Below are 68,355 nucleotides of genomic sequence, written 5' to 3' on the forward strand. Positions count from 1 at the left end.
CTTTTCCTGCCCCTATAATCAGCATCTGACTCGAAGGTGTGATACATATAACTTATTCGATCAATATGATTGCATTGAATTCACAATTTAGACACCGGGAGAAATTAAGGAGCCACACCGGATTTCTAGATGATTTATGGTACAATAATCATTATTAAAGACTAAAGAAAATTAAGGAGTGACGTTTTTAACTGCTTGTTGGACGCGGTAAAGGAGTGCTACCCGCGCCCACTCCCTTATAGATCATCCCCTCCGCCGAATTCGTTTTGGTAAACATAATCCGTGATTTCGTACTTAAGTTAATAGATAGCTCCTATCTATTACATGACTAGGCAGCCCGATCCGGAGTTGTTACCTGCGTGAAGGCCGTTGTCGGTGTCGCTGAAGTCGAAGAGTCCTCCCTTCTTAGGAACGGCAGGCTTCGCACCGGTAGTGTTCTTCATGTTAGCCATTGTTTATGCTGAGTGAGTGTTGAATGTGTTTTTTTATTTGTTTGTTGAAGCGTTTTCTGCTTGAGAGTTTTTTTGTATTAGTTATTATGTTGCTTGTTGCTTGGTTCTTCTGGTGTTGGTTAATAACCTGGCATCTCATCCCATTTATACTCGAAAGCCCAAGGGGGCTATTCGAAAGAACCACTCATCATTGTCTCCAAAGCCTACCTCTAACTTTGTTACCAATGTGAATCATGTCCGTAATTTCTTTACCCTGTGTGGCGGACAATTACACCTGCCATAGCGACTTTGTCTATTCTAACAATAGCGATAATATGGGGTTTGTCTATTAGGCTGGTGAGGTAAATTCTTAGATTGAACATAGTGTATCTAGTAAAGAATACATGCTCATCCTTTGAGATATTCCTTTCAGGTGTTCTTTGTTCTTGTTTAATTAGGGAGAGGCTCTTCGGTATAACAAGGAAACACAATGTCTCCTGTGATATCATCGCAAGCCTCCCAATTACATCATTTAACGAAAGATGTTGGAAATTAACAAAGAACAGCGCAGACAATATCATTATAGCTAAAATAGCATGTAGACATCTTGCCTTAGTGTCAGCATAGACGTAGCAACGATGGCCGGGGGAAACGCCAAGTTACTACCTGTTTAGGCCTCGCGTGCTGGTGTACGACCTCTCAGTGTCCAAAGGAGTGACAACGGCGACGACGTTCAACTTAGCTTCAAACTTCTAGCATCTGTTGAAAGAAGTACACAATTATGTCATATTTACTTAGTCACGAGACTTGGCTAAGTGGTGAAGGAGGCCATTATGTCATTATTGTAGTGAACATGCTTGGGGCGGACGCGCTCTCTAGAAATAATTGTATTCCTCGAGTTTGCCTTGTAATCATCTATCTACAGTTACAAACTAATGCCCTGTGTAGGTACGTGGTTGTCATTAGCTTGCTCGACGATAGTATGATCAGATTCAACAACTCCTTAAGCACTACATATAACATGGCGTAATCAATTTCTCGCTTAATAACCAATATCGGATCTTTTAACACTGACTATAGCGCCTATGGACGGGAATGCTACGTTTCGCTGCGCCGTATACGATACCGAAAAACGTGCCCCATGTGACGTGCTTCAATTGGACATCACGATATATCCTCGTATAGATGGGGCTAAACTCGCCTTGCCCCTGACAGCTGAATCCTGGAATCCCGACGCTCTTTAAACATGGACATCCTTCCCTTCCTACGATCTTTTTTTTTCTGCTTCCGCTATGCGTACTTCTATCTAATCCTCTCGATTTTGGTTGCTTAACGATGTTTGACTCTTTCCGCCAGCTAGGTCGCCTCTCACTCCCGATATTGTCATGTTGGTCTACGGTGCAGGCAGTCGCATTCCCGGCGACAGTAGAGGTGCATTTAGTATTTCCGCGCAACGATACATACGCGCCTTCAGAACTCACGCCGATCGTTTTTGCCATCTATAACTCGGAGCTTGCCGGGCCCCTCGACCTGAACTTCGACTACAACATCTGGCAGCTCTCTCATTTGAATGGCACCAGCGACGGCGGGTTCATACAACTGACAAATGTGAATTTCACCAATGCTAGCGACCCCTACTATGCGTACACAACCACCAACGTATTCAACACTACCGAAGGTGAATGGTCCATTGTCTGGGATCTGAGCTCGGGGAACTGCTCAAACTCTACGTCCATCGATGAGAGTACGTCGTCCGGCCTTACCTACTATAACCGAGTCAGCTACTCCCAATTCACCACCAAGAACGGCGCGAAGCAACCTGACCTCAATAGTGTTACTACGGCGGACGACCAGACATGCGCCAATATCGTGGACAGATACTTCACATTCAACGTAACGGGTACTCTGCCCACAAATCCAGACAAGCTAGACGGTCGAGCAACGTGCGCCGTTATCGCGCCTCCATTTCAAACGGCTCCCACAGCCACGACTTCTTGCCCACCTACGATGGCTGCTTCGGCTGTGTCGAGCATCTCAGCGGCTATTACTGCCATCGAATGCAAGGGCTTGAACCCAGTGGTGAGCTGTCCACCTGAAAACGCAGCAGGCAAGGCAACGGGGTTCCTTGCGGGGAGGACGGCCTGGCTGAAGACGGCAGCTTTGAGTTGGCTCGTTTATCGTCTTGTGCTGTGATAATCTCAGCATTACTCATTCCCATATTACTATCACGCTAGACTATACCTTGCAAGGAACAGTCGACTCCGATAACTTATTCTGGGTGCTGTTGAGCTGTCCCCAAATCGCCGCGCACTACCTAGATACGGCTTTCAAAGAGCAGAATCACTTAGGTTGGTTCAAGAGCCCGACGTCACCACGGCCGACTATTCATGAAGCCTAGGGGTATCAGGAATTGCGGCGACTATACTTTCGTCAGCTGGGGAAGCGACATGTCTCTGAAAGTCGACGGCTGCCTAGAGACCATAGATGACATCAAGGTACCGCAGGCAGATGAGAGGTTGAGAATATCGTGAGAAAGTAGCATTGGAAAGTAGCATTAGCTGGTAGGGTCGGATACGCATCGTATAGGTTCAACTTCCAGTAAACGAACGAGAGCGTCAAATCAAGTCCCAAATCAACCTTAAAGATTTTGATGGCATGACGGAGCTGATCTATAAATCTAGAAGGATTAACAACGTTAGCACTGGAGGCAAAGTGTCCTATAATAGAGTTATCAAAGGTTACGACATCGAATAGGGGCTATACTACTGTTTTCCCCTTCATACAGATATTAGGTAGGCTATAATGAATTATGTAATTCGGTATCTTGCGAGGTGTGTCGGATTTGTACCCAAGGGGTTGATATATTTAACTGTCTTTCAAGTGACCCTTATTAATTAGAAAATGACACATCGGCACTATAACGGGTAATCAGTAGATGGAAGCCTTAACTCAGGACTATTTTGTTTACACGCTTTTCTTCCATTACATACCTAGATGCCAACCTAGGTGCTTATAATCATGTCATTGATTTAATCTCAGAAAGTTCGTCAAAAGGTATAGTTGCTCAAGCATCGTAACTCATATATCATAGGTACCCACGAGTCCTTACGCCACCTTGATACCATCCGACCCTACCGAAATCGAGAGTGGTTAATGGATGATAGCGCACCGGATGAGAAGAATTTCACTCACGCGTAGTTTAGCATATCATCACCGCCTAAATTATCCCGAACATAAAAGAACGCATAGAAGGAAAGTGGTCAAGTCTCATCCGGCTCAGCGGTCTACTGGCCTAACTGGAGAGCAGCAGCTATCGCAGAGAACCTTGACTTTTTTTATGCGGAACGAGCCCGGCTTGGCGCATTTCTCGCAGATAAAGGTGGTCAAGAGGTCGTGTAACCCTTGATAGGTCTTAATCTTCAAGATGGTGAACATGATCTGACGGTAGGGTGGCTTGGCGCGTTCGATTATGCCCTTGGTAGTTTCTCTTATGTACTCGATGCGATCTAGGAGGCTCACGAGTTTCCTAGCAGCCTTATTCACACGTTCGAGTCGTAGGAGAGAACGAAGAGTGCAATTTTCAAAAACAATCATGATGACCTCGTTGGGCAAAGTGTCTAGAAGTCCCAGGCCAGCGACAGCTACGTCTGAGACGGGTTGAGGCGGGCTAGCGATGACCCTGAGGGGACGCGCAGCCGCTGCTTGCTGACGGCCGGCCTCCGCAGCCCGCATTCGGCGATGGCGTTCTTCGACATGCCAACGATGCCCCCCGTGAAAACGCCGGTTCATGCTGACTAGGTGTAATTGTAAGCCTGTCAATGAGATGGTGAAGCGGGTGAGCCAGTCAAACGGGTAGTTGGGTAGCTGGATTGAGGGGGGCCTGCGGAGAAAGGCAAGTTATGTTAAGGCTGGAGTTAGAAGTGAGAAGGATATTATTGCTGTGGCAGTTTGCAGATTTTGGGTATATATGATTGGCTGTATGATGAATCGCATTGGTGAAAGTGACAGAAGTATAGTTGCCTGGAGGATGTGAATTGGTTCCCACTGCAGGATATGATATGATATGATGGGATATGATATGATATGATGGGACATGATATATGATCTAGCGACAGTACTGTTCATCTTTAACATACCTCCAGGCTTGAACGCTAGGTATCTCAACTTTCTCTTGTAATGTTCAACATTGGTGCTTGTCATTTGCTATATCATTCAGCTCTAACACGCAATTGGGGATGGTGTTTGGTGGAATATCACAAGCCTACCTGGACATCAGAAGATGTTGGTTTAGTATAAGTGTATGCACGGAAGTACCAATCTATGTGTAGTGGATTGAATTGCTGCTAGGTAAACTTTAGAAATGTACCTCTAAGTGTTCACAGAAGTACATACCTGGTCAGGTACCTGTGGCTCATCTTAGCAGAGCTTCGAGCCACACGTGGGTCTCCGATAAGCTTCCCATTTGTCGGGATGTTGGATGTTAATACGGGAGATCACACAGTTCAAGGTGCAGGCTTAAACCTTACAAGTTTGGCATCTTAACATTCACTAAAATATACTATTTTCGGTACCTAGGGATACTGCATACATACATAATACGGTACATATCATCCACATCCATAGATCGCGTATAATCTAAGTTGCATCATCTCATGCCGGACCCTAAAACGAAAAAGTTTCCACCTCTTTTGCTACCGTTCTCGCTATCGCCGTTTCCATCATAGCACCTTCAAAGTCTCTGGTGCACCACCCCTCCTCATCCTCTGACTGCGACATTGCTCACGCGCATAGAGCTCCCCACCATCCCCGACAGCGATTAACGGAGATAGAGGATAGAGGAGGGAGTAGCAGTAATAACAACAATAATAAGGACGGCCGTATATTAGAGACCTACGAACTCCAAGAATTCCAACATCCCGATCAAATCAAACACGAACAACACCAACAACACCGACAACACCGACAACACCAACCCTCGTCGTCGAGCAGGGAACAGCGCCAGAGATTAAAAAGGGAGGAGAAGAGAAGGTGGTTAGAAGAACAAGACGAGATGAAGTTCTCCCATAGCATCCAATTCAATGCCGTCCCCGACTGGAGCAGCCATTACATTGCATATAGCAATCTAAAGAAATTGTTAGCTATTCCCACCCTGATACCTGTATACCTGTATCATATATATGTATATATGTATGTATACATATAGAGTCCTTCTCGTTGACCGTCTCATAGAATCTACGGGCTCGAGAAGACTATCCACCAACCCGGTGTCTCAGATGTCGAAACAAGACCGCTCCTTCGAAATGAGGACCCCGAAGTCGTCTTTGCGCGGGCTTTGGACGTCGAACTAGAGAAGATATCGTCATTCTACGGCGTCAAGGAAAAGGAGCTCTTTGACGAGGTCGACGATCTTATGCGCGATATCGGTTCGCTCGACGCCGATGGCCAAGTTCAAACCGACGTACCCCAGAGGCCCGCCCTGCAAGATATTATCAGTGACCCGGTGAAGCCTACTCGCGGTCCACGCAGCGCTCAGAGTGCCCGAAGTACTCGTTCAACCGACGACGGTGTCGAAGATAGCGACGAGGATGACGACGATGACCAGGATGAGACTTCGGCCCTCAACAGAAGGAAGCGCCGACGATCGAGCCTCGGGACGTACAGCCGAAGGCGCGGTGTTCCGAGCGCGATGTTTGCTTCTACCGACATGACCGCTTCGACGGACCTTACTCGTTCGCGCAGATACAGCCTTGGTTATGATGACTATGCCGAGACGGCCATGCATTCTTCCGGCATCATGCTGAAAAAGCGCATCATCAGCCTCTACGTGCAGCTGTGCGAACTTAAGTCGTATGTGCAGCTGAACAAGACAGGCTTTAGCAAGGTCCTCAAAAAGTTCGATAAGATCATCGACAGGGAATTTCGACCGATATATATGAAAAACACCGTCGAGATTACTTATCCTTTCTTACCTGAGACTATCAGGCAGGTCGAGGAGAGCATCGCCAAGATGGAGAAGGCATATGCCGACGTGGTCACCCACGGCGACGAGCCCCTCGCTAAGAAGGATCTCCGATCTCATCTGAGAGAGCACGTCGTCTGGGAACGGAATACGGTGTGGCGAGAACTCATCGGTCTCGAGCGCCGCGCCGAAGCTGCGAGTCTCGGCAAGGGTCTCCTCGGCGGGCAGAACGATGGTATCAAGGTGAGACTCCAGGGCGACGATGCTCCGGCCACTCCTATGAAGGAGATCGAGACACCCATCGGGCGTTTTACCTGCCCGACCTGGTTATTCGGCTCGACCATGTTTACACTACTTGGAATTATCGCCATATTCTTGGTTTTGCTATATGTTCCTATCATGGACAGGCCCGAGCAGCAAAACTGCTTAGCAATGCTAGTGTTCGTGAGTCTGCTATGGGCTACCGAGGTAAGCGTGTTGGTGTAAATTTTTATTGAATTTATTATATGCGCAACTATGCGCAACTAACTTCATCTTAGGCAATCCCGCTTTTCGTGACGTCTCTGTTGATACCATTCCTCTGCGTGGTTCTTCAGGTTGTCCGCGAAGATGATGTGCCATACAAGCGGCTAGATTCTAAGAACGCCACTCCTTACGTCTTCGCGGCTATGTGGACACCCGTCATCATGCTGCTGCTAGGAGGTTTTACCGTTGCCGCCGCCCTGTCTAAATGCAAGATCGATAAGCGGATCGCGACCTTCGTCCTTAGTAAGGCGGGAACGCAGCCGAGGACGGTGCTCATCGCGACCATGTTTGTGGCGGCATTTGCCAGCATGCTAGTCAGCAATGTGGCAGCTCCGGTGCTCTGCTTTTCCATTGTCGAGGTAGGTCTATGCTTCGTATACTTCCTAACGTAGTCCGACATCTCTCTAACAAGACATTCGGTAGCCTATGCTGCGGAATCTCCCTTCAGGTTCCAACATGTCTAAAGCGGTGATCATGGGTATCGCGCTCGCCTCTAACATTGGCGGTATGCTTTCCCCCATCGCTTCGCCGCAAAATGTCGTCGCATTAGGCATAATGGAGCCGGCGCCGACGTGGGGTGAATGGTTTTTTGTCGTAATTCCCGTGGGCATCATATCTATTCTCCTAATCTGGGTCCTCCTCCTCGTCACCTTCCAACCCGGAAAAGGTACTACTATCGTACCAATCAGGCCGGTGAAGGAACCGTTTACAGGTTTGCAATGGTTCGTATCCTTCATATGCATTGCCACCATCGGGCTTTGGTGCGCGAGCCATCAGCTCGAGTCGACCTTTGGCGACATGGGAGTCATCGCTATCATCCCGATCGTGCTCTTTTTCGGCGTCGGCATACTCACCAAGGAAGATTTCAATAATTTTCCGTGGACTATTATCATCCTTGCGGCTGGCGGATTGGCCCTCGGCAAGGCCGTCAAGTCGTCGGGACTCCTTCATACCGTAGCCGAGGGCATCTCCCGGGAGGTGAACGGCGTAGACTTGTATGGTATCCTCATCATATTTTCGAGCCTAACCTTGGTAATCGCGACTTTCATCAGCCACACAGTCGCCGCGTTGATCATCTTGCCGCTCGTGTCGGATATCGGAAAGGATATGGAGGAACCTCACCCCAACCTGCTAGTCATGGCCGCGGCGCTCATGTGTAGCGCGGCGATGGCGTTGCCGACGAGCGGATTCCCTAACATGAGTAAGTCTTTCTCCCTTTATAATAACGTCTTACAGTCGAGGCTGGGAAACAATGTCTAACATTTTACAGCGGCTATCATGAAAGAGGACTCGACAGGACAGCGGTACTTGCATGTGACGCATTTCATCAGCCGCGGCGTGCCCAGTAGTTTGATAACCCTTGCGGTTGTAGTGACCCTGGGCTACGGTTCGATGCGGGTCATTGGGATGTAAGGCGTCAGGGTTAGGGGTCTAATAGAGTACCTATCTACGTCGAACTACGAAGTTGCTTGTCTGGTTTTGCACTGTTATTATGCGTAATATGTATAACTTTGGTCTTTCGTATATATACCTATGCATATACATTTACATATATGTACGTACCTACCTACTTACATAGGTGTACATGTAGGTAAGCTACATAGGTAGTCGATTGCGGTGAAGGGGTTATATAGATCTATAGATTTGTCTCACCGTAGGAATGGTATCAGCTTTAGCTACATGAGGTAGTATGCATATACCTACCTTGGTAAGTGTGTTGCATACTACATAATAGTAGCAGGAAAATTAAACATGCATGGAGGTATATTCCATACCTGGTACCTCCTAGGTACGTCAACACGTAGGTACATCCAATATTATGCTTAAACACTGCAACTCTCAACCCTCCAGTTTATAGGCTGCCTAACGCAGGTTGGGTATAATGCATCTGTCCAATCAGAAGGATGAATTTTGACAAGTATGCAGTACGCTAGCTTATGCGGTCATAGGTGGCCGAGGTACATTGTACCTCTGTATCCACATTAGCTTCGAACCTTAGAACATTGAATGTCTCCAACTCTCGGGTTCTAAGGTTCAGATGACATAAGTAGGTACATTCGCTTTTCCTTTGTTTTGCATTTTATTCATACAGCCTCGGAATACCTTCAACTGATATCCACATTAGCAAGAGACGACATATATTCTTTGGGATAGCCTGGATTAGTCAAACTGCCTTGCGCCGTTTTCTTTGATTCAAAACCCGAACCCCGTAATCAATGACTATCCAAGGATAGCATTAGAGCACCATGCTCTCCGCATTCACAGCTCGGCCCATCATCGAGCTAAAGCAACGCGACAAATCTAAGATAGAAACGATACTAGCACATGGTGCGTCTTGCCACTATATGGTCCGTAAATGTAGGCATACAAAAAACTGATTATATTTACCGTAGGCGATCGCGTTCTCGTCGGTCTAAATACCGGATCGCTGAGGATATACCGCCTAAACGAATTAACCCAACCATCCGAGCCTCCTGCTTCTAACGGTACTCCTTCCACTCCTCCAAGCACCGACACGAACACGACACCCAGTTCTTCTCCAAAGCCGACTGATCTTTTACGTGAAATCGAGAAGTTCTCCACGCGCGCCATCGAGCAGCTTGCGATCATCAGAGAAGCCAACATCATCGTCTCCCTCTCCAACTACAACGTCTCCCTCCACGATCTCCAGACCTACGAGTTGATCGAGACGATATCGCGCACAAGGAACGCTACCTGCTTTGCTGTTACCAGCAACATCGTCAAAGATGCCGCCACCGGCATTCCAGAGATTATTAGCCGTCTCGCCGTAGCTATAAAACGACGCTTGCTGTTATGGAGTTGGCACGAGAGCGAGCTACATGACGAGGTCACCGAGATCGTGCTTCCTGAGGGCATCAGGACGTTGACTTGGGCCAACGCGACCAAGGTCGTCTGCGGTATGAACGCGGGATACGTCTTGGTAGACGTGACCACCTCGGAAACGCACGAGATCGTAGGCCTGGGTGCGGCGGCAACGGGAGGGCAGGGGAGCAGGTTCGGCGCCGCGAGCATGGGCTATATGGGACTCGGCGGGTATATGCCGAAGCCACTGGCTACGAGATTGGCCGAGGGTCAGATGTTGCTCGCGAAGGACATCAATTCTCTGTTCATCGACACGAACGGCAACCCGCTGGAAAAGCGTCAGGTGCCGTGGCAGAACGCCCCCGAGAGCATCGGATATAGCTACCCCTACATCCTGATCCTTCAGCCACCAGCTAAAGGTACGCTAGATGTGCGGAATCCAGAAACGCTGAGCCTTCTACAGACCATAGAACTTCCCGGCGCGGCACAAATGCACTTCCCGCCGCCTACGGTCAGTCTCGCCCACGCGGGTAAAGGTTTCCATATCAGCAGCGATCGAGCCGTATGGAAGATGGAAGCGACGGACTACGACACCCAGGTGAAGGAGCTGATCGACTCGGCTAAGTACGACGAGGCCGTAAGCGTGCTCGGCATGCTCGAAGACGCGCTGTTGAAGGATAAGACCGGCACTATGCGGGAGGCTAAGATGCTGAAGGCGGAAGTCCTCTTCAAGAAAAAGAAGTTCTCAGAAAGCCTGGCACTATTTAACGAGGACGAGGTACACGCACCTCCTCAAAGAGTACTAAGGCTGTACCCTAGGACGATCGCCGGGGATCTTTCCGCCGAGTGCACGCGAGAGGAGAGCGCCTCGGAGGAAGAAGACCAGGAAGAGGACGAGAAGGTTAATGGTGACAAACCTGCCAAAACCGAGTCCAACGTCGAAGTTGCGTCGCCGTCTAGGCCTAGCACCTTTGCAAAATACTGGATGGGACATCGAAAAGGGGACTCCGACGCGGCATCTATCACATCTTCTAAGAAGGGCGGCACCGACAGCGAAGATATGGCGAGTGTCAAGGCTAAGACGAAGAAGAAGAAAGCCGAAGAGGATGGACCGCTGGAAGGGAAGGATCTGATCAAGGCCGTCCGCGAGCTTAACAGTTATCTGGCTGGTACGAGGACACGTCTACAGCGATGGATCGATCCGGCAACCGGAAAGCTGAAACCTCGCAAACCGACAACCGGCAAAGGCTCGTCGATAAGCTTGGACGAGAATCTAGACGCATTACTAACGAATTCTCGCTCCGATTCTGACGAACAGCTAGAGCACGAGCTTAAGGAGACGTTTACCATGGTCGACACCGCTCTCTTCCGCGGCCTAATGTTTGTCACGCCCACGCTTGCCGGCTCTCTCTTCCGCATCCCGAACTTCTGCGATCCCGCGGTGGTGAACGAGCACCTCCTCAAGCACAGTCGGTATAATGAATTAGTCGACTTCTTCTACGGAAAGAAGCTCCACCGCGATGCCCTCACCCTCCTTCGCAAGTTCGGAGACGTGAACCCGGAAGGGGAATCAACCAAGCTTGACCTTAACGGACAGGCGGACTCGGAAGTGACGATACCCGAGCAGTTGCGTGGTCCGCGGAGGACGGTCGGCTACCTGCAAAGTCTTCCGCCGGAGATGATCGACATCATTCTCGAGTTTGCGGATTGGGTCCTGCGGCGCGATCCGAACCAGGGAATGGAGGTGTTCTTAGCCGATAGCGAGAACGCCGAGACTCTGCCGCGAGAAAGGGTCGTGCGGTATCTTGGCGCCATCGACGTCAATCTAGAAATCCGCTACCTACAGCACATCATCACGGAACTAGAAGACGGCACGCCGGACTTTCATAATCAATTAGTGGAGCTGCTGGTTCAAGCGCTGAGAGACGACAAGCGCGACGAGTCGTGGAACGAGAAGCTCGATAGCCTCGTGACCTTTTTGAGGGGAAGTCAGCAGTACAGCTTAAGCAGAGCACTAAGCATAATTCCTCGTGATGGTAGGCCGTCCGAATATGCGGAACACTTGTCGGTTCTGATAGAAGAAGCAATTGCTAATAACCCTCACAGATCCGGCATTCTACGAGGCTCGTGCCATAGTGTTCAGCAACATGGGTTCTCACAAGCAAGCGCTCGAGATCTACGTGTTTAACATGCAGGATTACGCGAAAGCAGAGGAGTAGGTACGCATTCAATCGCCGACGGACGTTGCTTACAGGAGATGCTAGGTATTGCAACCATATACACGCGCTTCCCAGTTCCCGCAGGGAATCCTTCGCCGCGCTGCTGGCCGACGAGGACGATCGCGATCCCGACTCGAAGCCTTCCATTTACCACATGCTGCTTTCTTTATATCTTACTCCGCCGCCGCCGAACAAACCGAACCTGGAACCGGCCCTGTCTCTCCTCTCGAGGCACGGCTCTCGTCTGCCGGCCGAGTCGACGCTATCTCTCATCCCCGACGATCTTCCGGTGACAGAGCTCGAGTCATATTTCCGAGGGCGCATCCGCGCGGCTAACAGCGTCATCTCGGAGTCGCGCATCGTCGAAGGGTTGCGCAAGACGCAGCTGGTGAATACGCAGGCGCTGCTGCTACTCGGGGACGGCATCCCCGGCGGCCAGAGCGGGCGTAGCAGGAAGGTCGTGATTGGCGAGGAGAGGGTGTGCGGCGTATGCCACAAGAGACTGGGTAATAGCGTCGTGGCGGTGCTTCCGGATAATACGGTCGTCCATTACGGATGTTTGGGGAGACCGGGGCGTAGCATGAGCGGAACTAGAAGCGAGAGGATCGCCGGTTCGTGGGGGAGGCACGGCTGAATCGCCCACGCTAACAAATCGGGCAAATTATCGACCTGGATGGTATCCCTGTGCCCGCATTGGCGTGGGTATCGAGACACGAAACTGTCTATTATCATGATGTTTATGGTACGAGCATGGACGTGACGAGGGAGGCGTTGAGTCGCGTTCGCATATATCGAAGACTGGTGTTCTGGTTTTGTTTGGGGTTCTAAGCATAACATGGTCATCGTCGCATGCTGTCGGAGTAGAGGTGATGAGTAGGCAATACCCCCGTATGTAGAACGCAGTCAAATTGATAACGCTTTTCTCGCTCGTCTTCGTCTTCGACTTCGAAATGCTCATCCAGGGAGGACCTGGTCGAGAATAGCACTCCCATACGTCCAGGTGAGAATTCTCTAGTCCCAATGTCTACTCGTCTAACCTTGACTTATTCTTCACCTGGCTTATAGGCATTAATGGAATCGCGAAAGCGATCGATCGATCCGTCTAATATCCACTACTCTTCGTCTTCCACCACCTCCTCGCCATAGTTCTCTTCTTCAGCAACTTCGTCGACGGCGCTGACACTAGCTCCCTTAACAGCAGCGGAGGCGGCTGCTACCTCGCGCGCTTCTTCCTCCATGCGCGTCGTGAGTTCGCTGTTTATGCGCTCTTGTAGCGTCGATACGGCTTCGCGCAGCGTGTTCAGGTACGATGTCTTATGCGTTGAAGAGTCGGAGTCCGGCAGAGTCAGCGGGGTTGAGAGTGTGAAGGGGGTAGTTGAACTTGGAGAGGATGAGGAAGGGTCGCTGGTGGAATTAGAGTTAGTGTAGGTTGCCGTTATTTGAGTGGTTTTGTTCATCTTTGAGGAAGACGACATTGTCGACGAGTCTGGTTTTGGATAGAATGATGAATTCTAACAGACAATTGTAAATGGATTTGTTATGTTAGACTTTCATCCATAGACGATGGCGGGGATGAAGGGCGGGGCAGATGTGGCAGTAGTTTTGTGTGGCGTCCAAGACTACATTGCACAAGGTACTATTCCAGAGTACCGAATGTACCTACAGTGAAACCGTACCATAACGATCCTAGTGTATAACGATACCCCACTATAACGATAAATTTTCCAGGATTCCCGAATTTTGTATGTAAAATAACGATAATTTCGTCATAACGAATTATCGTTAGTTTTATTTTTCCTCACTAAACAAATCGTTGTATTTAAGGAAATTTTGTAGGAACCTTTCCGTTTTAGGATAGAATGTACCCACTCTATTACCCCTTACGATAATATCTTTACCCATGCGTCAAAATCTTGGCTATTTTAGGAAATATTTGCCAAAAGTGGGTAAGTTTTACTAAAAGTGGATAGCTTCTTACAACGATACCTCGCTTTAACGATCCTAAAGTCTTGATTTTTTCCTATCGTTATGGTAGGGTTTCACTGTACCTAGAAACTTGCCCAATTTTTGCCCCACTTCGTTCGATTCATCTGATGTACATGTTTCTTTCAACTTGAACACAGCTACCAAATGATACATGTGAAGTTTGGAGACTCGAAAATACATATATCAGCTTCAGATATTATACATCTAGATTGTTCGTCTAAAGTAGAAAGGCTTTTAAACAGGTGTATATATGCATGTATAGATGTTATATGTGTAGATCACATGTATCTTCAGCACCAACAATACGATTTATTCAACAAAGCTAGCACGAGACGGTTCCACTCTGGTACTCCTTGAGCCTGTAGGTATATAGTGTACATACACTACCTAGCCAAGTACATGTTCAGGGATTCAACGTTAAACCTTGAATTGATACATAGCATTGACAACCCATCGCACACTGTACGTAGGTATTATACCAACCATCTCCTCATCAACTTCGTCAAGATCGCTGGTGAAATCTACTAGTCCGATCAAGACGAGACGCCATTACTTACGCACGTTACTACCACACATCAACGTATACGGCAATTGAATAGCGCAAATCAGGGACGGGGATTACCGCCGATCCTATATATCTCGGGATCGGGGCAAGATGTAACAGACCTAGGACCGGGCACTTAGACGTTTCGATCAGACAATGCAGCCAGTACGATCCCAGCAAAGAGCCCCCGGGAGCTTCTCTCCCTTGCCCGGGAGTGTTTCTTCGGCCTCGACCGCCGCAGCCGCAGCCGCGTCTTCATCTTCCTTATTCTCTTCGCCAAACCCTTCCAGGCCTCAAATACGTAGGATAGATACTTCCGAGAGCGACGATACCATATCCCTCCCTAAGACGAGAGGCCCTCAGAGCCCCGTCACCACCGTCACTAGTCCCTCCTATTCCAGCAGCCCGCACAATTTCTCTCGTCCGACTAGACCCAGCATCGAACTTCCTCAACCGAGAACTTCTTCTCCCTTGACCCTACCTCCCACTCGCGCCGGCCACGCGAGGAAACATTCCCAGACTCAGGGTCACTTCGAGCCTACCTTGCCCTCTACGAGCACGTCCAACCTCTCCCACGTCGCTATGGCCCAGGTCCAAGCCCAAGCTCAAGCCCAAGCACAGGCTCAGTCTCAGTCTCAACCCGCCGGCAGCCTCTCGGCAAGTCAGATAGCCGCTCAGGCCGCCGTGATGCAGCACCAACAGCATAGCCGCCATCGATCGCAAACCGTACCATTTCCTGGCAGCGACAGCCACGACTCCGCAAAAAGGCCTGGGCCCAAACCTGTTACTGGACATCGCAGCCCGCCTATGTTAAGCCTAACCGAGGCGAGCGCTCCGCGAGATAACGGTTTCGGCGCTCAAGGATATCATAACGGGCTGTTGGGGAGCCACGCCGCCGCTGCGACCGCCGCTGCCAACGTCGTCTTTCCGAGATCGCCTCAACCTTCGCCCGGACTACCACCGCCTGACCATCCCGCACCTGCGCCCCCGACCGTCCCAGAGAAGCCTGCGAAGGCGGAGAAGTCTAAAGTCAAGCTGTTTTCTAGGCCTAAGAAGATAGATACTAAAGGTGACGTGAAAGAACGGCCGTTGCCGAGTCCTGGAAAGATCGGTTCTGCTCTGGCCTCTTTACAACGTGCCAACTTCAGCACAACTAGTCTCGCGGACTCGTCGTCTTTCTACAGCTTGGGAAACTCGTCCGCCGCGACTATTCGACCGGTCGACTCGTTTGTGGATAGGGATAGTAAGGAAAAAGATAAAGAGAAGAAACACCACTTTTTATCGCGGCAGAAGCATAAGCTGAGCAGCAAAGACGACTACCACCTCCCCCTATCCTCTGCCGCTAGCAATTCGCGGCCCGTCGACCCTAACGCGCCGTCGAGCCTTTACAATTTTAACATACCACCGAGCCCCGGTCCGAACAACAACATAGGTAAAAGCGTCAGCGGGCTTGACCTTCGACACGGGGGACGCGCGTTGCGCGATAAGAAGAAGGACGACAACGAATCTTCCTACGGCACGGGTTCCGAATGGCCAGGACCTGGCAGCTTCGGATCAGCAGCCGCCGCTACGCACTCCTATCTCTCCGAACCTATCGATTCGGGCAAATACGGCCTTCACAATATGTCCTTGGATGACGCCTGGCCGTATCTGAGGGCTAAGCTACTAGTCATATTCGAAGGCGAAGACCTGCGATTGCCGGTAGAGGATTTCAACCGCGTCGTAAGCATGCATATACAATACTGCATACAACGTCGCTCAGCACACATCATCGTCGACGACCTACGAGATCTCCTTTCGACAGGTTTTGCTTCGCTCGACCACACGTTACGCAAGACTCCCGAGGACAGGCTGATACCTTCGCTAGTAGAGCTCTGGATCTTCACGTTTACCAGCATTCTGCCCTATATGCAGGCGGTCTTCCTGCCGCTGGATCTGGAATTTTCTGGCAGCGGGACTCTGCTGACTCCCGAGCAGGCGCGGGACTTCTGGGGCGGAGTGATAGCAGACTTGCCAACGGCGAACGCCCATCCTAACGGGCCGAATTTCGAAACCCACCTATCCCCGGCGTCCAACGTCCTTGACGTGCGGCGGCTCGTGCTTATATCTTACCGAGATTCTCTGATCTTACCTAGGTATGAGAAGCTCAAGACTATATTTTCGCGATTATCTCTCGAGCACCTGCCGTCATCCCTCTCTTCGCTCGCGTTGGCGTCGCCGCCACTCTTGAACGACAGCGCCGCGTCTCTCTCTACTTCTCCGAGCGACGGATTCTCGGGTCGTCCCGGCACGGCCATGTCGCTGGACCCGAGCATCGCGAGCTACAACTCCACCTCTACGACGGTCTTCGGCAACGACTCGAACCCGTCGCGAAGCCGAGCCATCAGCAACGTCTCGTTCGGTAGCGGCGTATCAGATCCGGCATCTACCGGTACCGGAAGTCTGCTTAGACCGTTCACGCCGCAGATGAGAGACAACGAGCGGGGCGGCAGGGAAATCCTGGGCAGCGTGCGGGAGCAGAACGTCGAGGATAGCAAGCAGGTGACGGAGATGGTGGGCCGCATGCTCCAATGCATGAGTGTGCTGGCCAGCGTCGATACGGGCAATAACGTCGCTAGCACCGACGAAGCCAGCAAGATGGTGGCTGAGCTAGGTCGACTGCTCAAGCTGAACTGGTTGGGCAGAGGCAGAACAGGTAGGAACCGGAGGGGCATGGTCGGCGGAAGGGTTAAGAGGCAGGAAAATAACAACTCTATCAGTCACGGCATTTTAAGGGAAGGAATACGCGAAGGTGTCGAGGTCGTCTGATTTCATGTTGCCGGGCAAGACAGGTACGCATATGATAATGACATATTGAAGGGTTTATGTTAGGTGGTTACGAGATTAGTGAAGTCGGTACATCGGTTTCACGGGATTGGTCACGAAAAGAGGCTTGGTCCGGAGTGATTGAACTGTTTCTATTTGATGTAGTCTATCTAGGAAATACCCACGGCTGGTACAAGTATGCCATACGCCAGCACAGCCAATGTCATCGCACTACTCAGTATTTAAAGGTTTTCACTTAACGCAACTGATTGTAGTATCTAGGTAAATCTGGTCAGCCAACAGTTCAATTAAACATCGGCAAAATTCAGTGGAAATAGGCGTTTCTCAGACATCCAAGGGAAGGACATTATACCCTCATCTGCTTCAGAAAAGGCTCTGATCGAAGCTCGAGTGGAAACTGCGAATGTGTATGGAAGTTTCATCATATGAAACGCCTAGATAACTTGACCAGTAACGAAAATGAAAATACTTGACTAACCTTGCTTAGAAAACACCAACCGCGATTTTAGTCACGATTCACACCAAAAACCAAAGCTATCACTTTTATCCAGTTAGCACTTAACTCAGAATCTGGATGTAGGTTGCGATAGGAGACAATCCCTCCAAATCCCGATCTCGCGATGCCGCAAGGCACGGATCACGAGATGGGAAGTCAGACAGAGTATACTGGCAAGTAGCAGGCTTCCACCGCAGTGGAAAGGCCCGGACAGACGAAGTTTCTTTCATGGTCGATTCAGTTGGGAAAAGAAGACATATTTAATGGTTGTCATCCTGATAGAGGGCGGAATATGTGGTATGTGTCGCGTATGCCGATTGGCAGAAGTAAAAATGGAGAGACGTACCTTGACTGCATCTTGACTGCATATTGCAAAACAGCTGCTGTAAATACCTGGAAACTGAGAACGAGCACTTGCGAATCCCAGTATCCAACCTTGGAATTGGTGAGTCAAAATACACGGACACAGGCGGCTTCACTCCCAAAGCAAATGCACTCTTGTGGTGAGCAGAAAGAATGTTGCGAAGGTGAAGTGAAGATAATACACAGGACGAACTCCAGTTTTTGAAGTAGCAAGAAAAAAAAATTTAGGTGGACCCATCTACGGAGCCTCACTGGTTGGAATCGGATTAAATTCGACCGTGCGGAAAATCTAACGGTCATGTGATGAAGGTGGATTTCTTGCATATTTTTTGCTTCAGCCAATTAACACCTGCCAGCAAAATCCCGGCGCTAAAAATAGCCGGTCATCTCTGTTCATACAGTGCGATATATCTATCTTACGGTACTCCAAAAAGGGCTTCGAATGTCAAGCTATGGGAAGATTAAGTAATTTTTTCTCGTACTGTCTGTTTTACCCGCGATCTTCCGAACGTTGGTATCTCTACCACTTATACGCTATCTCGTCCATCATCGTCGACCAATTAGGCCGGGCTTCGTCGCTTCGTTGGTGTTGTAGATACGGAGAATACCAATGTTAGGCCATTGGCACTTTCCAATGCGTTATACATTACAAGATTTCACTCTGGACATATCATGGTGAATCTTCCAGAGTGGCACATCGCTTGGGTGAATGCTTGGTGTCAACTCCAAGAGTATCAAACAAGTTGCTGCGGCAGTCGAGTGTAATAAAATAAGACTGTCTTAACCACCTTAAACACCTCAAAGATTAAATCAGAATACTCAACAATGCTTCAGACATGCTTAATCCTTCCTATACCAGGAAATGAGAAACGAAAAGAGAGGAGACAGTATAAGCCGTGGCTCGTGGCTTATATATATATATTCTGATCATGTGCGACATCGCTGCTCGAGATCAGCACTCAGCAATCTCTAACTTCACCTCACATCAACTTGTGCAATTGGTTCTTGGAAAACATCCCACGATGCTAAGAGGAAGAAGAGCAATATGTTACTCCTACCTACTCTAAATTTAAATATGAAGCCGATTATGTCAGCAAGCACTATGAATGAATTGATGTCTTACCTCATCACCGATGATCGGGAATAAAAGGAACGAACTTAAAAGGTTAAGCTTCAATTAGAACAGGGGGCGTAACCTTGCTAATTTGCTAATGTCAGCTTCCAGGTCCTATCTAGGGCTAGGCTGATACCGCGCACGTGGTTTCGCATACAGTACGTCGCGGGTACCATACGGTGCTCAGCAGTATTCTCGCTGTTTCGGGAATATTTTTCCCTCTCGTCCTTTGACTCGCACTGTCCGACCTGCCACCTCTTTTGGGGGTTTGAAGGGTTCGTCCCCCGACAATCGAGCGAGGAAGAGATAATTTCCGCCCGCTCCCATCTGTCCCATTTTCATATCTGCACAGTACTCTGTACGATGTATCACTAAATCTCCAAATCATTTGCATCAGATACCTTCTATCAGTCGATCGAGACCGTCAAGGTCATACATAAGAACAAGGCAAAAACGACACGTGAATAAGAGGAATTGAGAAGAGAATACCCCTTACCTAACCTCTTGAGGCTCGCAGGCCTGCCTTAATTTTGACATCTCGCATCTCGCATCTCGAATGTACCTATCCCGTCTGAGTGGCGTCTAGTATCAAGGAGGCACCCATAGGCGCGGAATAGCATTCTATTTTATTCATATCCTTACCACATCGCCTTGTCAAGCTCAGCCCAGCCTACTAGTCTACGACCCCTACTGCTACCACTTACTACTACATCATTTACAGTGCTGCCCTTCCTGTCGTCTATTGATCCTTTTTTTTTCCCTCTCTCCCCCGTCCAGCCCGTCTCAACTCGCCCTTTTATTAGCCTGTTACCCGCCATCCGCATTATTACACAACCATCACTAACAATTTGGTTGAAAATGATCGCCCGACGTCGTCGCTTAAGCACTAAAAGTATTATTTAATCTAACTAATCGACTAACCAACTAATGCATACATCCCGTACCGTTCATACATAAGATACATACACCGGATACATAAAAAATCATACCATAAAGCCATAAAGCTGTACCCATACCGTGTCGGCAACACTACTTTTACTGTGCCCGTGTGTGCTGTTTGAAAGCGAATCCCGCGACGCCAACAACTTAGCAACATCCACATCCACCTTCTCGACGTATCGCATCACATCGTGCACGTCCGCCTCTCCGCTCCGCCTTGTTCTTCTGACTCTATATCCTCTGCGCCTGCGTCTGCGTTTGCGCGACAGCGACGGTCACGAACAACAGTAGCAAGGTCAACCAGGCCAATTGTTTCGAAGTGAGGGAGGATACTGATCGACCTTAATCGATTATCGATCCGGAGCGAAAAAAAGCCGAACATTGAAAGTCAAAAAGTACTATTCGAAGTGTGGCGTCAACTCTTGAGTGACGGCGAGGAAGCTACGACAGCCCTGAGGTTTCCGTGTGTTCTGTGTCTGTGCCTACCGTACGTGTGGCGCGCAAGCGATAAACTCTATCCCACCGCGTTTCTGGGTTCAAACTCCGTCCAAATCGCCCGTCGTTCTTCGCCTTCTCATTTCTCACATCTCACATCTTACCACTTTCTTCGCCACGAACGCGGACGCGGATTATCTCTACGCTGCATGTCATCAGCCCTTTTCAACGTTAAGCCTCGTTGCCTGGACCCGAACCTAACAATCTTAAACGCGACCATCTTCACACAATCCTGGCCACATCCCGTCGTCAATCAACCGATCGCATAACGTCGAACGTGGCTTTGGTAATATTCACGTATCCAGATTAGCAAATAGAAAGAGAAGGAATTCGAAAAGGTCACTGTCTGCGAAAAGCTGGGAAGGTGAAAAAATTTAAAAATTGAAAAAAATTAGACAAGACGGTGTTGTCAGCAAAAGCTCTCCAAACTAAGGGTCGCTCGATCGATCGCGCATCGAGATCGCGACCGCTGCCGTGAACAGGGGATATACGGGAATACAAGCGTATGAGATAGCGATCAAGGTTGGGCGTCGATATCCACGCCGTGGATAGTCGACATTTGCAGAAATGATGGCAGCTAGCATAGGACCGGGTGGTTTTCATCCAGGAATGCAGCAACACCCCGGCGTTCACCCTGGCCATCCCATGGGCGCTCCGGGCATGGCTCACACTCAGAGCCAACCGGGCGGCCAACCGGGAATGCCTCCTCAGATGGCAGCTCATATGGCAGTGTCCGGCCCCGGCGGACAGGTCAATCCCGCCGCCATGATGGGAGGTATGCCTCCCGGCGCCGGCGGCCCAAACGCTCACGCCCTACAGCACCTAAGTCCCCAGCAGCAGATGTTCCAGCAGCAACAATTCGCAAGTGAGTCTAGCCAAGTTAACAAGTTCAAGTTCTAGCCATCGCCCGGCATATACGTGTCTAGGTGCCTAGGTACATATTTCGCGTCGTGCTTTCGCTAACAAATCCATGCTCCCGCAGTAGCCCAAAATCCTCAAATGCTCGCCCAGATGCAACAGCAGCGGTTGCTCCAACAACAGAGGCAGGCTATGATCCAGCAACAGATGTATAACGGCGGCATGTCGATGAATATGCCGGGGATGAACATGGGCAACATGACTGCAGCCCAGTTCCAGGCAATGAGGTCAAACGCGAACATGCAACGAGTCGCCATACCTCAGCATCTCCAGCAGGCGCACCTCGCTCAACAAGGACAACATCAAAATCCTCAGCACGCTGTAAATAATATCCCCCCTTTTCGTGCCGCAAGCTTCCCAGTTTCGCCTTCGATTCTAACGCTATTTACAGCATCTCCTAGCGCAGCAATTAGCACTCCACCAACACCAGGCTGCCCAGCAGCAGGCTAACAACCCGATGCACCAAGGTAACCAGCCCGGTCATCCCGGTCAGATGACTCCCCAGCAACTTCAGCTGCAGCAGGCCCAGTTAGGCCAGCCAATGGGGCAGCAGGTCCCGCAAGGCCCTCAAGGCCAAGGGCACCAACCTCAGCCGCAACCGCAAGGGCAGCCGCAACAGCAGGGACCGCAACCTCAACCCCAGCAACAACCGGGACAACAGCAACCCGGCCCGCAGCCCGGCCAACAGCCTCCGCCAAATTCTCAAGGTCCCCAGAGAGCTCCGACGCCGGCGGTCGCGCAGCCGAACCAACCGCAAACTCAAGGGCCGAATCCCGCTCAGGGCAACCAGCCGCAACAACCTCAGGGCCAGGGTCAGCCACCTAACGGTCAACAGAGCCAACCCCAGCAACCCAACGCGCAGCCGCTGCAAGCGGGCCAGCATATCCAACTCCCGGCCGGTATGCAGCAGCAATTATTACATCAGCAACAGCAGCAACAACAGCAGCAGCAACAGCAGCAACAGCAGCAGCACAAGAACGACGGCATGAAGGGCCACTGCCTGCTAAAGCTACTCCAGTTCGGCGAACACCTAAGCGGATATCAGGTCAGTGCCGCACGCCCCCGTCCGTCGTCACAAGTAATCGCTAACGTTAGGCACTCGATAGGGCTCGAGAACAAAAGATGATCTGACATATTGGAATAACTTCGTAGCGCAGTTCTTTTCGCCCAGAGGCGTCTTCAGACTCTCCCTCTTCGACGTCGGCATGGAGATGCCGAACGCAGAGCACGGGGACAAGCAATACGAGATAACGCAGCCCTCGCTAGCCAGATATTTCCACACGCACTACGAGAGCGGCATCAGGAGAATAAACCTAACCTTCGAAAAGGGGATTACAGATAGGCCGTTACCGAACGGGTGTCACTTCATCGAGAACCAGAAGGCAAACCTGACCTACTGGTTCGACAATTCGCATGTAGGTTGCACGAATCGCGGCGCCAGTGGTGGGGCGAGCAGACGAAATAAAACCCGAAAATCTAACAGCTGCGTGATTAGGTCGTCGCGTCGGGAACTCTACGAGCACAGTTCGACAGCGAACAGAAATTAGAACTTCTGGAATTCATCACCCAAGGTCACGAGGAATATCATTCGAGGAAGATGGTTATAGAGGCAGCGAAGCCGGCGCACAATTGGGTTAAAGAGTGGCACAGGGTGAACGGGCCAGACTCGCGACTGTCCCCGGAGATGAGCAAGAAGGGAAAGAAACCGATGAAATCGCCTCAAGTTCAACCCCCCGACATCGACCTACCCCAGTCGGCCGTGAAGCAAAATTCGGGCATCACGGAAGCCGTGTTCCAATTTCTCGAGGTACGAACCCTTTCTCTTTTCGTCTTTTCGTCTTTTGGTCTTTCCTCACGGCTAGTCGCACGCGCTTACGCTAACTTGACGCTCTAGATAATCGAAGTCGTCGGACAAATGAACGTAAGTTGCACATCTCTCAAGAAACTCAAGAAACGCTATACGTCCCGGGGAAACCCTCGAAAACTCGATCTCGTTACTGACTTGGACTTCGTCTAGCCCCTGTTCAACTTTTACCATACGCACCCCGGCCTCTCCCCTTACGCCGCGCTCGAGCAATACGTTAGCCAGAACATACATAACGCCCCACAGCAACCCATAGCAAACGGTCAGCCACAAGGCAACGGCCCTCCTAATCCGCGGACGCCTAGCTTCGGACAGTTCCCGATGGGCGCTTCGCCGGCGGCGACTCACCTACAGCTTCCGAACTCGCCTCATATGGGCAGCCCGGCGCAAGGACACATGCAAGCGCCAGGCATGCAATTGCAACAGAGTCAGCAAGGGACGAACTCTAGCGGGCCTAGCGCTAACACGAGCCCAGCAAGCAATAAGCGGAGGAGACCGTCGACCGTCAAGGCCGAAGAAGACAGCGGCGCCCCCACGCCTTCGAGCATGGGAGGCCAAGTCAACGGCGTCGGAATGGCTAACAAGAAGCCTCAGACGACGCCCCGGTTACAGAAACGCGCGAAAGGCAACCCGGCGTGATGACCGGCCCGTCCTCTTGGGCAGACGAACGCACATCGAAAAGTGAGGGCCGCATGTCGAGAAGCGAGAGAGAGTAAGAAGGGAGGAAGGAAAGAAGGAAAGAAAGAAAGGAGGAAAAAACCTAGCATACCGGCGTCACCTCTGGATACGAGATTCTGTACTGTTGTTCGGTCTTGGCTCGGCTGTTTTATACGCACTTATCACATCGGCTGGACGTTTAGGACTTGCATTTTTTAGGGGTCCGGGAGGCTCGGAGGTTCTCAGCGATTCCCCATCCACGATTGACGTTTTTTTCGACAACGCCGGACTAATTTATTTCGATATCTCCATCCGAACCGTCCGTTGTCAGTGGAATGCAAAGTAAAATCGGCGTTGGTCCACGGTTGTTCTATTAAATTCGAGCCTTTACGGAAAGGGGATCATAAGCGGCGGATGCTATTGCGTTGAAGGGATTCTTTATTAATTCCGGTGATTACGGGCAGAGTTTTGAAGTATTCACCTCGTGTACGATATTCCCACGGCTCCCCGCGCATCAAAGCCCATGCGCGGGTCGCCGTCCTCGGTTGTTGCGTTGTTGTTTTTTTATCTTGTCATCTGGACCAAAAAATTATCAGGCTGCGAGGGGTAGAAGCAGAGGAGAGAGAGGCCACAGGTAGAGCAACGCAAGCCGAGGCTTCTGATCTTTGGAGACAGACAAGAAAGATGGTTACTGAAACCGGTCTAGCCTATTCTCGAGAACGAATATGTGAAATGAAGTGTGCGTCTTGTATGCATCTTGTGATATGAGGTGAGAAGTCCTTGATAGCTGAAGCCGTCCGGGGATGAGAGGTAAAAGTGTTTAACTATGCTACCGAACTACCCCCATTCCATTTCGAGACGTAGATTCGACGTGCATTGGAACGACGATTAGGCAATGAACGTCGTAATGAGTTTTTAAGCTTTTAATACACATTCCGCATATTTCGAACCCAGACTCGCGTAGTATGTCACTCTTTAGAGACACAGTCAACCAATAATTTGCAATCCTCATAACGCATGACGAAGCAATTACCTGCTTGCCTCCTGTGCACATCGCCTTGTTACCTAGACTCCGAATCTTAGATACCTAGGGGCTACCTCGAAGACAGAAGTTTAGATATTAGGGGTCGCCGTAGGGGATTAGAAAAGCTAGCGATGATGAGGTAACGGGTGTCACTTCGTTATGTGCTCGATCAACTACATCTAGAATATAGATTATTGTCATAAACTATCATAGGTTGCTGTATCTAAACGTATTTCGTTACATTCAGGGGCCCTTTTCAGGCAGTAAGGTTATCTACTCTCAGCCAAAGAGCGAGATTCTTAGAACTGGAATTCAACTGAATAGAAGGTCGCAGAAAATAGAAGATAGAATATCAAGAATAATGGTGCGATTTGTGGTGGAATACTACCAACATCTTCCAGTGTTTGTAAACCAGGCTGCTTTTTGCCTCATTACACGATCTTGGAGCTACGTCTCATCCCCTAGGAGTCCGCTATCCTTCCTATGTTTCTAACCCTTAGAGGTAGATAGTAACATTGTGGACTACGAGGAAGAGTACCTAGGTCAGGATAATCTTGGGATGTTTCGTACTTATGAGCGTTAACTCAATGAATCATAGCCTACTGTCGCCATAGGTATGAAATCGATGTAGTAGCTGATGTTAAATCGAAAAGAGATAAGAGTCTTCAGAAGGTTCTAACACATGATCTCTGTGGATGATTGAAGCAACATAGATTTTTCACAATGTACCTTCATAGGTAGTGTTTATTGATACTGTCTCTTTACTTTAGTTATAGGCTACTATTTCCACCAGGGCGGATATTGACAGAGAGCAAGATCTTTGGACAGGATTTAGGTAAACGTCGGTATCGCATCGATATATCTGTCGGTGAAGCTTCTTTTCGAGTATTTCATGAGAGCCATACGTTCCCCAGTCGGTTACCTACCTAGATACTCAGAAAGGGTCTTGAAAACACGTTCAAGGTCTTATTACCGATGTCATCTAGGAATCGCGTTAAGCTCAACCTGCACAGTAGTGTATCTATTCTACTCTAAAAAAAATGTATGCTTGAGATAATTGAGATGATTGTGATAGCATCTTATGGTATGTTTATGAAGATAGACCCAGGATTCTAGATATCACCCCTATGTAACAGTAGCTTTTGTAGTTCATCTTGATGATATAACAATGTTTAATTTGGCATATGATTTGCTGAGTAGCTTCATTAATGGCGAGATAATATGGGGGGTCTACGGCATGAAATATCTCTAATAGGGGGAAAGAAACATGTGATTATGAGATAAGGGGCTCACAAGTTAAGCTATCAGCAGCATCAACTAATAGCGAAATAGCCCCTATAGTTCTTACTAGACCTTTATTTAGGTAGGTAATCTATCTAGATGAATCTGTTCGTCTAATGAAAGTACATCAAAATATATCAAGGAAGTGGTAATGTCGTGGGATTTGTAAGTGATTAGGAAGAGACCATCTCGACTACCATCCTATTAAACACCGCACGGCAAAAATGAAGGCCAGAATAATGATAGAATATAACCTCACACCGAGAATATTGATAAAAAAAAGTTTTCCACGCTTATCCTCTGGACGGCGTCAGTCGAGTGATGGAAGTGGGACTCGAACCCACGCGGATTGCTCCACTGCGATATTTTACCACCGGCATCTAATACTAGATTCAAATTCAGCTTGACCTGAACGCAGCGCCATAACCACTCGGCCATTCCACCTGATAATACAAGGACTATAAGGCTGTCGTTTCGTTTGGGGATAGACTCTTGAAACTCGCTAAGTATGCCGGATCGGAGGAGAGATTTGGTATCTCATATCTCATCGTTATTTGTGAGAATGATCTCATACTACTGCTCGTCAAGTATTCAATAACAGATAATAGACTAGTCTATGGTAGTCATGGACTTGCTAGAATGCTCGTCTTTATGGAACTCGGAGTGTTTGCTGTACTCTTGGTCCTAACTAATGAATTCAAAGCACATTCTTGGTAGTCAAATTCATTGGTGACAAGTCAGTTTAATGAAATGTATTGAATATATACGGTTTGAAATTTATGAAGTCCGTCTGATTATGTTCATTCTAACTCATGATCAAATACATGGTTATCCTTCTCGAGCTGGCGATGGAGTTGAGTCTAGGATGAGATTTGGCTTAACGTAGCTGGGTATTGCTGATCAAGTAACGACTTGGTAACGGGATAACATGGCATGTAACCCGAGTGGGCAGTCCATAACTAGCACGATTTTCTAGAAGTAGTGAGGCTAAGAGTTACTTGATATGACTAGGATCCGCCTTTTGTTAGCTATCTTCGGAGAAAGGCCTACGTAATAGTAGAGGTATTCAAACACGGTGGGTCTCCATTACATAGATAGGCATGTGGCATCATACGAATCATCTCACAAGCTGGACAACGGAAAACGGAGTTAAGCAATCGCGAGTCAACTGGTACAAATCCTGCCCATACTCGTACCAAACCGGAGAAGGAAAAGCGAGGATACAGATGACAAAGATGACACAGGTGAGTCACGACGTGTCACGACGGGATCCCTTGCACAAGACGACTTGGTGGACAAGAGCCACATTGGTTATTGGTGATATGAAATCAAAGACTAAGGTCATCTACACCTTGAGGACCATGACGCGATTAGTCGGGGAAGATGCCATTCTTATCAACCATCTGCCATGGCTATGCCCGCCTCATCCGTAATTCATTGCCACTATTGCACATCGTTGTCGTCCAGCCCAGAATAAAACCATAACGCCGTTTGGGAGTTAAAATTGAGAAGAGGCCCGGGGCCTTAGGCAGTCTCGCCGAACGTGTTCTCGCCCGAGTAGGTGATGTAGAGAAATCTATGGATGAGCGGGATGGTTAGTAAGACTGCCGGTCTATAGTGGGAATGCGGACAATTGACACTTACCCATCCTCGTCCTTGTGCTCTTCATAGATGCTACTCATGAGAGCGGCGGTCGGAGGGAGAACCTCATCTACGAAGATGAAGATGGCCTTCTCGGGAGATAGCTTAATGCGCTTTCGGATGACGTAGACGAACTGGCCTACGGTGAGGTCTGCCGGCACCAGGTACTTCTTCTTGTCGATGGTCGCGATATCGGATTTCTCGACTTTCTCGCAGATGACCTGTTTGCAGAGATATGGATTAGAATATGGGTGCGTATTAGGGTATTGGGAGGGTAAAAGAGCAAACAAAGCGGTGAGGTGATGGAAGCGGCGAGAACGGAGACGGAGCTGTAATGGGAGTAACGTCATTCTACGACGACCAGAACTCATCTAATGATTGCAATACAAGTCGAGTTTGGCAGATATAAATCAATATGGCAATATATACATACCGGAATGCGGTCGGCGTACTTCTGGCGGATGCGCTCGGCCTCTGCCTTGCGCTTCTCGAAGGGGTGCTCGTCCTTAAACTTGGATCGCATCTTGACGTTGTTCTCGGGTGCCGACGACGAAATGGGTTGAATGGTGCGAGGCACTGGGCGAGGGTTTGTCTCAAGAAATAGACGGTCGCGTTGGGGAGAGGCAAGGAGAGATGAAGAAATGCCGGGTGATGATGATGATGACGATAAAAGGTGGTTGAGGTTTAGGTTGAAGGTTGGAGGTTCGTAGGTTTGAAGGTACGGCTTTGCTTTTACGTGGGGGGGGTGGAGGAGGCAGCAGACGGCAGGTCCGACTTCCTAATGGAGACCCACAAAACAGCCAAGGCAACCTTTAGTGGCGCAGGTGATTTGGCTTTGATGACCAAATACCTACCATTTGCCATCTACGTTGTACGTACTCAGACACTTAGATACTTTCAATGTTAGGACCATACCTACCGTATCAGTTGTACCTTGGTAGAGCACTGAGACTCAAGTGACCTACCGAGCTGATGATTACAGTCACCCATAGCGATTAGCGATTATGCATAGCGTCAAAGGGTATGCCTAGATACGCATCACTGAGGTCCTTGCCATATGTACGCGATAGAGGTTATGCCTAAGGTTAGCACTTGAGAAGCAGTGCATACAACATTCAATGTCAGAATGTCGAATAGCACTTGACGTAGGGACCTATTAGTACCTACATAAGGTACGCTCTAGCAAGAAAGTACCCGTTATATTGAATTCACATCAATGTGAATAGTGGAAGTTTATGAATGTACGTACCTAGGTACCTTCTTCTACGGCTCTCTGCTTATCCATGTCAACTGGTCCTGTAGATGAGCGGGACAAGGCGGGGCACTATCAATGGCCGGTGAGTGACTAAGTACATCTGGAGGAACGTGACCGAGCCGAAAGAGGATTAGCTCGGTTTATTTTAGAGAACAAACATCTTTCAATTATGGTTTCTTATGTATTTCATTATTAGCCATTTCGATCACGGCATCTCGTCATTTGATCAGGGGTAATAATCATACTCGCAGATGTTTCTGAGCTCTTGACAAAGCATATGAAAGATGTTGAAAGAGAAGCGAATGACTATTACATTATTGCTCTGAATAGTTCATTGGTATGAGACATGAATAACTTTCCTAATGTATAAGACATGCTGAAGAGTTATCCGACGCAGATATCCGGTGCAGCCAAGTTTACATGATCCAAGTATGAAATAGGTGTATATGGTTTACTATATGATTTACTCATACCTGATTCTCTTAGTGAGAGGTTCACGATTGTGTACTCGATGAATTTCCTGGTGATATTGACCTATATCGTAAGCTGTGGAGCACTGATCAATCCTCAAGGTCGCCAGCATGGACTACGAAACCAGAACCCCTTTTACTACTACTAGGTACTGTAAAAGAGAATATGAAAAACGTCATTTATTGCTACATGACTTATTGTTTCTATCCACTACGAAACGATGCTATACTAATTTTGTTTCGTTTTCTTTTTCTTTTCTCTCTTCACCGAATCACGTCACCCTCTTTGTCAATTCCCTCTCCCATCTCCAAGATGTCGCTCCTAGCTAAGACACCGCTCCCAAACGTAGTTGCTTTGCGACCCGCCGCCCAGACCTCGTGGAATTTCACACTTTCATCGCTACTCGCCACGATGATGCAACCCTCTTCCGCAGTGCGACTCTTCAGCCTCTCCTTGGTGCGGTACGTATCGCTCGGCCCTCCCGGGTACGCGATAGCATACAGCGCCCGATGTTCGCCCTCCTACGGCACGGCGGCGACCTGCCGGCAGTCAGGCCAGCTGAACACGGCGATGCGGTACGGGTGGTCGGGCTGCGCGTATCCGAAAGTTGCCGCGATCTCCCGGCGAGTCGTGCTCCATATGAGAGACGTCACCTGCGCAGCTACCGAGATGGTGGCGAGAGCGGCGCCCGAATTCGTGTGATAGAAGTGGATGCATTTGTCGTTAGATCCTCCGCCCGTGGCTATTAGCCCTTGATGCCACGGACAGAACGCGATGGCTTTGACAGCCGCTCCGTGGCGCCATCGGTGCTTCTCCGACCCGGCTGGTAAGTATTTCATGGCAGATAGCGGACTGGGACAGTCGAAGACGACCGGAGACGAAACCGAGGCACCGTCTCCCGCATTCGCGTCATATGGTAAGAGAGGCCCCTTTCCGCCATAAGGAAGACTGACCAATGGTACCTTTGGGAAACTGAGACTTAGGCAAGGCGCTGCGTCGGTAACGCAGTCGACATTAAAGAGACAGCACAGATTGTCGTTGCCCCCGGTGGCGAACTGTTCACCGTCGAGGGACCACGCGAGGCCGCATATCTGTTGAGAATGGACTTTAATGCGAGCGAGCAAAGTCATGGCACCGCGCCAATTTTCCCGGGCCACCTCCTAGGGCTCGGGCCACTCAACCGAATAATAATAGACGTCGCCCATGTCATCGCCCACGAGAAGGTCTTCCGTCTTGACTAGGACACCGGGATTACACTTGCTCAGAGACGGTCGCGGCGTGGCGGCCGGACGCCAGGAGAGGCAAGCTATCGGTTCAGGGTGATATGCCTCGAAGCGGGGGAGCAGACTATCGAAGAGCGATACCAAAGAGAGGAGCCCGCTCGATCGACCAAATGCAAGTATCGACTTACCGCCCTGTTCCGAAGAGAACGCCACCGAAGTCAGCCACGACCCGTCCTTGAGTCCCGCGTTTAGTAGCGTGACGCCCGAGGATTCTGACCATCCGTAGAGCAGATTGCCTAGTCCTACGGCTAAGGTGTTACACGTTCGAGAATAAGCCATGATTGAGCAATAGAAGTCATCTCGCAGGCCTGGGGCGTCCAGGACCCTAGAAGCTGTTAGCGTGAGTCGGCTAGGAGAATAGAAAAGGGGGAAAAAGAGCAAGAAAAAGGGAAGAAAAGAAAGAACCACGCACTTGAAAGGTGCATTGGGAAGACAACGTTCTTCTTTGCGGATTTCTAAGGTGGCATTAGTCTCGACTGGGAACCGAAACACGGGAAAATTGCATCCTACTCGGTACATGACAGTCGTTGCTCCACTCACTTCCCGTCCATGTCGTCTTGGCTTCTCGTAGAGACGGCCTCTTCTTGTGCTTGCAACTTGGGAACGTTGAATATCCGTCGAAATCTAGTATTCTTTGAACACGATCAATTTTTAACGCCAGAGCGAGCCGACCCTCGTGCTTTTCCTGGTCTTCTTCCGACTTTGGCCGCGCGTTCGAAAATGACGTAGCATAGAGACGGGCGTTCGTGCCGGAGCTCACGCGGCGGCCTTGCCCGTCGTCAATTCCGCCGGGGGCAAGTCCTCCTACCGACCAGACGGCACCGTTGCTGACCTGTCGCTGCTCTAAGCTAAGGCTGTGCAAACTGAGAACTGTGCCGAGACCTCGTTGGTTACCGTCGGATCGAGATGCTTTCCGAGACGAAACCGGCGTAGGCCGCTTTGGCATGAAGCAAAATACGTCAGAAGCCGCGTCGTCCGTGCGATACAGCCGTTCAGAAGGTGACAGCTCGTGGACTTGCTTGGTGGATCGGAAGCGGTCCCCAAGCGGTACGCGGAAGGGCACAAATCGGTCGGGTGACGCGATAGGCATGTTGAATTAAAGAAGAAAGAGTGGAATAAATCAATGCCATAACCTAGGCGGAGAGAAGGAGAGTAATAGGATCCTGCGAGCTTTTACGTGGACCGGACACGAAACCCAGCTGCGTGTCTGGGGTATACCAACGTTCCTCCAAGTCAGGCGAACGAAGAAGGAGAGAAGGATATGAGGGTAAAAGGAGAGGAGGAAGGGAAGAGCACGAGAGAAAGACTCGACTTGTCCAAGGAGACGGTTTCCATTTTGGGAACAGAAGTCCCACGGAAACACGAGCTCACCTACCCAGGTATGTGCATGTAACAAGCTAACCTTGGAATAGAACGAAGTAAGTACTTTCGCTTGATGAATGCATATGCGCAACCCCATACGTATTCGGCATTGAGAATAAGGTTGTATTCGAGTATGGGTCACTCTATGCGCTTCCGATAAAATGAACGGGTTGTTGGAGCCTGTGGAAGTCGTAGTTTCAGATGAGATATAATTTTATTATAGATATAGTATGCTTGATGTTGGATTTTTAGTCCTAGGTTAGGGCTACTGTATCTATATGTAACTACCTACATAGGTAGGGGATATTCAAAGTTCTTAATTTACTGAAATGTGCTAATAAAGGTGTCTGATAAGCCCCAATGAATCCTAAGATTGATCAGTGATCGTGGTCGTGATAGTGATGAGATGAAGGAAAAGGAAAATATATCTGATTACATAGGTACGTATTACAGATTACATAAGTGGTCATATTAAAGAGTCATGCATCAAAGCAGATTACATTAATGCAGCTATGCAGTATAAGTTGAAGCTTAGCTTGTTAGGCAAAAGTTTAGCGTCCATTATCTTATCGACGGGACGTCATCGGTCGTGCGTTTCCATCTTCCACCTTTCGTCTTTTCTACTCAAATATTCTTGCCATGTCCCGTCGAAGATCGTCTGACGATTATCAACAGGTCAGATCTCCCGTACATAGTCAAGCCATTTCGACATGGACAGTGTATGTTCCCGAGCCGATTTCCCCCGCTTTCACGCATCGAGATAGCTGATGGGTAGCAAGATAGCACGGCGCAGCTCGCACTTCTCGAACCGCCCGAACTGAAGAACAACGACAGCAAGATCTCGACAAGATAAAAAAGTACCACGAACTTGAAGAATCTATCCGCACTCGTGCCTCCACTGAAAACTACGACACCACCCTCTTCCAACTCACTTCTAAACTACTCCGTCTAAATCCCGAATATTATACGATATGGAACGTCCGTCGCCGCTGTCTAATCTCTGGATTATTATCAAGACCCTCGGATGGGTCATCGCCCTCGAAGGAGTCACCGAATACTTCTCGGAGCGCCACTATGAATCCATCTTCAGAATACTCCTTACCACCATCCTCGGATGCGATCCCGCAACGCCGAGGCTCCCCGACAGCTGGGAAGAGTGGTACTACAGTTGACGGCGAGGAAGAGAAGACTACGAATTCGGACGTCGAAGTCATAAAGTCCGAACTTGCATTCACCATCCCGCTTCTTCTCGAATTTCCTAAGTGCTACTGGATTTGGAAGTATCGTAAATGGCTTCTCGAGCAAGCTATCGTACGACTACCCACCACGGCCGCCCGCAAGATCTGGGAGGCCGAACTTGCTCTGGCATCTAAGATGTTGACTAAAGATCGACGCAATTTCCACGCATGGGGCTACAGGCGGTACGTAGTAGCCGCGCTGGAGAGCCCTTCCCTCGGTGGACAGAGCATGGTCGAAGACGAGTTCGCCTACACCACCGGGAAGATCTCCGCCGACCTATCTAATTTCTCGGCCTGGCATAATCGGAGCCAGCTCATGCTACGTCTTTTGGAGGAACGAGGCGCGGACGACGCGGCAAGGAAGGCATTCCTCGAGGAAGAGCTCAGCTTTGTCCGAGACGCTCTCAACGTCGGCCCGGAAGACCAGAGCCTATGGTACTACCACCAATATATGGTGTCGCAGATCGTCAACCACGCCAGCGAACATGCCATAGCGCCAGCTCTGACGATTGGCGAGAGGGTAGCCTACGTGAAGGAGGAGATTGAACAGATAAAGGACCTGCTGGAGGATTACGATGACGTGAAATGGATTTACGAGTCTCTGCTCGAGTATACCATCGCCTTAAAACGGCTCGGAGAACAAGGGAACGAAGATATCCAGATCGAAGACCCTAGCAAGTGGCTAGCGAAAGTCCGATCACTAGACCCGATGCGAGCAGGGAGATGGAACGACGTAGAGAAGCAGTTGGCACATATTAGCATTAGATAATATGAATGACAAATGCTACCCGACTTTCCACGACTTTCTAGTCGCCTCTAATAGTTCTAACTCGATATCATACAGGTATCGTTCCGTTGCATTTACCCACGACTAGGCTCGCACCCGCTCCGACCAAGCCGTCGAAGTACGCGAGCAGAGTCTCTGCGGGTATCATATCGAGCAATCCGAGGGTGGGATTCGAAGACTTTAGCGTTTTCCCTCCGAACAGGACTCTTATATAGAATCCGTTAGCCTCCGTTCCTTTGGTCTGCGCCGTACTTGTCTTGGCGCTGGCGCTTTTGCTCGGGGACGGGCTCGAGGTCGGGGACGGTATCGCGTGTCCAGCCCGCTCGTATACCTCGAATATTATCTCGCTGCCCATGCCAGGCCACTGCGAACACCACGTCAGCTCTCACGTTCGCTCATGTAGAAGATTCCGACACGTTCACGATCTAGAATCTAGAATCTAGGGGGCTCTTAAACGGTAAAAACTCCTCACATCCGGGGTGTCATCGAACAAAGTATTTTGAAGCAGGATAGAAAATAGGTTACTCACCACCATAACATCGGTCTGTAGTATGCTTAGTACTCGACTGATAGACCCGTCGTGTGCAACGTTGTGGAAATAGATGGGACCGCCCTTGCCAGCTATCACGTCTCGCAGGTGCTGGCTCAGCTCGGCGATCCATACGCCATACGCGGTAGAAGACGCGGCGAGAGACGTGGGCGCATCACGGTACATTTGCGAATATTCCCACTCTCCCATGCGATAGACGGAGTCAGCCAGTGCCTGGTCGATGCACGTCGTCGAGTTGACACCGCCCACCAACTTGCACGGCAACGGTTTCGCGTGACATTGTCGCGCCGAAAGGTTATCGAAATAATGGTCGAAGCTCGCGTGGAAGCCGGAGTCGCTCGGAGACACCCCGGATATGTTATCCAAAGTGCTGAACAGACCTGCGGCGGCGCTTAGATGATCCTTCCAAGCCGCGTTGGAAGAGGATTTTATCGTGTTGAACAGGTTGCTGCCCACGCTGCAGGTATACTGAGGTTCCAAACTGTCCACTCCGACGCCTTGGATCATCAAGGGTACGGAGTCGGCCGTTCCCCACATGCCGTTGATCAGCATGCCGGCGACTTGGCTCGTAATCACGTTCTGGGTCACGCGATACGTCACCTTGCTTCGCCAATCTTCGCCTCTGCCGGGTAGGAATTTGAGCAAGTCGTGGTAGACTCCGTACAGATCTTGACCGTGGACCCAGGAGTCGTCAAGTCCGGCAGAAGTGATCTGGGGAAATTGGCAAGTTCCGATCCAACCCGACGGCGTGAAAGGATTGACGGAAGAGATATATCCCTTCCAGAAGCCGTGCGCGGGCTGCTTGTCGTCGCCTCCGAAGGGACTTCCGTAGTAGAAGAGGCCCTGATCGTCGCAGTTCCATCGGTAAGACTCGACTGGGAAAGCGTTGCTCGCATATGGAGTTCGCTTATGATGTCTTTGAATCTACATACGCTTAGTTAGCCGTACTCTCGTTACTCGGGGAGTCCTAGATCCAAGACAAACCACTTCGACGTATCTAAGCTTGTACTCAGCCGCAGGCTTGACGTATTCCGACTTCCGAACGTGAGGCATGTTGCACCAATTGTAGGCACCGTATTGGGACTTGGGAGTGTCCGAGGTGTTAAAAATAAACCCGTAGACCCCTTGACTATCGAGGACGGCGGTCAGGTTATTGACGGAGGTATTACTCGGGGGGTACCATCCTAGGTCGACATCCCGAGCAGCCGCCACGGCGCCGAGCGGCACCAGAAGCGAGGTCCACGACCGCATAGTATCTAATGGAGCTGAGTTGGTCGGTACGAAGCCCGAACAAAGCGACAAAGCAACGAAAATGCAGCAGGCAAAATAGGCAACCAAAGAAGCGTAAAGTCCCTGCTGTCGAGTCGGCATACCTACGTGTACCTACGATTAAATAGGTCCCTGGGTATTTATCAATGTCGAATGCGACACTCCCCTATCCACGTGATGGCAACCGTCAAGGCTCATTAGTCGGAAAGGATTCAGACGCCGCCTTGGAAATCCCATCGCACTAAAGTCATTTTACTATTACGTATGGAGTCATCCTGGTTATACTGGATCGTCCTATGAGCTATGTCGAAGGATGAGAAAAAAGGAAAAATAATCTCTTTCGATAAACTTGATTTGGCATGTCCTTTATTACGATCGCGGCGCACAGGGGCGCAACGGACGGCAGACGTCGTATATGACTTGGCACACGTTTTTGCAAGGATGAAGCTGACTGGTGGAAATGACCGTGTAGGTTTTGGGGTTAACCGGCTGGAGATTGGATTTATTCACTAAGGACGGCTATTTCAGGGGCTGTGGCGGTCATAACAGCGACCCTAACGCCCCTTTGCTCTTTTCGCCTTAGGTCTGTCTCTAAGGACCCTTGCGATCGGATGCAGTATCGTATTTAGTTATAGCATATCTGAGCATATATACCTAAGCAGCTAGAGCCTAGAGGTCTACGAAGATAATTTGGTTCTAGATTATCCGACTATGTAGACGAACTTGAAGTCTATCTAGGTAAAGTAATATCGCGAATGACAAACGCGAGATATCGGAAGCAATTCTTGATTAACATAGTCAACATGCTTCAGGGTTTGATAATTCCGCGCGCTAAAATACATCCATCACGAACCTCAACCTCGCGGATCAAAAGTACTTTTGCGTCTGCGTAAACTTCATACCAGCCGCGAAATGGAACAGCTTAGCCGCGATAATCGTGCGATCCGCCTTGGAGTACTCGACTAGGCGGTCGTATAACTCGCTCAGAGGCACGACGACGCGCTGTATGTGCTCGCCGTCCTCGAGCCGCTGGTCGGGCTCCTCGTCGCCTTCCCGCAGCTTCACCTCCACCATGACGAGCTGCATGTTCGCGTCCGTCATGCCCGGGTCCGCCGCCTGCACGGGGCTGACGCTCAGCACGCTGCAGTCGTAGCCCGTCTCCTCCTTGAACTCGCGCACGGCCGCCTGCTCCGCCGTCTCCTCGGCGTCGATCAGACCCGCTGGCCACTCGACGGTGTACGCGTCCAGCGGCGGCCGGTACTGTATGACGAGCATGGTCGAGGCCGGCCGCGACGGGTGCAGGAGCACGTTGCCCATCGCGACGGCGTCGACGCCCGCTTTTCCGCGCGTCTTCCGCGTCGCCACCTCCCACGTCCGCTGCTTGCCGACCTGGTCGGTGTAGTCGACTCGCTTGAGCGTCACCCACTTCGCCTGGTCGACGGGTAGCTCCGAGACCTTGTTGATGACCGGCTCCTGGGTTTTTTGGTGCGACATTTTGGTTTTTGAGGACGGGTGATATTTGCGAGATGAGGTTTGAGTAGGCGATAACGAGCTCAGGGCTGCCGTCCAAAGCCGAATACGGGTAGGTGAAGGTTTCAATGAGTAAACTTGCTTCATAGATATCGTAGATATCAGTATGTGTTGAAGATGTGTTGCATATGGCCTAGAGATCTTGGTAGATATTACATGTACCTGGTATTGCATACTGAAAGTTAGATTGAGGGGTATTACGTCACTACACACTAGTATGCACTTTACACTGGATGGACATTTACACAAAGGGTCTAGGACCTGCATATGCTTGTACCTACCGGACAAATAGCTATTGACTTAGACCATTAAACTTATCCTTTTCATCCCTTCATCCTCACCCCCTTTAGCTTATGTAAACATAACAACTTTGAACAATTCACGCCAGAGCCACAATTCGATTCTCGATTCTTTGATGATGTGCAATAGGGAAGAGGTCGATGATCATATGGAAATGATCCGTATCGATACCTCAGCGATTTTTGTGTTAACTATGTACCCATTCCTTATCCTGCCCGATGTACCGCATTGAAGCTTCACGATATACGTATTCCCGATCGGATGCTAGGTACGATATCATCCACATTCAAGCTTAATCCCCTAATCCTCCGCCTCATCTTTAATCTGAACCCTTGAAACCCTTGGAACCCGCCTTCGCGTTCTCCTTGTCTCGGGCGCGGACTGGGAGAGAGTTGTACAGCGAAGGACCCGCGTTCATGTCGCTGTTGGGGATCTGGGAGCCGAGATCTCTAGGGTTTTCTGGTCGCTCTCGCTCTCGCTCAGTTCCTCGCTTTCGGTCTCGTCTTGCGGGACTGGCAGATCGGTCCTTGTCCGCTCGCTTGACTCGGCGTTCCTTCTCTTCCTTGAATCGGCGTTCAGCCTCTCCTTGAACTCGGCGTTCGTTTTCGAGAACTTCTTCGGTCCTCCATCGATTACTGGAGTTAACGCATTTCTTGCAGTTGACGGGGACCTTGGCGTCCTCAACGTGGACTTGTCGAAGACGTCCAGCGGCGCAGAGGACAATCTTGCCTGTTTTCTTCGAAGTGCTCTTGCCACACTTCAGATGGACCTTCTTGTAAACATGGCCGCACTTCTGACTGAAGTACAGGTACTGACCGCACACGCATGGTATTTTGGCCTCGATGTTCTCGACGGCTCGCTTCTTGACGTCTTGCGCAAAACCTTTCTTGAGAAGAACGATGTTGTCGTTCTCGGTAGCCTCGTGGGCCTCGTCGGTCTGTTCACGATGCATCGTGTGAATGCCGTCCTAGCGTTGTCAGGATGCCGCGAATATCGGAATGACGGCGAGTGCCAATCTGATATTTCGGTTAGCTTGTATGGTTTGCGTATGGATGAAATGGAATCTATCTCACCGGTGGGATGTTATCATGCGGCAGTGAGACAGTGAGTGCGATAGTGAGTGTGATGATGGGTGTGATGGTTGGTGTGATAGTGTGTTCTTTGTGAAGATGAAGGTGAGGGTAAAGGTGAAGAGAAGATTCAGAACTAGGTTGGCGGTAAGGTAAGTTGATGGAACTACCTTATCGCTCTGAATCGACGGTAGGTATATGTTCAGGTTAAGATTCCTGGGCATATTATTCCCGTGTTTAAATATGTTTATGACTATTCTCGTGATGGACGCGGTGATGCGGTGGGAGGAAGGTGCGTCTGATCACCGAGGGTGATTCACGACGGCTGCACATTGCGGTGATTTTAACTACCCAGCCCGAAAGCAGGTGCGAGGTGACCGGCGGGATTGTTGATAGGCTGGCATATTTTATGACCCATGAGGGTACCTACTCAATGATTTTCTATTCAACGACAGTGGCTTCCGTTACTATACTCCTGATATACTTCTATGAAGAACTGGCAAGAGCGGCGTCAACTGGCAAGTGTCTACCAACCAAATAATCATTCGATAGATCAGTTGTCATACCTAGGTACCCAACCTACGTACATACATATTGATGTAAGTAACCACTGCATTATCTCAAGTGTTCCTTCCAAACCTACGTAGATACCCATCCTCAAGTATATATCAGTACAAGGCATCAGTGTACTCATACATCGTACCTGGACAGTCGTCCGTAAATCAGGAAACCTTGTTCTTCATGCAAGTGCATTGACTGATATTAGTCAAGTCTGGACAACTGACGGTCGTGTTAGATAACCAGGTACCTAGGTATATTATTTTAAGGATTTAATCTACTTGTGGTTAACCTTAAGATCATATTGTCTCAGTCATGAACTACCCAGGTAGGGCTCAAATTATTATATCTTTACAGTTCTATCATCTCGCCTACCTACCTACCTACATACCTACATACTACACAGGTAGTATTGGTTACACGGATGTCACCTGGACTGGAAGGCTTGGTATGGAGAAGAGCTTTAGAATACATGTATTAATATGACTGACTTCTAATACTATATATATCATTGGCTTCTAATGTTACGTATATTATTAGCAATTCTTGTAATAATAAGGGGAACTTCCAACAAGTAACCCTCACTCGAGTACTTGATACACAAATTACTAGCCTACTAGGTGCCAATGCTGAACATGTTCGATTAACCATCAAAGGATTATTGACCAAGTCCTAAGCCCTTTGTCTGGAAACAGAAGAGATACCCACTCAAAGGCGAGGGATAATGGAGATAATAGGGGCTCTAAAGAGCCTTCTCAAGTCAAGGCCTTTGTCTATCGTAAAGTAAAAAGGTTCGTGTGATCAATTTACACATAGCCATCGTCATATGCGACAAGTCTTGATACACTCACTCGACAGGTACATTTCAATAATGTCTGACGATCAGATGGATTATAATTCAGACGCGGGTCCGGAGCTGGTCGCCGCGAGGATCAAAACCTTCTTCGACCGTGCTCCTTGTTATAAATGGGAAGGTCAGATCGGTCGCGGAGCTAACGGCGCCGTGTATAAGTTCATCCGCTCGACCGGCACGAGATATAGAAGACTGGCTGTCAAGATTTGCCCATTAGACGTAGACCTAGGAGGTTATAAGTCGTACGACGAAGAGGACGAAGACATACCGGACGAACTTCAGTCACTAATGAACGAAAAGGTTTGGTTGCATGTGCGTAGGCCCTCCCTCGCGAATGACCTCGCGAATGACCTCGCGAATCGTTTCCACTTAACCGCTAACGAACCCGATAACAGAGGCTCCGCAACGGTTTACATATAATCAAATCGTTAGACCTACCGAACGACCCGCTCGACCCGCTCAACGCGACGCATCCGGGGGTCTGGCCACATCGAATGCGATCCTGGATCTTCATGGAGTTAGCCGAGAACGGCGGACTGGAAACTTTCGTCGGAAGACATCAGACGCAGTATGATGGGCAGGCTCTGCCGAATCGCCTGCTGTGGAGACTTTTCATGTGTCGTAAGTCCAGCTTCTCATCTAGAACTCGAGGCTCGTCTCCCACGATCTTAAGCTAATCAGACGTCGGAATCTTAGTGGTCAGGGCCTGTTTGGAGATGGCCTACTACAATGCTAGCTTGGACGGACGTCCGGTGGATCCGAAGACGGCCAGCTTGGCAACCCTGAACAGGATACAGCCAGGAGATCTAGCTCACATGGACCTAGGTCAACAAAACGTCGTGTTGGGCGCCACCGCACTCGACGCAAGCACGGAGCATAACGTAACTCCCATCCTGAAGGTGATCGACTTTGGCGAGGCGCTCATGGTAGACGCTGCCCAGTGAGTATCCCGTATATGAAAGAAACAGAAGAAGATATGGATATTTGCTCACTATTACTCTATAGCGAAATGTACCACCAATCAGGGTCAGATGTAAACGTCCGCCAGATATGTGAGGTGAGTTACAGCTCTCAACGGTCTACCAAAGCCTCTAAGCACATATTCTTCCGCGGATTACTAAATCGTAAGATAGGTCATGGTATACGTCGTACTTCAAAGGCGAGAGGATTTTAACAATGTCATTGTCACCTTCCCAAACGTTGGAACCTTCGAGACCCGGGCAAGCCCAATAGTCGACAACTACCATGATCTTCAAGCGGCCGGCGTGGATGATGACCTGCTACTGCTACTATGCAAGGGCACCTCGATGGACCTGAACGTGCGGCCGGGTTTACTCGAACTGGCATATATCGTTGCAGATCGAGTCATGAACAGGGGAGATAACGGCGTTCAACGGGAAACAGACCAAGACATAAAGCTTAGGGTCTCTTCTATAATCAACGACGGAGTCACGGAGCCCCGAAAGCGCAAGTGGGAAGGCGACCACTACAGCGACGGTGGGAGTCCGCCACGACGACGACGTGGCGTGGTGGTCTAGAGCCGGCGGGAAAGCCTTATCACGTCGATCCTAGTTTTAGTCTTGTCATATAATCCGATGTACTTGGGAGTTATGGATACTATAGGTAGTTTCGTGTAAATATGAGAGTCGGTATAGGACCTACCTAGGTATAGTATAGAACCTAGGTATAGTATAGGACCTTGGTATAGCGGACTCATGGGGCTAATAGATACTTGCCTAGAATACACTGAAACAACACGCTTATCATCATCGAAACAAGATGACGTATGAAGTATAAAAGGAAGAATGAAGAACAGATAGTGGTAGTAATGTTATATTATTAGGTCGTTAAGGATGTTATCCGTCCGAAGGACATTTTACGCCCAAACTTTTTTATATGAATAGTTAGTTGCACTGCGTGGAACGAGGTGCTTTATTCAGAGAGTTAAGTGCTTTCCTGAGTTTGACTCTTGTTGAATATAAGTCTCATTGGAGTTAACTACGTGAAAAATGGTGATTTGCTTAGAGTTACATGAACCGTTGATTACCTAAGTAACTATAGAGTAACCCAACTCATCGATAGATGGAATGATGTGTATTTGAAACTGCCTTCGTCTTAAAATATGGTCATCTTGCTTTTAGTACTGGAACAAGAGGGGATATGCTCACTTGATAGAAAAATCCATGCTCTGTTTTCATCTGCTTGGAGTTGAACGAAAGATAACCCCTTTCTACCTAGCGAGGATATATTTATTGTCACTTCTTAATTGTGTTGGCTGCTAATAATATCGCAATGATGATCTGCCACACGGAGAGCTCCCAGAGCTAAACCGGATAGCCTTAGAGCTCCGCGAAAGCTACAACCTCGAGGGGGTATGAGCACACGCAGCGACCTTGGGAATAGCCATCTTTTGAACCTATCATCCATAAATTGCCAGATCAATAAACATCTCATCTAGAGCTCGCCAGCAAAGTCTATCAGTTAACGTAACATTATTATAATATCTTGATAAGTTGTAAGTGGCCGAAATGTGTGGATTCGTCGTGGAAAATAGGGAGCATAAGGCGGAAGCTTAGGTAAAAGCGACTATAAAATCTTGAAATATTATTTATTTGCTCGTTACATATTTGCATAAAAACCTTGGAAGTTATGAATATTGAAGCAACTCGTACTAGTGCTGGCAACCCGTTACGTGTTATAGTAATTACCAACGTGTTTTGATTAATCTAGGTACTCACTATCTGTACACTTTGAAAGTTCCAAGTTGAAACTAGAAAACGGCTAGGCCGATCAGCAATTATGTAATATACGAGCGTATACGAGAGCAGCATAACATGGACTATCTTGAATAACCCCTGTAACCCTCAACATTGGAGTTCGGGAGTTAGGAATCTAGATACTTAGCTGTCACTTACCCAGATAGGAACGGTGCGCTGACATCAGATGCGAGGGGTACGTAAAGGGTTGCAGAATGACTCTTATGCCGATATGGTATCATCAAATCAGAGTTGCCATATGTGTTGATCCAAGTAAAAATTATCGCAAAATATGGGACTATTCCAAAGATGTTTAATCTGACTACCTGAATATCCATAGTACATGCTTAAAGAGCCCTGTTACTTATGATATAACCGCGATAAACACGCATGGATCTACTCCAACGAAAACCCCGACCAGTATAAAGATACTGACCAGCCCCTATTCATCATACCAAGAAACAGTAGTAAAAAGTGCACTATATCGTAAGACTAAGGATGCTTTGGTTTCATGATGGCCTCTCAGCACGACGGGAACACGGTCTTTATGACCGAGCAAGAAGCAGACCGTATCAGGAATTCTATCAAAGAGAGGTTGAAGAAATGTTCTGAGTTAGCAGGCAACGCGCGAGAACCGAGAGATTCCCAGGTCGCTGTTAAGCAAACTACTGGCGCATCTCTTTTGGCGGATATGGGCGCTCCAGATGCCGACCTGGCACAGACAAGAGGCAAAGGAGGTCAGCTCCCGATCGTTGCCGTGGGGAAGCCATACCCACCCTGCGTTACTCCGCTTCAAAATTTGCAGCTGATGAAACTCGCCGATCTCCGAGCGGACACTCACCATCGCGGCCGCCATCTCACCGTCAAGCGTGCGAGTCCGGTGGTCGCGCTTATCGCTAGATCTTGGACTATGGTTCAGGATGAAGAAGGAGAAACGGAACGTTTAGATTTGTGCTTGCATAATTCGAAATACGAAGAGGATATTTTGGAATCAGCGTCATCTTTCGTGGTAAAAGAGCCATACTTCACCCTCACAGACCAGGGCGAAGCTACTATTCGCGTGGATCATCCTTCGGATCTGATCGTTTATAGAAACAAGACGACGAACGGTGATTTTAGCTCCGTTAAAGAATTGAAAGGCCAAGCAAAGGATGCGGCGACAGCAGAGAGGATTGCGAAGGCTTTTAAAGATGAGGGGAATACAGCTCTCAGACGACAGAACTTACCTCTAGCTCACGCGATGTATACCGACGGCATCGGCGTTGCTAGACAAGATGCCTTATCTGCAACGAATCCTGATCTGGCTCGAGACCTCCACCGCAACCGAGCTCACGTCAACCTTCTCCTGAGTCGACTAGACGAGGCAAAGCTCGACGCCAAAGCTGCTCTTATCGAAAAGGAAGACCAGGCATCGAAGGATCTTGATAGCAAGGCTTATTTTCGCGCAGGTTGCGCCGCTTACGACCTCGGCGAATACCAAGAGGCGACGGTTTTATTCGAAAACCAGCGAAAGCTTAAGCCCGCTAATAAAAGCGCAACCGTTTACTTGAAAAAGATAGAAGAACGTCTCCGCGAGCAAGAGACGGGAAGATATAACTTTAAACAGATAAAGGCCGCACTATCGAGGTCTCGTCCGCGCGTCGATGCTGCGGATTTTATCGTCAACACGAAAATAGGAGAGAGCCCGGGAAAAGGTCGCGGCTTGTTCGCAACTAAAGACATAGCCACCGGTGAGCTAGTCATGTGTGAGAAGGCGTTCTGCGTAGTCTGGGGTCACGACAAGGAGGCCTTGACGGCGGTGACATACGATTCGCGGGACGACAGAATCAGAATATCGCCTGTCGGTTTAAGAAAATCCATCGTACAGAAGCTTCTCAGCAACGATTCCCAGATAGAAAAGGTCATGGATTTGTACGGAGATTACCAGGGAGATGGCAGTGAGTCGTTTAGGACCGAAGACGGCCCCATCGTCGATACTTTTCGAGTACACGACATCGTATCCCGAAACGCCTTCAGTCCAGGCAGCCAATTCGGAGAAGAAGACGCAAGCAATGCAAGTACCGGTCTCTGGGTGCGGGCCGCGTACATCAATCATTCCTGCGTCGCTAACATAGAGAAAGAATACGTCGGTGACATGATGATCCTCCGCGCTTCTCGGCCCATCAAATCCGGCGAAGAAATCTTCCATCGCTACGACGAGTCGAGCGACTACGAAGCAAGGCAAAGAGCCCTTGAGACTACCTGGGGGTTTGGGTGTAGCTGTGCGCTCTGCGTCGTAGAGAAAGCCGACGATCCCGCCTTGCGAAAGAGAAGACAGGAATTGGTAAATGAGGCGGACCAACTAATAGCAAAGGAGCACTGGGCGAATGCGAGAAGTCTCATGGTGACTAGGGCGAAGAGAATTATGCGATCTATCGACGAGACGTACCAGGAAAAGAAATATAAGGGGTTGCCTCACCTGGCAACACGAAGGATTCAAGAATGGATCAGTTTGGCGAGCCCACGACGGTAGTGCCCTTGGACCTTGATAATGGTGCTATTTTACCTAGGTATAAGCGATGTTATGACGAGACACTTGGCCTATCGAAAGGCCATTCTTCACCAATTCCTAATCAAATCCATGACGTTATTCGTTACGATGTCTCTGCACATGTACTTGCTTTTGTGACTTCGAAAATTACTTCAATTCTACTATAATGGAGCTGGCCTTCTTGGCTTTGATATGAAGGTAAAATAAGAGTGATATCGTAAGATGAGCTGGCGTACGTGTAGAGAAGCTTCATGGCTCCCCCTATATCTAGTTGCAAAGTGGCTATGGGATTAATGAAGTACCCCTGAAACAGCCGTATAAACATGGAGAAACTCGCTCTCACCTGTATTATATGGTAATAGTAGTATATTTCCCGACGCAAGAGCTTTAGATATAAGAATCCTATCAGTTGCACCTAAGCTTGTGGGCTATGTAGGAAGATGCCTTCGTGCCGGGTCTTAATATCGGGTCTGTGCTCGCAAGAGAACTAGAGGATAATAGCGAGTGATCTCCGTTTATTTGCTTGGCGACGCGCCCTTAGAGGTGCTCTCCGACTTAAGAGACTGGAGTAACCGAAATTGGGAAATAGTTGGCTGCTGAAAGGGGAATGGGTCGGTTCAGTCTTGAAACCCCCTTTATAAGCCACCTGGCAAATATTGTCTAGGTAGGTATTACAATATCTAGGTAGGGTTTCCGTTTAAGAGCGTAGAGTCATATCAAGAGTCGCCGATACTAGATAGAAAGAAGAGTAGATTTAGAAGAAAGATAGGAGCAAAACATTTCGTACTTGTACTATATCAACCGCGCCCGTTGATACACTAGACCTCATTCTCCTGACCCTATTCTGATTTCCTCGTCCCCAATTACTCCTAAATTTCTAGCAAACCTCTCTTCGCTAACATCCACTTGCGACAGAGTTAGTAAGTCCATAGATAATATTGAGGACGTTGCCCCAGCACCGCCGAGGTTATCATCCATATCCTCAAAAATCATTCTAGCCGTTGATGTCGGCCGCGGGCTTGTTACCAGAACCTTGACCGATGCTGCGACGTCATTGGGCACTGTGAGTTGGAGAAGATCATCCAAGACGTCAAGCATCGGATCTTCGGACTCCTCACGCTCATAGAAGAATATACCATTCACGAGACAGAAAAGCGACCCTTCTTCTGGAAGCTAAAATAATTCGAGTCCAGCAATCAATCCCGCACCATCATCCTCAATCGACTCATAGCAAACCCCGTCTCAACGCTTGGGATACCTCAACCGACCTCATAATTGATGTGTAGTTTCGTAGTAGACTATCCATAGAATCATCAGTTAGATGCACCGGGATCAAAATCGAGGCTTTAGATGCGGGTCGCAATCGATTCAAGTTGTTGTGAACTCTAGCGACTATTCGGCGAGGCTGGTAGAGACAAGGGGTTCTCGAACTCGATGATGAGACTACTTGAAGCTACCATGTTATCTAGGTTGCTAGCATAATTGGTTCCAGTCCTGCCTAGCGTTCTATGTCTTCGAAATAGACATTAGAGATAGGCAAGGGCTCCTGTTCGTAATATTGCTCTGAGCCAGGCTGTAGAAAATGTGAGGGTTACCATAACCACGCAGAGTTGTCCAATGATAATCGTCGCCCATCACTTCAATGCAGGTCAAATTTACAAGAACGGCACGGTGAGCGATCTCGCACTGCAGGACCTGTTTATTAGGGACGAAAACAACTTCGGAACGCGACTACGCATCCGGCTAGTTTTATTATTTTCCGAGCCATGAGCGAGCAACTGGTTAAACGGATTAAAAGTTTATAATCAAGTTTATAATCATATCTATTATAGCTAGCAGCATTAGTACCTAGATAGAACAGATGGTGTAGACATGCCTCGCCGTCCAATACAGGTTTCAGCCGGTCTAGTTTTTCGTAAGCGTTCTTGACATCCATTCCGCTTGTCCCGAACTCGAGGCAAAGCCCGCACAAATGATGGAGGCGCCATATCTCCCTCGAGAACCGGGAACGAGTACAAGACCTTCAGATGCTATCACAACGAGAAACTAACAAATGAGAAAAAGTCAAGTCGCGTGAGGAGCTCTAGAAAACTGGGCACTGTCGCCTAACGGTAGGTATACATACAGGAAAAGCCTTCGTCATTTCTTCCCCAGGGTTAGCCGCCAACAGACCTCAGGGCCATCTCTGGTCTCGAGGCGTCAAGGTACTAGTCCTCCGATGGATCGGACCTGATTGACGCTGTACGCGATGTCGAACAGACCGTAGACCTATTTAAAACGAGCCGAGCACGATTAGAGTAACTCGAGCCACGCTATCTAGATACTCAATTCGTCTCGGCGGAATCTTGCACTCACCAGTCGAGAGCGTAGCCAATCAGATGCTATGCCGATGCGAGAGAAAAGACACAGAGGTACACGGCCATGCTTAGCAAGTACTTAGTTGACCCATTATATGATGTCACTGTTGAGTATATCGAGATCGCTCGTAGGCTGAGGGATAAAATTAAAGCTCGTGGATGGAATTAACGGTTGGAAATCGAGTAGTGTGATGACCCACCAATGTTCATCTCAATACATACCTACCTACCTCTATTGACTGTTTCGCCTAGGGACACTTCGTGCATCATGCGAAGATGTCGATAGCGGAGGGTTACTTTTCGTCGTGCACTGTCCGTGGTGAACTGATCGATCTTTTTTCAACCATGCAGCTTTCGAGATGGCCGTATTCTAGTGCCCAAGAAATGAGCTCGATCCTGGATATAAATCCTATGCATGCTAATGCACCGAGCCTAGCATGTAGAACTAGTCGTCGGATAAGCAACAGCTCAAATGCACCGATTCTGTCATGATCCATGGTCTGCAGACCTCGGATCGAGCGTCGTATGGCTTGCACCACAAGATAGTGACTCAAACTCAATGCACATCCATCCAAAAGTCGTTATGGCATACAAAATGCGACCCCACACATCTTAGCATGTCGTCGCCGAGCTGGAGAATTGAGACAGTGGGTGCATCGATGCACTTTTGATCTAACATACGAAAATGACAGTCGAAACGAGAACTCCGTTTGAGCCCTGAATACATGCGTATGCCTCCCGTTTATGATCGCATCCAGTACTCCTATCTCGTAACTAACCTTGAACAAGCTGCAGACATAGTTTCATCTCTGAACGGCGTCGTTGAAGTAAGAAAAGAGTAAAAGGCGCACGAGCGAGAAACACCTACTAATCTCGAGGCTCACGCGTGCGCCTCTTATTTAATATGTAAAAAGGGGGTTGTGCGCCTTTTCGATTCTTGCTAAGGCGCACGGGCAGTTCCACCATACTAAATCGAAGGCGCACGTGTGAGCCCCTATTTTGACTCCGTGCGCCTTTTGAAAATCCGTATAATAGAAGAAGGCGCACGACACGTTTTCCCATACAAAATGAGAGGCGCACCATCAATGCGCATGATTAATCGCGTGCATCTTGCGGCCATATGGAAATGTTCTACATGTTTAAATAGAGCATGCAATGGTAAAGTTGCGCAACGTATGGGCTGAGCTTCATTGACATTGGTCGAGATCTGTGTAGCTTGTCGTCGGTGTACTTGGCAACAGATCAGCGAATGTAGCATGTAAGTGCTTATAGGAATAAAAGAAGGAAAGAAAAGCCAAAAGACAGCCCGACTCTCGAGCAAGATGCCAGAAGCCGGGGTTAGCTCAATTGCCCTAATGGTATATCGGTATGAGGATCTCGGCCGGTGCGCCGGGGAGATTTATCAAAAGGCGCACGGGAGTCTTTGCCATACAAAATAGAAGGCTCACGCGTGCGCCTCGGGACTAGTATGGGTTTCTAGCTTGTGCGCCTTTATATGTTGGCGAAGGCGCACGAAGCTGTTTCCCATACAAATCCAGCGGCGCACGAATAAATGCCTCAACTTGGTATTCTAAATTCACCTCTTCGTATGAGGACGCTCCGGATGAATGTCCCATGCATCGTAGAAATGTGCAAATCCCTAGACAGAACGCTTCTTGAACGTAACTGGCACCCTTCGATAATTTCATCCAAAAGGTGAAGTGGAAACCTTGTCGTCGTTTGGTTTGATACGTGCATCGTTGAGGAAAAGGGGAATGGCTCCTCACGCACTTCCCGAGCGGCTGCTGCATGCGGCTAGTAGCATATGAGGAATCTCGAGCATGCACAGGATTATACCAATACTCTATCCGCTCCCGTCAGCTCTTCTCCGCCGATCCGTATGAGGTGCATCAATCTTTTGGGTCTCCCTTGAGTCACCAGCCCGTCAATTCTGCACGGGTCTATGGTGCTCTCCATCCGTATAGATTCCCATTCGCCAATACTAGACCTGATAAACTTGCCAATTAGCTCATCAACGACCTTATTAAGGTATTGGGATGTCGCGAGCAGAATGTCCTAGATTAAGGCGTACGCGGCCTTACAAGCCATTTCTACCAGCACCTCAAAAAGGGGCTATCCCACGACGAGCTTCCCGGATGATGCACCCACCACAAATGCGCCCGCAATCAACACACCGGTTACCATCCTTCAATGACTGTCAGGAATGGTGCATCAAACGGCGAGAAGGACCACGATAGCTCCCTATACTGAGATGAAGTTGAAAAAGTATATGAACATTATCAACCCCTTCGATTTAATTGTGGAAGGAAGAAAATACGTAGAAGGCGCACGAGAAGAATCATCATAATAAACTCGAGGCTCACACGTGCGCCTCCGAATTTATATGACAAACCAACCTGTGCGCCTCCCTCAATTCCCCAAATTTAGCAGTGAGGTGCACGTCCGACTTTTACATACAAAGTGAGAGGCGCAGCAGTGGCATATCGTGCGCCTTCAGTTTCATATGGCAAACCCCGCACGTGCGCCTCACCTCAATTGGAGACATTCAATTGAAGGCGCACGACCCCTTTTTTTATAGATTCAGGGACGAACGCGTGCGCCTTCAAATTTATAGGAAGCAAGCATAACATTGACATATCGTGCGCCTTTACTTAATAAGAGGAAATTCAGAATAAGGCGCACGAGCCTATCTTACACATAAATTATGAGACGCACGTGTGCGCCTTGAGCTTAGTATACAGTAACTTTAACTACACGACATTAATTCCTGAAAAAAACGACACTTTCCTAATTGAGATTAGTTAATACCTACGACGCCTTACTACTTAATTTGGCAGTGTTTTTATCGCATACCTTATTTTAACATAACTTTATTAATTTTACACTTTTTAATTTTTTATGTTTAATTATTTAATATATATAATAAATATTTATTTAATTAATTTATTATATATATTTATTTATAATATAAAATTATATTAATTTATTTTAATTTAAAATTATTTTTATTTAAATTTAAATATTATAATAATAAAATAATATTTAAAATTTATTATATTATTTTTATAATAATTTTAAATTTTATTACTTTTTTTCGAATTATAACGTTAATTATAACGTTTATAATTTTTATTACTTTTATTTAATTAATAATATATTAATTATTTTTTTAAATATTAAAATAATATTATTTTATTACGTTATTTAAATTTAATAAAATTATTTTATTTACGAAAATATTTATTATATTATTTAATTAAAAATAAGCGGCTTAGAAATAAAAAAACTTAATTTTATACGATATTAATTAATTATTTAATTTATACGAAAACGTTTTTAATACGTATATTAAATACGTTCGCGAATTAAGTTTTATTATAATTATTTTAAACTTAATTAAAAATAAAATATTAAAAAAAAATAATTAATTATATATAAAAAATATTATTTTAATATATAATTATTACGGTAAATTAATAATAATTAAAAAACTTATTAAACGGTAACGATTTTTTTATAAATATAATTATATATATAAAACTTTAATTTTATATTAAATTAAATTAAAATAATAATTTATTATAATTAAAAATTTAAATTATAATTATAATATTAATATTATTAAAATAAATGTTACGTATTATTAATAATAACGTTAAAATTTAAATATAAATATTATTATATTAAAATTATTACGGATTAATTCGTTAACTAGTAATTAAATAACCTTATATTTATTTAATAAATTTACGAATATTAAAAAAAATATTAATATAATTAACGGTATAACTTATAATTCCGATAATTTATTTAATATTTAATTAATTAATTACGAATTTATTTAAATTATACGTACAAACGAAATAATAATTATTTTATAAAACGTGTAAAACGTAAATATTTTATTTAAATAATATATGTAAAAAGGTTTATTAAACATTTAATTATTATTAAAAAAATTAAAAAAATATAAAAAAAAGCACGAAATTAATTATTTCGTGAATATTAACGAAAAAACTAATAAAATAAAAAAATTATTTTAAACTTTTAAATAATATATTTAAATATAAATATAATATTTAAACGTATTATTATTTAATAATATATATCGTGTAAATTAATATATACGTTATTAAAATTATATACGTTTTATATATTAATTTTATAATATTTAAATTAATAAATTCGATATATTATTTTTTAATATTACGGGTATTATTATTTTATACATTAACTTTTATATAACATTTAATATATTATTTAACGAATTAAAATTTAACTTTTTATAACATTTAAATTATTTAAATAATTTACGGTAATAACATTAAATTTAACCCTTAATAATTATATTAAATAATTTTATTAAAAGATTTAAATTTATAATTAATTAAGTTTTCGTAAATATATTTTAATAATTTTATAAATGGTATATTTTAAAAAACGTTATTTATTACGTAAAATAAAAATGATTTAATTTAAATAAATATTCGGTTATAAAGTTACGAAATATTAACGAAATGCGGTTTTACGGCGGTTTTAAATATAATAAACTTAAATTAAATTTATATACGTATAAAATAATTAATTAAAAAATTAATAACGAAAGTAATAATAACGGCGAAAATTTTAAAAAAATGTAAAATAATTAATAAATTACTTAATTATTTAAAAAAATAAAAACTTAATATTAAAATTTAAATATTAAAAAATAACCGGATTTTTACGATGGTTTTATATAAGCTTTTAAAAATTATATTTACGTTAATAATAAAGGAACGTTTTAACGCATTTAAAGTTTATTAAAAAAAAAATTTTAAAAATAAAAACGTACGTAATATAATTTTTTAATTTATTATTTTATTTATTTTTAAATTAATTAAATTTTTTATACGTTAAAATAAAATTTTATAACTTAAATTTATTAATAATATATAATATTTATTTTTTTAATTATTTTATTAATTTTTTTATTTATAACGTTTTTAAATTATATAATTATTATTTACTTTTTTTAATAAACCGAATATTATTAATATATAATATTTAATATATATAATTATAAAATTATTATAATTAATTAAATTAAAATAATTTATAAACATTTAAAACGTTATTTAAAAAATAAATATTATAATTTAAATTTATTATATAATCGGATTTATAAAATATATATAAATTATAAAATTAATTATAAATAAATTATTAAAAAAATTAAATCCGATTTTTTATTTAAATATAATTAAATCGGTTTATTTAAATTAATAAAATTTAAAATAATTTTAATTTTATTAAAAAAAATATAAAAATAATATTAATTTATATATTATAATTACGTGGTTTAAAAAAATTAAAATATTAATTAATTACTTTATAAGGGATTATTTATTAAATAATAAAATTTATTTTATAAATACGTGTTTTTCGAACTTTTATAAATTAATTTTAAATGTTTTTAATTTATTAAAATTTAAACTTTAAAAATAAAAAATATTAACCGTTATTAATAACTTATTAAAAATAACGGCTTAATTTTAATTAATAAAGAATTATAAAAAAAAATTATATTAAATTTTATTTATTTTTTTAAAAGTTGTTAACGTTATACGGTTTATATAATAATATTTTTATTAATTTTATAATAAAGTTAAGGAAAATTAAATTTTTTAAATTTTAAAACGTATAAATTAAATTATTTAAAATTAATTAATTAATTTTTAAAAAATAATAATTATAATAATTATAAAATTTTATTATATAATAAATTTTTTTAATTAACTTAATAACGGTTAAGTTATAAATTTAAAATAAAAACTTAAAAAAAAAAAATTAATTAATTATTCGAACGGTTAAAAAAATATATATAAAATTTATAAAATTAATAAAATTAATAAAAATTTTAATTTAAACCGTAATTTATATTTATTATATTATTTTTTATTAATTTTATACGGTTATTATTATTATAAATATTTATTTTTATTATTTTATTAATTTTTACGAAACTTATATTAAAATTAAATAATATAAATAATATATAAAAATATTAATAATTTTAATAATAACCGTTAATATTATATTCGTAAAATTTTTTAAATTAATTATATATAAATTAATTAAATTAATATTAAAATAATTAATATAATTAATATAATTAATGTTTTAATTTTTAATATTATATATAATTTAAATACATGGTGTTAAACTTTTAATTATAAATTATTTAATTAAAAAAAAATCGATTAAATTTAATTAATTAATTATATATATTAAATAATTAAATATAAAAAATTAAAAAATATAAAATTAATAAAATTATATTAAAATAAAATGTACGATAAAAATATTATTAAATTAAATAATAAAGCGTTATAAGTATTAATTAATTTTAATTAAAAAAGTATTATTTTTTTTAAAAATTAATATTATATAATTAAAATTATTATTTAATATAATATAATAAAATATAAAAATTATTATATAATTATTTTTTTTTTTATATAAATACACGTTTAAAATAAAATTAAAAAATATAAACTTTCGATAATAATTTATTTAATGTTTAATATTTTTTAATTATATTTTAATTATAATTTAAATATATAATTTTATTTATATTTTTATAAATTATTAAATAATATTTTAATAAAAAACATATATAAATTTAATTATAAATTAATTTATTTACGATTTTAATTATAATTTAATCGTAATTTAATTATAATTTAATAAATATATTATAAATTTAATTATAAATTAATAAAATTATAATTTTAACCGTTATTTAATTATATTATAAATTTAAAATAATTTTTTATTAAATTAAAAATCGGTTAAAAACATTTATATTTTTTTATTTAATTTAATATAACGTTATAATAAATAATTAATTACGGATTTATTTTAATATTACTTTTTATTAATTTAAATTTATTAATTTTTAAAATTTTATTATAAATAACGTTTTAAAATTATTTATATAATTTATTATATATAAAACTTATAAAAATAAAAATAATATTATTTTATAATTTTTAATTTAATAAATTTAATAATATAAATTTTATATAAATATATTTATAATTAAAAAAATTATTAAAGTTTTTATTATATAAAATATTTAAATTATTAATAATAAAAACGAAATATAAAATAATTACGTAATATTTTTTAAAATTAATATATCCGTTTTAAATTTTTTATAATATTATAACGATTATACGTTTTTTTAAAATGTAATTTAAATTAAGGAATTTTTTTAATAAAAAATTATATATAAAAGTTTTTTTTAATTTTTTATATTTTTTTTATATTTTTTAAAATTTAATAATAAATATACGTATAAAATACATTTAATTAAATATATTATTAAATTTTAAAGGTTATTAAATTACGTTAAATCCACGTTAATAATTAACTAAACATTAGTAACCAATCATTGCCCTCTAGTTTCTTATCAGCTACTCATTAACTACTTATCGGAAGAACTATCCCTAGTTTTTTTAAAGCTACTCTATAATAGACCTAATAAAAAAAGAGATAATTGCACAATGACCCCTGTGCTCCGCCGTAGTATGGCAAACCTGCCCCGTGCGCCTTTAAGCTTATTTGGACAACATATATCGTGTGCCTTCGGATTTATATAGCAAACCTCATCGTGCGCCTTTCGTCAATTATGGAATTCTGGTATAAGGCATACGGACTTTTTCTACAACGAGTTCAAGCGATGGACGCGCGTGCCTTCAGCTTAGTACGGAAAATCTACCCAATGCGCCTTTAAGCTTATGTGGACAACATACCACGAGAGGCGCCCGCACGATCGGGGTTTGCATGCAAAATTAGGAGCGAAGCAATCGTATAATATCGTGCGCCTTCGGACTTATATGGAAAACCTCATCGTGCGCCTTCGGTCAATAATGAAATTCTGGTATAAGGCGTACGGAATTTTTCTACATAGGAATAGGAACGGATGCGTGCGCCTTGAACTTAGTATGGTATATCTACTTGTGCGCCTTAGGAAACTTACCCCTTAATTCCCCAGATTTAGCTGAAGGCGCGCGAATGGGGTTTACGTACAAAATCAGGGGTGCAGCAATCGTATATCGTGCGTCTTCGGATTTATATAACAAACTCCATCGCGCGCCTTCTGTCAATTAGGGAGATTTGGTATAAGGCGTACGATGCCAAATCCCATATAATCGAGAACGCACGCGTGCGCCTTTGGATCAGTATGGTAAACCTATGCCGTGCGCCTCAGGAAACATACCCTCAATTCCCCAGGATTAACAGAAGGCGCACGCGTAGGGATTGCCTTACCAAACGAGAGGCGCACAGATTATATATTGTGCGCCTTCCATCAATTTGATATAAGGCGTACGGACCCTTTCTACATACAAACTGAGAGGCGCACGCGTGAGCCTTTGGATTAGTATGGTAAACCCATCCCGTGCGCCTTTCGATATACAGGACAGACCTGCCGTGCGCCTCCGCAGATTCACGGATCGGACAGAAGGCGCACGATCCTTTTCTACATACAAAATGAAAGGCGCACGCGCGTCCCTGGATTCATACGTAGATCTACCCCGTGCGCCTCCGCATATTGACCAAGGGCGCACGACCGATTTCTACCATGAAAATAAGAGGCGCACCGATGCTCCCATCCGTACCCCCTAGATTGACCCGTCAGCATCAATGACTTGGCCATTACTTATCCCACGGCGAGTTCAGTGATGAGCCGGACTTCTCAATCAAACCGTATATAATAGAAAATGAATAACTTCGCTTTTTAAACTGACTGCGACGTCTACTATGGCGAACGTGTGCCTCTACCTACAACTATCCCTGCGCGACCCTTAGGGAAACGGATTATTCTAAGTTATGCCAAAAATGAGGACTAGCAGAAATGCACCCGTTCATACATTTATCCAAGATGCCGGGTCGGAAAGCCTCAATGAAAGCGATGCCGGAATATTATGTTCATCATATACATGAGGAGGCCCGGACTTCAGGAACTCGTTAAGCGGGTCCGAGGTCTTCTTCCCGACCCGATCGCCAATCGCGCCGGCGAGTACCCGGAAGTACGCGGACAGTTAGAAGAAGCAATCGAGCAAAGCCTCGCGGCCGTTGAGCATGAAATGATATTTCTGCTAAGCTCCCAAATTATATATTTATCATTATAATCATAATTTGAAACCCTTAGCGATCCGTCAATGTCATAGGGCTCCAGCCCGTCGATGTACACGACTAGGCCAGTCAGTCCGCTTATCCTTGTTAAAATACCCTTCTATGCACGCGACGAAGCATGGATCAGTTGTCACTGGTCTCTGCCTCTTAAAGAATATGCGCTTCAACCTCTTCGATTCCGAGGACGAAGCCGAGGCCGCCAGAACAGTCTCCATCTATGACGGCCTCCTTATTCGTGTCCAAACAACGTAAATGGAGATACGCGTATTCTTGCATCACCGAGAAACATTTATACGTCTAAGTCGATGAAAGACATGCCGTCATATTATAGCCTATCGCCTCAGTTTAATCTTTAGGTCCGTCTTTCCAGAGGATAGAATATCGATTAGCACAGAGAATGTCTCGCAGTGAGTTTCCATCGACTGAAGTTCCTTTGACCTCACATTGACCACTCCACACAGTCACATGGAATGGCTGTGATATTAGTATTGAGGACTTGTGACTCGTTAAACGATCCGCCGTACGCTACACGGTCTCCATCGCCTCTGGTTGACCTCCCTGTTCGATGAGTACCATAGAGTCACGGAGAACATGCACTAGATCCAACTGTATCGTCTCCGAAGCATGCCCCGCAAGCTCAACGACCTCGATACGTAATTCGTGGTTGATTTATTCTCGCCTCCTATCGTATCATTCAGCACGCATTAACTATGTAGTCAGAATGGATCGACAGGTCACATGCAAGGCTAAGGATCCCTAGAGCTGACCTGCTTAAACTGTTGCAGAGATGAAGTCTCATAGATGATATCTCTCCTTAGCTCGCTAATGCGATTCAACTTGGTATCGCGAATAGATGGCCAAGATGCTATTCTACTATTCCCAGTCTGCATCGACATAATCACGGATTGGCATTGAACATACAACAACTTCACGAGAGAACGAACGATCTAGCGCAATACCATTCCATCGTGGTCTAGTCGATTACGATGTCTCCTATTACAACACTACACTTGCTAAAGCGGTCGCCAACTCTCGCAGGTCGTCGGAGACTCGTCTCGTCAAGTACATATCGCTTGCTGTTCTCGATCCATCGTTTTCACAATTCTAGCTGTCCAGCTTGTCCGGTGACGAGGTTGCAGATCGTTTTCGAAGGCAATAGGGTCTTAATGTAGGAGACGAAAGTTTACGAGCCTGGGCATCTTCGCGGCTCTTCCGGTCAACGATAGAATGCGGCACGCAAGCGCCACTCTCAATCTCGCCATGAGCTTGATGCAACCCGGATGCGCCAATTCTAGGTCACTCCATTGCCTCATGGTGTCGATTGCATCGCTGCTTCGGCAATGTCGCATTCCCGGCGCGATGTTAGAGATGAGATGCACAGCACCTGGAGAAACATCGTCACAGCCCCGCCATAAACCGCCTTGATGTGCGAATCCTCCCAGATCTGATATTTTAAGCTTGGAAAGGACACGAACATGACGTTGGATAAACATAGGTGAGCTTGCATGCGGGTTCTAGGGGCGTATCGGCCGCGCCGGCGCTGGTTCATGTAGAAGGCGCACGAGGCCATATCCCGTATAGAATAAGAAGTGTACGCGTGCGCCCTCGGATTAGTATGGCAAACTTGATCGTGCGCCTTCTATCAATTAGGGAAATTTGGCATAAGGCGCACGATACCAAATCCCATACAAAACCTGAGGCGTACGCGTGCGCCGCAAGATTAGTATGGTAAACCTCTGCGTGCGCCTTTGGATGATTAGAAAGGCGCACATGATCATATCCCATATAAAATAAGAGGCACACCGATCTGACCAATTTGGTAGCTTCGTAGGGCTTAGAGCGATTGGCATATGCGATAGATAGAGCATTACTTGGTAAACGGTTTTATAGATTGAAGGCTCTGTCAATTAAGTCGTTGTCGCAATGGCAAAAACCATAAGGAGACGATTCACCATACAAACGCGTGTGAGCCTTTGGATTAGTATGGCGAATGTATGGCAAACTTGTTCGTGCGCCTTTAGATGATTAGAAGGCGCACGTACCTAAGATCACATACAAAATAAGGGGCGCACCAATCGACACAGCATACAACCTATGAGAACTGAAACACGATTCAAGAGCTTAGAACAATTGACATCTTGAACGGGACGGGAACTTTGAATTCAATTGTTGTTGCAATGGTGAAGAAACCATAAGGGGCGCACCCAACGATTCACTATATAGAATAAGGGGGATATGCGTGCGCCGCCGGATTGATACGGTAGAACTGTTCGTGCGCCTTTAGGGAATATAGAAGGCGCACCGACCTAACCCCCATATATAGCAAAAAGCGCACGAATTCGACACGACTTGCAATCCATGAGAATTGAAACGCGATCCGAGAGATTAGAATAATTGGCATTCTATACGATGCTGTTCGTTGGATGGAACATTACTTAATAAAACATCTTATTGAAACCTATATGCGAATTAAGTAGCTATTGCAATGGCAAAAAACCCATAGAAGCGCATCAAGCATAAGATGAGGGGCAAACGCGTGCGCCGCCGGATTAGTATGATAGAATTGTTCGTGCGCCTTTGAGGGGTATGGAAGGCGCACCATCCACCAACCTGAAGGCCCATACAAAATGAGGGGTACACCAGTTTGGTACAGATTCAAGAGACGATGAATTGAAATGCGCTCTACAAAGCCGACGACTGCTGACATCTCATGAAACATTCCTTTTCAAATAGGGGATTGCTCAATAAGCTATTTTGAAGATTCGCAGCTCCATGGAAAATGTGCAGTCGTCGCAATGATTATAGGGGCGCACGAAAATCGAATCGCGAGCCTCGAGATTAGTATGGCAAAACTACCCGTGCGCCTTTTATTTTCCTCAAAGGCGCACGAGCTACGATTCCATACAAAACCAAAGGCGCACCAGTTTGGTACAGGTTCAAAGTATGCATAAATTGAATTGAGCCTTTTAAAGTCGACAGTAATTGGCATCTTATAAAACATTGCTTTCTGAACGTTCTGAACGTGGAATTACTTGATAAGCTATTTGGCAGATTCATAGCTCCATGCAATATGTGCAGTCGTCGCAATGGTTGGAAGAAATAGGGGGCGGACAAGGGATTTAAGTGTGCGCCTTTAGATTAGTATGGAAAACTACCCCGTGAGCCTCTGAAGAAAATGAAAGGCGCACAAGCCAAGATTCCATGCAGAATCAACGGCACACCAGATTCATTAATGTTTATAAACTATTACTCGTCAAATGAAGAATTACTTAATGGGCTATTTGGTAGATTCGCACCTTCAAGCATGATGTACAATTTCTGCAATGATTGGGAGAATTATAGGGGTGTATGAGGGGATCTATCACATAAAGGGGCATATGTGAGGCGTGCGCCTTTAGAACAATATGGCAAAGCTACCCCGTGCGCCTTGGAAAGATTGAAAGGCGCACGAGCTAGAATTCCATACAAAACCAAAGACGCACGAAATATATGGGTGTTCAAATTGCGCAGACTTCACATTCATTTTACGAAGCTGATAGTAGCCAACATTCTATATAATATTGCGTTTTAGATAGGGAATTACTCAATGAACCGTTTCGCAAATTCGCAGCTTCGTGCAGGCGATGTAGTCATCGCAATGCCTAAAAAACCATGAGGGGCCCACGAGTTAAGATCCTACACAAAATTGAGGGCGCACTAGATTGATGAAGGTCTAAAAGCCATAACTCCAGATTCGTTTTATGAAGCTGATAACAGTGAACATAATGTAAGATATTGCTTTCCAGATAGGCAATTGCTTGATAGATTATTTGGCAAACTGGCAGCTCATGCAGATCGTATAGTTGTCACAACGCTCAAAAGACTATGAAAGGCGCACAAAGACATCTAGCATACAAATCCGGCGGCGCACGACTAGTACAGCAAAATTACCCCGTGCGCCTTCTAAGAAACTGGAAGGCGCACAAGGCCAAACCCCTATACAAAGTATAAGGCGCACGCGTGAGCGTTCTCTATGGTAAAGCTGGCCTTGCGCCTTTCATATTAAACAGAGAATCCTGTCCCGATTTCGCTTTTCCATACTCCAAGCGGACGAAGCAAGTTGCATATTGTTTCAGGAGCACGTCGGATACGGTGGTACTATTGATTCTGCGATGTAACGGACGCAGGATCGTCCTATCTGTAAGAGGCTGCAGCAGTCGATCTCGTCCCGAATGCATTAACGTTGATGATCCGAACGGATTTGTACCGCAGACGTTGAGCTAAGACGCGATCTAAATATGGCCGACAACTTAAGGAAGGATATGTCCCCTACGTAGCTAAGTCTTCATCGACATAGCTCAGGGAGGATCATGTTTGGAGACCAAAGGTAGGTAGCAATTCAGCTTCTATGCCTAGTTTCATACAGGCAACACGAGATGACCGTCGACTTAAGCTCTTGAAGAAGCCGTTGAATCAAATGTGCTCGCCGGCAACATCTAGGACACCGATATATGGGACTGTAATGACACGCAAGCAAGGTTTTGGCAATGTGACCAATGCTGCGGCAATTCACATGCTTGAGCCATGTATACGCTCATACAAGAAGCTATGAGGTGCATTATCGAACGCGATTTTGCTGAAGTCAGAATGGGACAAGGACGATACCGTCATGAATCGAAACTTCTCAGGATCCAGTTCTATATAAATTAGTTGTTCTACCAAGTCGGATTTCCCGCGGAAGCGTTCGAATGGCTTAGGGGCATTGGTGCTGTTGCTTGGGACAGCGATAGGGCATCCTTTCATATGCAGCAATTTCCCTAGGGCATCCAAGCATGTCGTCGCCAATGGGACTTGAGTTAATACGATCCGATTCGAATGGAAGTCGATCGCAGGACAAGATCAATCATCGGCGGTGTCGTACGGCATCGCGTTGGCGCTGTATCATTATTAAACCGCCTGTAAACACTGCTGGAACGATATTAGAGGTCATCGGCAACGGTAGAGGCGTGGAGGATTGCGTTTGCATGCATCGTCAGTGCTGCTAGGCTATGGGAATCATCTCAGCATGTTGTTGCAGGTAACAATGAAGCCCTCGTGAATGAGTAGGTGCTGCCTCGTTTGCACATGATTTGGTATAGATGAAAGTCAGTCTCTACCTAGCTGAATCACCGCCAGACGTATGCGGATTCACAGACGTCGGCGCTATTACCGGAGATCGTAGGATGCATCAGAGGTAATATATGACGTTGCATAGGCGTAGGCACCTTTTCAGCTCAGCTCTAGACTTAGCTCTTGATTGGCTTTCGTTCTATTCTTCTATTTGACCACTGTCTGTATGTTGCCTGATAAGTGTACTTTTTATTAGGCATCAAATATGACAGGTATGAAACGAAAAAATAGAAGTCTCAAAGAACAACGCAACATCGGCACAAGTTGTAGACATATCAAGCTTGACCACATATCATGACTAAGCATATCATATGCAATATTCCTCTGGGGACCATCTTAGAAACCAAATCCTTGGATATTACAGAATGGGCTACCCCCTACCGGTACCGCCTCCTTAGCTGTGACGACTTCACCCAGCACAAGCAGTTGACCATTCTCGAATTCAATGATTTCCCAGAAGTTCCCTATGCGACTTTATCCTATGTCTGGAAAGGCAACATCCCCGATGCGGACTTTGCAGATCCAACTTTCAACGTCCCCGCCCGGAAAAAAGAAGACGAAGGTGATCCTATTGGAGACAAAGTGCTACACGACACATGCATGGTGTGCGCTGCCCGAGAGATCAAATATCTCTGGCTCGATCGTCTCTGTGTTCTGCAAATGAGCGAAGATGATAAGAAGTGGCAAATACCTCGAATGCATGATATCTATCGTCGTTGTCAGATATGCATCGTCGTGCCCGGGGGTCTTCAGTTCCTTGTCCGACTCGACGAAGTGACCCAATGGATCCATCGTGGTTGGACGTTGCAGGAAGCGGTGGCGCCTCCAGTCGTCCTCGTCTTATTCTCTTGGAAACTCGGCTCGCGTAGGGCCTACGCAGGCGATACGCAAGGGAATATTGATGCGGTTCCGAATGGCCCTACCCCGTCTAGGTCCGCGACCACATCTCTATCGCTCATCGTCGATGCTTGCACTACCGGAACTCTTTCTATCGAAAAAGGCGAGACACGCCTGCCGCTAGAAGTCAAACTGTTCAGCTCGCACGCCGCCGACAGATCCTACAAGGACTTCCCGTTCTGGAACGAAACTCGCAGGGTCCTTTCTCCCAACGTCGGCGCCCTAGCCCGTATCATGTCACCAGAGCTCGACCAGGATGAGAAAGACCATTCGATCTGGCAGAGCGCGCTTATGCGCACTTCCTCTCGGCCGGTCGACATGGTCTTCAGCATCATGGGCCTCTTTGGAGTTACGCTAGATACATCAAAGTTTAATAAGAATGACCGCGTTAAAGCTACGATAGCGCTTGCGCGGGAGATAATGGCTAAAGGAGGGCGAGCAACTTGGCTTGCCGCTGCTATCCGCGTGCAGCCATCACAACAAATCTCGACCTTTCCCTTGTTTCCTCGTACTTCCGTATCTGGGAAGGCATTCGTAAAAGTAAGGGACGCCAAAGGGGTGCAGGAAGTGTCATCGATGATGGACAACGAGTATCCCATTGCAAAAGCCCTCGATCAGCTGCCCAAGGGTTCGATGGACGAAGAAGGATATTTCATATTCTCTCCAAAGGCCATCTCTATTCGGCCTCTTCTATCGAGTCCTACCAAACCGTATTCCGACTTTGCCAAGCCAGAATATTTCCAAGCTGTTGACAAGTCGTGGTGGGAGGTCGAGGAGAGCATCACTAGCATCCAGGGGGAATCGTTTGCTGTGCTCATAGGCTTTTTCGTAGGTTATTATCCCGGGAGTACGCCTGCTGTCAACAAGCACAATATCCGGGCTGCAATTATAAAAAAGCATGCGACTGACAGGTTCCACGTACAATCCTATGTATGTTTTAGTCATGAAGCGCGGTCCTGGGTTAAAACGTGGCCCAAACAGACGTTCCGCGTTGGGGGACCGGCAGTGAATATTGTTGAGGACCTCGGAGAGAACATGCCAGTTATCTCTATTGCCAAAGAGCAATACCTGAATAACCCTGGGAGTTCACTGCCAAGCTCCAGTACCCGTTTGGAAGATCAAGTCTCTCGCGGTGCTCGATGGGCTATTCCGCAGAAGGCATTAGAGCAGCACATCGGTGGGTGAGTTTATGGAAGAGCTGGAGATGAATTGCTGGAATTTATCGTTAGTCAATCGACTATCCAAAATTTTCGTTAAAGCCAAATACCCTGAGATTCCGACGGGACATACCTAGGTATATCTTCTAACTTGAAATGCCACCTGGTCGTAAACCCTGCTACCGCCTTATGACAACCTACCTTGACCTCGTCGCTGTCACAGCTAATGTCATGAGGGCATATCAACCTTGGATTGCCCTAGCCCTGCGTAGTCACCAAAGACTCTCACACCAACTTGAAGCGTTCCAAAACATTATCTCGCTCTTTCAGCGCGTCAGGAAGAAGTCGGGCGTCTAAGCTTACGATATGGCTTGTTTGATAGTCCCGAAACAATTGGATTAACGATCTTCCTGGGTCCTTTCCTTGGTGATCTTCGTCTAATTTGGTTTGAGAGACCTAGGCAGTGTTTGCAAAGCCCGGACAATGTTACCTAGTAGCCACCAAGTATAGAGCTCGAGGAAATCGGCCCCTCAAGCACCACTGGAACACTGCTTCCGATAAAGTGTTTATAGATACCTTCTGAGACCCGCCGGCTCCTAGGCGCGGACGGTATTGGCGATGAAGTCACCATCTCCTTCCGCAGCATCACCGACTGGTTCCATACAAACAGTTGACTACTCTCGAAGTCAATGGTATTCCAGAATTCCCGGAACAAGTGAAGCTGAGACATTCCAATTTCCTAACTAACGCTAAAAGACAGCAAGAGCTCGTAAAGGTGCTCTTCACGATGGAATGTCAGCTAAGCTTATTATATCAGCTCGAAGTCTTCTACTTTCAATACGCCATCATCCACCAACTTCATGGCTTCACCATCCATAAGTCCGTGAATATACGAATCTCCAAGTAGGCGGCACACGAACCGCGAGGTAGCCTGGCTATCATTATGTTGCACAGCTCGAACAATGAAAGGCACCTTACCACCGGCAAGAATGCATATGTGATCGCCAATTTCGACTCCAGAAGGTGCCAATCCCATGTACCCTTTCCGCGAAATGACAAATCTCCGCCGCACCGTCGTTTTTAATATATGATTGTCAAATTCAGTCACCCTCTTCATGAAGCCAGCCTCTTCTCTTGAAACACGCAGAACTGTACGGCCGGCAAGCCTCGTGTACCTGTATGAATGGGAGGTCAGTATTAATTACTTGTTTTCGACCAACAGTGGTTAATGTTAGTTTTTATGTGTGCAAGAAAAAAGTCGAGGACTAGATAAGGCTTTTAGAGCAACATACCAGTACGCGAGATGTACGGCACGTTCTCTATCACCAGCTCGCCTGATGAGCCGGACTTTCCCTTCGCCTAGGATAGTGCGTGCGCGGATATCCAGACACAAAGTTCGCCAAAATGCCTCGGACACCGTGTCTCCTCCGACGTAACCCTTTCCTGGATCTTTCTCCATTCCTGCCATCCTACGCCAGTCTTGTATGATATCCACATCGGGAGTAAGGTATTGTTCATAAGATTTATTGCTGATTTCTTCAATTGTGTCACAGCACACTCCATTGACGTGCAGCCTGCCGGCTACCGTATCTCCCATAGACTTGTAACTCAGTGTACCACATGCATTGTAATGGTCTAAAAGAGGGGCCTTGTATCTTATGAGCTCGATGTCGCCTCCAGCTTTGTTATCTATGATTGTCCAGTCTGGTACCCAAGACGGTACATCTTTTGGCCAGTTCACCAATCCATCTGCGACTGAAGGACGCTTAGAGTTGGCTGGTTTCGAATGGAATATATGGCTGAGTATATTTAGATTGTTATTATGGGAAATAATGTCCCGTGTGGCCAATTCGTACACCTCAGCCTTGCTCTTTCTATAGTCGATTGAGGATTCTTTGATACCGCAAGATATCCCAAGGAGCCCGTAAACCTTATCAAGAGGGTCTGTCGCCTGCCTATGTCGAAACATCAAGGCGACCTCATCGAAGTTGTAATTTCGAGTTCTCAACTGGAACTGACGTAGTTGTAGGATATTTTCTGTCAAAGTCGTGACGTCTCTTGACACGACCACCCTGTTCTTTGGAGCCATCAAGCTGTCACAGCAGTGGGTTTTCGAGACGTGTTCTGTGTAACTTATGGCCATGTTGGTTAAGACATGGCTGGATAGGCGTGTCTTCCCTCGATAATATATTATCTGCTTTGCAAGGGCAGCCTCTTGAGCCGTCCATATGCGCGACCACCAGTCATGGCGTAGGAAACGATACAACCTCAAAAGTTCAAAGTCTATATTTGGGATGGCGCTCCAATGTAACCTTCGATCACTGCCCAGCCTTTCTATCATTTCAATGGTTTGCTCATCCTTTTCTTGGAGTGGGCCAAGCCACACGACTACCTGAGTAGCACTCGAATATACCCGTTGCATCAGCTGCACCTGAGACCTTCGTTCATCATCGTCGCCTTGGTTTATACAGACGGCATCAACCCACAGTATGCGCTCTTTTTCATCATATCTGAGGTGCCGAAGGGCCGACTCCAAGCTCCTCGTGACTTTGGTTTCCTGCCCACCAAGAATGATCGGTAGAGGATTGTCCTTCTTTCCCCATACGTACGAGAGCGCCTCAAACGCATTTGATTCATCTAAGGACACGGTGAAAAGTTCGCAATGTATCTCATCGAAGTCATGGCCAGGAAGTAGACGAATTAGCCTAATCTGACTCTTCGATTGATCAAGTTTGTCGTACATATTGTGTTATTTTGATGAATTCGGTCGTAGGTGTTCTGTGTGATGAGTACATAATAGCGAAACACGCATTTATCGCAGGCGATTCCATTATGATTTCTTGGGACGTCCACGTAAGATTGTCCTAGGCACACCGAAGCTTGGTCAGGCATCAACGGTCTGCGCCACAGCTGAAAATTAGTAGCGTCAATCATAGATCGCCGTTTACGCAAGACAGTAATTGGTGCCAACAAAACTGTAGGTCGGCTTCGGCTTTTCAACACGACCTATGACCTGTATGTATGTAAGATAGGCATGAAACTGTCGGAGTTAGGTTCCGACGCAGGACCTAGTTCAACAGGCCATGCAAAGAACACAGGTTCCAGAGTCGAAACCCCTTCTCTCTTCTCAAATTAATTGAAGCAATATTGCAGTACAATCGCCATGGCATCCCTACATATTGCAGTTTTGTTTGGTAACGAAGAGTTGACCCGGTCCCTTCTTGAAGAAGGCTACGATGTCAACGCGTACGACAAGCGGCTTGGAACGCCGCTATCAATAGCGATAGTAAAGGGTTATAGGTCAATCGTCAGGCTTCTTTCTGAGAACGGCGCGGATCACAACGATGAGCGGTTCACATCTGCCCTTATTGATTCAAGAATTGACGAGTTCAACGTGCCTATCAACATTTTCAACCCGCACAATAAGGATAAACCTCTAACGTCCACGTTACAAGACCGTTCAGAAAGTCCACTTCACGTTTCCCAACCCAACGCAGAGGAGGACAGAGAAACAGATTCTATAAGCGAAGCAAGCATTACATGGAATACGGGTCAAGACTTAAACATAGGCGCAAGGTCTAAAATTAAGTTGTTGTTCCGGAATGGGTCTGAATGGGAAGAAGCTCCCGCTGATGAAGCGACACCCTTAACTGGCGGCTTGGTTCCCGTCGAAAGTACCTACGCTGACTATGCTGTTGT

General features: G+C 45.9%; 17 protein-coding genes and 1 non-coding gene across 18 annotated transcripts in view; 9 read left to right on the forward strand and 9 right to left on the reverse strand.

The window, feature by feature from the left end:
- Positions 1-1,766: 1,766 nt before the first annotated feature.
- On the forward strand, positions 1,767-2,829 carry F4807DRAFT_463463 (uncharacterized protein; the record flags this gene model as incomplete). Its single annotated transcript, XM_048001987.1, has 2 exons — positions 1,767-2,595; positions 2,666-2,829. The coding sequence occupies 2 exons, from the start codon at positions 1,767-1,769 to the stop codon at positions 2,827-2,829; spliced, it is 993 nt and encodes a 330-aa protein (XP_047851040.1).
- Positions 2,830-3,638: 809 nt separating this feature from the next.
- Positions 3,639-4,890, reverse strand: F4807DRAFT_223301 (uncharacterized protein). Its single transcript, XM_047994084.1, has 3 exons — positions 4,824-4,890; positions 4,568-4,774; positions 3,639-4,243 (listed from the first exon to the last, which is right to left on the reverse strand). Exons 2-3 carry the CDS (start codon positions 4,629-4,631, stop codon positions 3,708-3,710), a joined length of 600 nt encoding a protein of 199 aa, XP_047851041.1. The 5' UTR covers positions 4,632-4,774; positions 4,824-4,890; the 3' UTR covers positions 3,639-3,707.
- Positions 4,891-5,481: 591 nt separating this feature from the next.
- Positions 5,482-12,591, forward strand: F4807DRAFT_453299 (SPX-domain-containing protein; the record flags this gene model as incomplete). Its single annotated transcript, XM_048000440.1, has 8 exons — positions 5,482-5,564; positions 5,661-6,858; positions 6,930-7,274; positions 7,339-8,116; positions 9,181-9,243; positions 9,309-11,774; positions 11,845-11,953; positions 12,003-12,591. The coding sequence occupies 8 exons, from the start codon at positions 5,482-5,484 to the stop codon at positions 12,589-12,591; spliced, it is 5,631 nt and encodes a 1,876-aa protein (XP_047851042.1).
- Positions 12,592-12,880: 289 nt separating this feature from the next.
- On the reverse strand, positions 12,881-13,756 carry F4807DRAFT_223406 (uncharacterized protein). The gene has a single exon (XM_047994085.1). The coding sequence runs from the start codon at positions 13,430-13,432 to the stop codon at positions 13,070-13,072; it is 363 nt and encodes a 120-aa protein (XP_047851043.1). The 5' UTR covers positions 13,433-13,756; the 3' UTR covers positions 12,881-13,069.
- A 723-nt stretch (positions 13,757-14,479) lies between these two features.
- Positions 14,480-17,698, forward strand: F4807DRAFT_223448 (HbrB-like protein). Its single transcript, XM_047994086.1, has one exon. The coding sequence runs from the start codon at positions 14,644-14,646 to the stop codon at positions 17,293-17,295; it is 2,652 nt and encodes an 883-aa protein (XP_047851044.1). The 5' UTR covers positions 14,480-14,643; the 3' UTR covers positions 17,296-17,698.
- A 3,592-nt stretch (positions 17,699-21,290) lies between these two features.
- F4807DRAFT_463469 (LIM-domain binding protein-domain-containing protein) lies at positions 21,291-24,141 on the forward strand (the record flags this gene model as incomplete). The annotated part of the gene is made up of 7 exons (XM_048001988.1): positions 21,291-21,585; positions 21,703-21,959; positions 22,030-22,683; positions 22,745-23,053; positions 23,134-23,445; positions 23,533-23,559; positions 23,656-24,141. 7 exons carry the CDS (start codon positions 21,291-21,293, stop codon positions 24,139-24,141), a joined length of 2,340 nt encoding a protein of 779 aa, XP_047851045.1.
- A 2,642-nt stretch (positions 24,142-26,783) lies between these two features.
- F4807DRAFT_t120 lies at positions 26,784-26,908 on the reverse strand. Its single transcript has one exon. It is a non-coding gene; the product is annotated as a tRNA-Leu (tRNA).
- Positions 26,909-27,942: 1,034 nt separating this feature from the next.
- Positions 27,943-28,998, reverse strand: F4807DRAFT_223568 (microtubule-associated protein). The gene is made up of 3 exons (XM_047994087.1): positions 28,539-28,998; positions 28,109-28,326; positions 27,943-28,040 (listed from the first exon to the last, which is right to left on the reverse strand). The coding sequence occupies exons 1-3, from the start codon at positions 28,626-28,628 to the stop codon at positions 27,989-27,991; spliced, it is 360 nt and encodes a 119-aa protein (XP_047851046.1). The 5' UTR covers positions 28,629-28,998; the 3' UTR covers positions 27,943-27,988.
- A 1,096-nt stretch (positions 28,999-30,094) lies between these two features.
- F4807DRAFT_453303 (WD40 repeat-like protein) lies at positions 30,095-32,204 on the reverse strand (the record flags this gene model as incomplete). Its single annotated transcript, XM_048000441.1, has 5 exons — positions 30,095-30,283; positions 30,362-30,991; positions 31,028-31,439; positions 31,527-31,569; positions 31,625-32,204. 5 exons carry the CDS (start codon positions 32,202-32,204, stop codon positions 30,095-30,097), a joined length of 1,854 nt encoding a protein of 617 aa, XP_047851047.1.
- Positions 32,205-33,044: 840 nt separating this feature from the next.
- Positions 33,045-34,712, forward strand: F4807DRAFT_223629 (protein prenylyltransferase). Its single transcript, XM_047994088.1, has 3 exons — positions 33,045-33,065; positions 33,152-33,195; positions 33,260-34,712. The coding sequence occupies exons 2-3, from the start codon at positions 33,187-33,189 to the stop codon at positions 34,481-34,483; spliced, it is 1,233 nt and encodes a 410-aa protein (XP_047851048.1). The 5' UTR covers positions 33,045-33,065; positions 33,152-33,186; the 3' UTR covers positions 34,484-34,712.
- On the reverse strand, positions 34,517-36,522 carry F4807DRAFT_223700 (phosphoglycerate mutase-like protein). The gene is made up of 3 exons (XM_047994090.1): positions 36,036-36,522; positions 35,031-35,975; positions 34,517-34,865 (listed from the first exon to the last, which is right to left on the reverse strand). The coding sequence occupies exons 1-3, from the start codon at positions 36,420-36,422 to the stop codon at positions 34,551-34,553; spliced, it is 1,647 nt and encodes a 548-aa protein (XP_047851049.1). The 5' UTR covers positions 36,423-36,522; the 3' UTR covers positions 34,517-34,550.
- A 463-nt stretch (positions 36,523-36,985) lies between these two features.
- F4807DRAFT_438333 (NUDIX hydrolase domain-like protein) lies at positions 36,986-38,164 on the reverse strand. Its single transcript, XM_047999108.1, has one exon. The coding sequence runs from the start codon at positions 38,115-38,117 to the stop codon at positions 37,188-37,190; it is 930 nt and encodes a 309-aa protein (XP_047851050.1). The 5' UTR covers positions 38,118-38,164; the 3' UTR covers positions 36,986-37,187.
- On the reverse strand, positions 38,162-39,828 carry F4807DRAFT_438334 (uncharacterized protein). Its single transcript, XM_047999109.1, has one exon. It carries the CDS (start codon positions 39,100-39,102, stop codon positions 38,470-38,472), a length of 633 nt encoding a protein of 210 aa, XP_047851051.1. The 5' UTR covers positions 39,103-39,828; the 3' UTR covers positions 38,162-38,469.
- Positions 39,829-40,649: 821 nt separating this feature from the next.
- F4807DRAFT_463477 (uncharacterized protein) lies at positions 40,650-42,169 on the forward strand (the record flags this gene model as incomplete). Its single annotated transcript, XM_048001989.1, has 5 exons — positions 40,650-40,943; positions 41,027-41,252; positions 41,328-41,571; positions 41,637-41,688; positions 41,765-42,169. 5 exons carry the CDS (start codon positions 40,650-40,652, stop codon positions 42,167-42,169), a joined length of 1,221 nt encoding a protein of 406 aa, XP_047851052.1.
- Positions 42,170-44,213: 2,044 nt separating this feature from the next.
- On the forward strand, positions 44,214-46,012 carry F4807DRAFT_438339 (uncharacterized protein). Its single transcript, XM_047999110.1, has one exon. The coding sequence runs from the start codon at positions 44,298-44,300 to the stop codon at positions 45,897-45,899; it is 1,602 nt and encodes a 533-aa protein (XP_047851053.1). The 5' UTR covers positions 44,214-44,297; the 3' UTR covers positions 45,900-46,012.
- A 16,669-nt stretch (positions 46,013-62,681) lies between these two features.
- Positions 62,682-64,904, forward strand: F4807DRAFT_438352 (uncharacterized protein). The gene has a single exon (XM_047999111.1). The coding sequence runs from the start codon at positions 62,897-62,899 to the stop codon at positions 64,682-64,684; it is 1,788 nt and encodes a 595-aa protein (XP_047851054.1). The 5' UTR covers positions 62,682-62,896; the 3' UTR covers positions 64,685-64,904.
- A 469-nt stretch (positions 64,905-65,373) lies between these two features.
- Positions 65,374-67,399, reverse strand: F4807DRAFT_470010 (HET-domain-containing protein; the record flags this gene model as incomplete). Its single annotated transcript, XM_048002776.1, has 2 exons — positions 65,374-65,831; positions 65,949-67,399. 2 exons carry the CDS (start codon positions 67,397-67,399, stop codon positions 65,465-65,467), a joined length of 1,818 nt encoding a protein of 605 aa, XP_047851055.1. The 3' UTR covers positions 65,374-65,464.
- Positions 67,400-67,626: 227 nt separating this feature from the next.
- Positions 67,627-68,355, forward strand: part of F4807DRAFT_438357 (uncharacterized protein) — a 2,841-nt gene continuing 2,112 nt past the window's right edge. The window contains exon 1 of the mRNA XM_047999112.1: positions 67,627-68,355. This exon is cut by the window's right edge and continues 703 nt beyond it. Within this exon, the coding sequence (XP_047851056.1) occupies positions 67,820-68,355 (536 nt within the window). The 5' untranslated portion in view covers positions 67,627-67,819.

This window comes from Annulohypoxylon truncatum, assembly GCF_022578515.1.
Source record: "Annulohypoxylon truncatum strain CBS 140777 unplaced genomic scaffold F4807scaffold_33, whole genome shotgun sequence".
In the NCBI taxonomy this organism is placed as follows: domain Eukaryota; kingdom Fungi; phylum Ascomycota; class Sordariomycetes; order Xylariales; family Hypoxylaceae; genus Annulohypoxylon; species Annulohypoxylon truncatum.

Coding starts and splice junctions, on each gene's coding strand:
- F4807DRAFT_223448 (XM_047994086.1), top strand. CDS start 14,644: ATGCAGCCAGTACGATCCCAGCAAAGAGCCCCCGGGAGCTTCTCTCCC.
- F4807DRAFT_438352 (XM_047999111.1), top strand. CDS start 62,897: ATGACTAAGCATATCATATGCAATATTCCTCTGGGGACCATCTTAGAA.
- F4807DRAFT_438333 (XM_047999108.1), bottom strand. CDS start 38,117: ATGCAGGTCCTAGACCCTTTGTGTAAATGTCCATCCAGTGTAAAGTGC.
- F4807DRAFT_223406 (XM_047994085.1), bottom strand. CDS start 13,432: ATGTCGTCTTCCTCAAAGATGAACAAAACCACTCAAATAACGGCAACC.
- F4807DRAFT_223301 (XM_047994084.1), bottom strand. CDS start 4,631: ATGACAAGCACCAATGTTGAACATTACAAGAGAAAGTTGAGATACCTA. Junction 4,244..4,567: donor CCTAGCGTTCAAGCCTGGAG/GTATGTTAAAGA, acceptor TCTCATTGACAG/GCTTACAATTACACCTAGTC.
- F4807DRAFT_438334 (XM_047999109.1), bottom strand. CDS start 39,102: ATGCATCGTGAACAGACCGACGAGGCCCACGAGGCTACCGAGAACGAC.
- F4807DRAFT_223700 (XM_047994090.1), bottom strand. CDS start 36,422: ATGCCGACTCGACAGCAGGGACTTTACGCTTCTTTGGTTGCCTATTTT. Junction 35,976..36,035: donor AGCTTAGATACGTCGAAGTG/GTTTGTCTTGGA, acceptor AAGCGTATGTAG/ATTCAAAGACATCATAAGCG. Junction 34,866..35,030: donor TACAGACCGATGTTATGGTG/GTGAGTAACCTA, acceptor TGGTGTTCGCAG/TGGCCTGGCATGGGCAGCGA.
- F4807DRAFT_223568 (XM_047994087.1), bottom strand. CDS start 28,628: ATGCGATCCAAGTTTAAGGACGAGCACCCCTTCGAGAAGCGCAAGGCA. Junction 28,327..28,538: donor AGTACGCCGACCGCATTCCG/GTATGTATATAT, acceptor CTCTGCAAACAG/GTCATCTGCGAGAAAGTCGA. Junction 28,041..28,108: donor GAGCACAAGGACGAGGATGG/GTAAGTGTCAAT, acceptor GCTCATCCATAG/ATTTCTCTACATCACCTACT.
- F4807DRAFT_438339 (XM_047999110.1), top strand. CDS start 44,298: ATGGTTCAGGATGAAGAAGGAGAAACGGAACGTTTAGATTTGTGCTTG.